The sequence below is a fragment of the Macrotis lagotis genome, chromosome 1 (assembly GCF_037893015.1).
Source record: "Macrotis lagotis isolate mMagLag1 chromosome 1, bilby.v1.9.chrom.fasta, whole genome shotgun sequence".
Classification (NCBI taxonomy): domain Eukaryota; kingdom Metazoa; phylum Chordata; class Mammalia; order Peramelemorphia; family Peramelidae; genus Macrotis; species Macrotis lagotis.
In genome coordinates, this window is record NC_133658.1 from 412,882,866 (window position 1) to 412,954,954 (window position 72,089).

At 45.8% G+C, this 72,089-nt stretch overlaps 1 protein-coding gene across 14 annotated transcripts; it reads right to left on the reverse strand.

Annotated features, from left to right (window-relative positions):
- Positions 1-3,802: 3,802 nt before the first annotated feature.
- On the reverse strand, positions 3,803-57,457 carry CXXC5 (CXXC finger protein 5). Of its 14 annotated transcripts, none has more exons than XM_074212863.1 (5): positions 57,340-57,457; positions 39,952-40,011; positions 15,427-15,677; positions 6,859-7,858; positions 3,803-4,818 (listed from the first exon to the last, which is right to left on the reverse strand). In XM_074212863.1, the coding sequence occupies exons 4-5, from the start codon at positions 7,690-7,692 to the stop codon at positions 4,774-4,776; spliced, it is 879 nt and encodes a 292-aa protein (XP_074068964.1). In that variant the 5' UTR covers positions 7,693-7,858; positions 15,427-15,677; positions 39,952-40,011; positions 57,340-57,457; the 3' UTR covers positions 3,803-4,773. The 14 variants fall into 14 exon arrangements, with proteins under 14 accessions (XP_074068964.1, XP_074068965.1, XP_074068963.1 ...); XM_074212864.1 differs by lacking the exon at positions 57,340-57,457 and adding an exon at positions 40,691-54,837; XM_074212862.1 differs by lacking the exon at positions 57,340-57,457 and adding an exon at positions 40,686-54,837.
- Between the last annotated feature and the right edge of the window lie 14,632 nt (positions 57,458-72,089).

Sequence of the window (72,089 nt, forward strand, 5' to 3'; positions counted from 1 at the left end):
CTCTGGGATCTCTAAGCCCTGAGATCTGGCAGGAGGCAGGGGCCAGAGTCGGTCTGTTAGCCACAGGCGCCTTCTTCTTCCAGTGATGAAAGGAGGAGGGAGGTTCAGGAACATTTTCCCCACAGCCTCCTCCTCCCTCCCTCCCCTCTCTTCTCTCCTCTCCGTTCTGCTCCACCTGGGGAACAAGCCAGGCCGAGTTGCAGATGCAGAGCCTGCGGGGGCTATTTAAACAGCAGTGGGGGATGTGGGCAAGCGGGCAGCTGACCCATCCCCCCTTCCTCCCTCCCCAGGGCGGGAGGGACTGGCCTGGCCAGCAAGGGGCGGAGAGGAGTCTGCAGCTGTTCCTACCACCTGTGCCTGTCACGTTCCCGCCAGCCCTGTCCTCCCCCCACCCCCTTCAGGCTCTCCCACCCCCAGTGGCTGGAGGAGGTGAGAGGAGTAGACAGGAATGGGGGTGGGGACCCAGGAGTCCTGGCTCCAGCCCGAAAGGCCAGGCTGGGGACCGGGCGGATTACCATGCTAATGAGCGCAGGGGATAGATGGATGAGTCACCGGACGCCGACGTCGGCAACTCCCTCCTCTTCAAATCTCAACACCCCCCCAAGCCCTGGCACTAGAGGCCCCAATCAAACACCTGTACGGGCGCCAGCGAGGGGCCTGCACTGTGCCATCTGTGGACTGTGCCCACTGCCAGCTGCCTGGTGTGTGTGGGGGGAATGGAGGCGGGGGGATCAAGCCCTTGCGGGGGGGTGGGGGAATGGACAGTGGTCTGCTCTCCTTCCTAGGATTCAGAGGGAAGCAGGAACCCTCCCTTTAGGTCCCCATACCACCCATCCCAAACCTCAATCATGTTCCACATCAAGGACAAATCCCTTAGTAAGGGCTCTGAGGCTCCACACTCCACATCTCATCTTTGTCCTGAGATTCCCCCAGACAAGCAGACCGGTTTTCTTGCTCATCCTGCCTGCCCTAAACTTGGGCATCAGACACCCTTATCCCTTGAGCAAGGCCCACTGCCCACCTTAAATTCTGGCTCTCTATTCACAGACTTCTAATCTTTCCCAGTTGTCCCTCAATCCCTTCTCACTGCACTTCCCCTGCCCATTACCTGAAGTGTCAGGGTGGGAAGGACTGTAGGACATAGTACCCCCCACCAGAATGGACAGGCAGGGGTGTGGGGGCAGGCAGCCTGCGCCTGTATTTCTGGGTCCTTGCACTGCTGTGGGGGCGGTCTGAATGAAGCACGCCCACTGGCTCCAGCCCCTACCCTGGCTGGACAACCCCACCCCCCAGCTCCTCAGAGAAGCCAACCGCCTGGAGAGATCACAAACAGCCACATGAAAGGGAATTTTTCTGGGGTAGAGATGGAGTTGAAAGCTGCCTCCCCTGCCTGCATGTCCCCTCCCCCAAAGGCCCTCCAGCTCCTCTCTGGCCTGGGGGAAAGGGAAAGGAGGTATTGGGAACTCACCCCACACCCACTCCCACATATACACAACACAGGCACATCCATACACATCTAGGAAAGCGCTTACCCACCCCTTCCTATCCTGAGGGTGTCCCCTCCCTTACCATCCTGTTTTATATATAATGTGACCAGGAAGGTTGGAGGAGTCCTAGATTCTCCCAATGGCTCAATTCCTAGAAAGGAAACTTGAGGTTACCCTATTCATCCCCCCACTTCAGGACTATGCCCTTAACACACCTGAGTCATTCATTTCCATGCCAATCATCTGTCACCATCACTAAATTCTTCCTTTAGTCTAATCTCAATTTCTCACATTAAAATCCCACTCTCAAAAAGCGTTCAGGTCCCCTGAAGAATAGTTTAGTATCTAGTTGAGGGAAGAAACTTCCCTACCGGACTCTTCCTCTCTAATATACATATACCTCCTCACTTAATATCCTTATAATAATGGGTAGCACTTACATAGGCCCTTAAGATTTGAAAAGCACTTTACATAAACTCTCATTTTATTCTTGAATGTTAAGAGCTGGAAGGGACATGTTAAAAGAGCTGGAAAGGACTGTAAGACATTTCATTTTATAGAAAAGGAAACTGTTCCAGGGAGTCACTAGGACCCCCCAAGTTATATAGATAAAAGCAGACATTCAAGACCAGAAACCAGATTTCACATAATCAAATATTAGAGCTCTAAGGGACCTTTGAAATCTTCTAGTCCAACACCCTAATTTTACCTATTTAATCATAGATCCAAACATAAAGTCATTGTTATGGTGACTTATCCTAGGTCATACTGTCAATAGAAGGCATAGGCCTGAAGCTGGATCTTTTAACTTCAACTTCCTGCTAATATTCTCTGATACCCAGTATGCATGCCTATCCTGAACTATCCTATTATTCAAACACTCCCTTCCAGTCTCTTATTTTTTTGCACCTCCCATGCAGCCTAAACTTGAATAACCACCCCACTGATGAAAACTCAAGCTGGACCCACTCTGTCAACATCCCATAGATGACTCTCCCATATTGACTTCCCTAGCCCAAGCCCATGTTCACTCCCTCATTCCTTTCAGAAACTTCCATTTATGTAGCATCCTCCCACACCGATTATGGACCCCTCTTAGCTTCCCCAGTTCAGCAACATTCCATTCCCCCAGGCCCATGAAGCATCTTCATTGGACATAGCTCAACACATAATGGTTCACTGGCCAAGCACTAATTCCTGGAGTTAAAACCCAGCCCCTCAAAGCCCAGAGCCTGAGGATAGAAGGAAAGGTTAGGACAAAGGCTGTTTCCTAAGACTCTGAGTTGTCCAGGTATATTAACTTCCCCAGGTGGAGCCTGGAGTAAGACTGGTCAAAGTTGTAGGGTAGACTAAATCCTGTTGGAGTGTTCTGCATCTGCTAAGGAATTATTTTGGGAGCCAAATCATGTGTAAGGGGAAAGAGGATGAGCTAAAATAATAGTTGCTCATTAGAAAGGAAGATGTGGGGCAGCTAGGTGACACAGTGGAAGAACACTGATCAGTCAGAAAGAGGAGTTCAAATATGACCTCAGACACTAGCTATGTGACCTTGGACAAATCACTTAAACCCAACTGCCTCTCAAAAAATCAGGGTATGGAGAAGAGGGTATTTGGACCTAGAGATTTAGACAGGGATCCCAAGTCAGAAAAGTACAACCAGAAATAAAGAGATCAGCAGCCTGGTCAAAGAAAAACCTGGTGTGCCAAAACAGTGCTCTATGCATATGGGGAAGCAAGTAGGGAAATAAATATGTGAGGCAGAGAAGAGAACGCTATTATGTCCCCCACTCCTCTGATTCCCCATCATGAGGCCATGGGGTTGCTTTGAATAGCACTAAGTAGGGAGATGGTCAGAAACAAAAAAGCCCCAAACCCCCAGCTGGGGATAAACCCATGATTACTGTCAGCTTTGGGCCAGCATGGAGTCTAAAGCATATCCTCCCCACCCATCCCACCCACTATCAGAAGATTCACAGATCCATCCATCTGTGGGTTATCTGAGGTCCAGGGACTTCTTAGGAGGGGGAGAATGCCATAGGGGAGGGTGTGGAAAAATGGAGACCATTTCAGTCTGTGTGTGGTTCTTCTGTCTCCTTGTAGGCAACTCCTGTACTTCCTTCCCAAGAGCTCTGTTGTTGTCTGTCTCCTGGTCCTGTGCTGTGGTTGAAGTGTCTCTCAACTCCTTGCTGGGTCCAAAGATTTCCATCCCCAGGGGGGTTTATGACACATCCATTTGGGGACAGAAGGGAGGGAAGGAGAATGGTGTCATACCCAGGCCTCCCCACGAAACTTAAGATCAAGAACCAAGATGTGAATTGAGACACAAAACATGCATTCATTTTATTCACAAAACAGCCTGGTTTGCTAAAACAATACAAACAGCATGTCCATCAGCAGTAAGAGACCAGGGCCTGGGGAGTGGTGATGTAGGGAGTGGGGGAAGAGATCATCAGCCCCAGGGCAACCCCATTGCCCTGGAGATAGTTCTGTCTTTAGCCTTAGCAAGATTATAAAAATGATTTTATTTTCTTTCTAAGTAAAACTGGGATTAGGGGCACCTCTGTATGTTGGAGCCCGGATCCATATAAATTAGATAGAGAATTTTTTTAAAGTTGTCATTGTCACCATGTTTAATTTTCTTTTGAAGGACCATTGGGGTATGACATGGTCTGCTTGGGGGGCGCCCACCTCTGACACTTTGCTCCTGGCTGGTTAAGTTGCAGATGTGGATGGTTCCAGGGTGGGGGCTCTCTATCACTATAAACATATTCTCATTATAAACATGAAGTGGTGTACTCTAGGAAAACTATGCACTATTTTATGATGGGAAAGAATCAAACAAAGTTTAAATGAGGTGGAGTTAAACAACTGTGCTAAATTACAGTAGTGCTTATTAGTAACTAGATTTCAAAAGGTTACTGAAAATTTACATTCTCTACACAGAAACTGCATCTTCCACACAAACAACAGAAACATCAACACACGAAGGAAACTGATTGTCCATTCTCTGCTATTAAGTCTCCATACTTTACAGATTCATTTTTCTTTTTTCTCTTCTTCTGCAAAGCAGTTAAATGTTTTTGTTTTTTGATTTTTTTATACTAGAACGTGGAGATGTTAAAACAACAACAAAAAATATATATATAAAAACAGGAATGAAATCTGCGAGAGAATATTTTTGGTTCTAAAAGACATAGGTGCATCCATTCGTCTTCGCCCGAATCCCCTACTTGAGACAACACAAGCAAGGACATTGCACGAGATGGCAGCTCCGGGGCTCCACTCGTCACTGAAACCATCGGAAGGCGGCTCCCGTTGGAAGCATCACCTTCTGGAGAGAAAGGAAGAGAAGGAAAGATGGGGTGGGAACAGGAGAGACAAACAAGCCGTGTTAAGTCACAGGTTAGGGAGGCTGGCCTCCCAAAAGTCCTCACTTACCCCCTCCCCCGGACCTCAGTGGCCTTGCCTTCTGCAGTTCTTTACTCCTTCTCCAAGCCACTGCTGCCATCACCAACATGGATGACCTCTTTTAATGAAGTATACTAGACTTCTCTGGCATTTGAGCTTTGGGAGATGCTGGGCCATGCTCTGGGGGCAATTATTACCTAGGAAGCTATCTGTATTCCAAAACTAGTATGTGTCTGCCCCCCCCAATCAATCCTAGGTTTGTCCTTCTTTGTCCTCTCTCTGAGCTGGGAATTTTGTTCCTTTGAGGCAGAGGAAGCAGATCTCTCTTCTATTAGAATCCTGCTCTCATTTCATAGCCACCCCAACCACACCAAGGGATATGAAGGCTCAGTCTGAGCTTATTCCCCGCAAAATTCCCCCTTCCCACTTTCTACCTCTAGCTAGCTAGTCCAGTAACCAGGTATCTTTGACCTCCAGAATTCCCTAACTCTAGGTTGGAGTAGTGAGGCTTTAAACTGAGTCTATGTGGATAGAGGGCCAAAGAAGGAAAGTCCTTCTTCTATACATCAATACCCCATTCCTCTTAGCCCCATGAACCAAAGGAAGAAAGGAAGCCCAGTGACTTGAAATCTGAAGTCCAGGTCAGATCTCTCCTAGAGACAAGGGTTAGAGGGCTAGTTTTGTGGGAATCCTAATCCCCAGGGCTGCTGACCCACCCTGACTCTCCCTGGCCTCTCTGAAGCAACCCTATCTTTTGCCTGTCTCATCCAAAGCTTAATCTAGATCATTTCCTGGGACCTTTTCAAAATGACTGCTGAGGTGATCCAAGGAGGACATGCATAGGGTTTCTTAAGACTCGGGATGAGGCCCATAATTGTCCAAAGGACCAAGCAGAATAGGTCTGTGTAACTTTGTGTCTGTGCTTCCATGCCTATGTATTTGTATCCTTTTCCCTACTGAGTCAATGTGTCTATCTGCATGGTTATGTGGGTACTGATTTTATGAATGTATATGCATCTATTTATTGTATTTATTTGTTTATGCAGTCTGTGTTTGTGTAACAAACAGCTAATTCTCTGGGTGAGGAAGGGAGGGAAACAGAGCTGAGGGAGGGGAGGGGGCTTGAGAGGGGAGTCCAGGCCTTTGGTGCCAGGGACACAATCATTGTTTTCCAACCATTCCTACAATTTGCAATCAAATCAAGTTGGGGGGGGCAGGGGGAGGGATGGGCCTGTCTGAAAAGATGCTTTTGTGCTAGAGACATACCACACCAGTGGGCCAGCAACAGGCTCTACCCTCCAGAGGAGAGTAGCCCAAGGGAAAGGGGTGGAGGGTATTAAGACTCCTGAAGTTTGGGCCTAGATGGTGTTCCCTCCCTGGGATGACATGCCTCCCAGACAACCCCACTATGAAGGAAAGTTATTGGAGTGAGGCATACCCCACTTGGAGAATACCCCCCACCCCATCTCCCCAGAAGTAAAGGAATGCTAACTACTAAGCAGTCTGCCAGGTTTCAGACAGCACAGAGGACCCACACTCCATAATTTCAGGCTATCACTCCAATGAGTTTGGCTGGTCATTCTAAGAGCTAGAGGAAATGAATCTCACAGGGCCTCATCAACCAAGGGAATGACCATGTACCCAGGTCCTTGTTGGTTAATGAACAGTTGACCAGACCCTGGGAAGGTATATATGTGTGAAATCTCATTATCTATAGAGGCCAAGCAAGGGAGGGTAGGAGAGAGCTGACTGGCTCAGCTGATGGCCCGCAACGGATGGCAAATCCCATTCCCACTCCCCACTAGTCAGAGCAGAAGTCCAGAATCTAAACATGCCTTCCCTCTTGGGTTTATATGGAGGGATTAGGGGAACTGGGAAGGATATCAGGGTCGGGGACATACAAAGGAAACTTGGGGAGTTAAGCCTAGGAAGCTAGATCTGGGACCCTATTCTAACAGATTACCTCCAGAGCAGCAGAAGGCTTCTTTTTGAGCTCCTCACATTTTCTGAATTTGCAAATCTGGTGGCCAGTTTTTCGGTTCCGACAACTGCTACACTGCTCGCAGTTTATCCGCCGTCGGCAGGGTGGGCACATGCCGCAACGTTTCCGTTTCTTCTTGCCCGAGCTGATGGCAGAAGCCAGCTCACTCTGCATAGGATATTCTGCTAGGCCTGCCATGTGTAAGGCGCTCTCAGCCAGGAATACGCCTGCAGGTGTCATGATAAAGAGGCCTGGATTGATGGGGAAGGCGCCTAGGTAGGGGAAGTCGGATGGGCCATTCAGGGCCTCAGTGCCCGACACAGCCTCCATGTCTGGGAGCCCAGCCCCAGCCTCACTCATCAAGGGAAGGTGCTCCTGAACCACCCGTTTCAGCATCTCTGTGGACTGAGCAAACTGTTGCAGTGTCAGCTGTCCTTCAGCAGAGAGCTCTGCGGCCCGCTCTGCCTTGCTTAGCAGACTGGCCACAGCACCACTTTTGTGCTTTGAGGTAGAGTTGGTTTTGTCCATGGGCGGGTCGTGCCCATTGGCCAGCCCAGAGGCAGCAGCTGCCTTGTCCACCAGCTCACTCACTGAGCTGCCACCACTGAAGGAAGAGTAGTGGGACAGAGGCCGAGACTTCCGCAGACTCTTGTTGAGGGGCTCACTGATGATGCCACTCTTGTTCCGCCGCTCTGGGTTGGCAGGGGGAAGAGCCTCATCTTCTCTACATTTCTCTACAGAGCCTGACTTATTACTGCCACTGCCGCTGCCGCTGCCGCCACTATCGGGCTGTGGGCTGCCAACAAGACTAGACATGGTTGGGGCCAGGGCCGGGATGGCAACTGAGCCCCGTCAGGGGATCTTCCCAACCGACCCTGAGCCCAGTAATGGGCTCCTGCTCTTGAAGGCCAGGGATGACGTCGAAACCGAAAGAATATGGAGGTGGCCTCAAGACAGATGCATGGTCTGGAAGCCTGCTACTCTGCAAGAACAAGAGAGCAGAATTAGGCATAGTCACCCTTTGGTTCTAACAATCCCCCCTAATCTGAAGAAAGCATTATGTAGTGGAAAGGCCACTGACTTTAGTCACTGGATCTGGGGTCAAATATCAGTTCTACTAGTTAATATCTTCTACTCTGGACTTTTTGCTTCCATGAACAAATTTATTAATCTCTGTGTTTCCTCAACTTTAAACTTGGTTGTTTCTAGGGTCTCTTACAGATCTTGGTCAAGTTACTTCTGTGTTCTTTACAGTCTTTACCTATAAATGGAAGAATTAGATTAGCCCTTTACTCTCTCATCTAGTTCATATGATCCTAAAAGGTTTTGTGTTGTTTTTTTCATTTTTGATGGTGAGGAGATGGTTGAAGATGTTATAGCACCTCTTGCATAAGAAAAAGGAAAAATCTGCAGGGGGACATAATATATATTCAGTCAGTAAAAGTATCCTCCTCACACCTCATTCCCCCCCAGTCTCAGGCAAGGGGAACAAAGAGTAATCATAGTGTTAACAGAGACCCCTCACTTGGGCAGTAGGTATAGGGTACAGGTTATCTAAACCAACTTCATTTCCTAATCAATAATCCCCAACCAGGCCCCCAGATTCCCCTATCCCTGACCTTTGCTGCTTCTGCTACTTGCCAAGGTTCACAGGCATACTTTTTCTGTTTAGGCTAAAGAATCAACATAATGACATAAGTCAAACACCCTAAGGTTAGAGAGATCTGTATCCATTTACCCCCAGATCTTGAGCCTTTTTAAAATTGGAAAAAAATGGGGATACAACATATCCCTACACATATCCTCCATCCCCCCCCAATCACATAACCTTGGTTAAGTCATTTCTCTAACTTTGAGTCTGTTTCCTCATCCATCAAGAATGAGATTGAATGGTAATTTAGGCCCCTCAGTACAAATTTCTAAGGAAATATGACCAGTTAATGACTAGACTCCAGGTTTTCTGATCATCCTGCTACATTGGGGTCTTGAGAAAACCCAATTCAGAGCAAAGAGATACTGAAGGAACCTGACCCAGGGAAGTGGGGAGGTCTATGGAGGGGCAGGCCTCATTTATCATGCCCTGATCCATCCCAGAACAAGTCAAAAGGTCACTTGTAGTATCAATAAATCTAGGGCTTCAAGGGGCCTCAGAAACCTTGAGATCAACCATTTTACTTTACATATGGGGAAACTAAGTTCAGAGACTTGCCCAGGTTCACACAGTACTTACTATGTGATACCTTCTTTATACTTCCCCTAATACTGAGAGAAAAGGATTGTCTTATCCCCAAGTTAGTCAGGCTTCTGCCTTGAACCCTCAAAAAAATATTTTAAAAATCTGTCCCCAAGGTCACTATGACCACCACTGCATCTGGGAACATTTAGGATAAACTCAAGAGCAGGGTCCAAGGAGACACAAGGGCTCTTAGGAATCATCATGCCTTGAACATCCAGTGGTAGATTTCTGGCATCTGTAGTCACTAGTGCCCTTCTCTGCTTGGGGGTGGGGGGGCAGAGTCCATGGTCCCCCACCCATCTGGGGGACCCAGGAGGGAGGGTCAGAGTCAGAGGGCCTGGGCAGGGTGGAACAGTGCTGCCCGCTGAGCGGGTTGTTTGTTCATTGGGAGAGACACATCTGGCTGGAGCTCCACCCCCCCAGCCGGGCACACACTGACTCTTTGTCCTGTTCGCCAGCCCGCCAGGCCCTGGAGCCCTTTGCCGCCCTCCTCCCTACTCTTCCCACACCACCATCATACCCCTCCCCATGAGTGGCCCTTGCATTAGAGGGGTGTGGGGGTGGGGATGACCAGAATGGGACAGAAGAAGTTGAGAACAGGGCATAATATTGGAAGCCCAGGGCCCTGAATATGCATAGTGATAGAAGTAGAACACAACTTTCTCTCCCCCAAAATGCTTAGATATTCTTCCATCCCATCCCAAGGGCATAGCCAAGGGTAGGTATCTGCTGACAATACACACTGCCAACCCCACATTACCTACAGAGATGGAAGGGATGGTGGCCAGGTCAGGGCATAGATAATCTGAAACCTGTGTCTCATAGGCTCTGGAACATTAAAATTTGCCCCACAGGTAGATTTTCCCAACTTAGTTTGGCTCAGGTTAACACAACATAGTTTGAGCAAAAAGGGGATGGTGGAATCTCAAAGCATGACAATGGCTCCCTGGGAGCCCCTAGATCCCCATGGACTCTCCTCTTAGACTGACAATCCCCTCAACAAGCACTGCTACAAGGAAGGAAAGAAACTGTAAAGGAAGGATGCAGGCAGAAAATACTGTGGTCTGCTCTAGAGGCCTATCCTGTTCAGCCTCAGAACTTGGGGATAGAGGCAGGAGGGACCAAACATTTCAAGATGTCCCCAAGATCTAAATCTGATACAATGAGGAAAAATGATAGGTTTGAAGACTTGGATTCAAATCTGGAATTTTTTCATTTTGTGAACAAGGGCCAACTACTTCACTTCCTTAGGTGTCAATTTCCTTATATGCAAATTGAAGGGGTTAGATTAGATGGATTAGTTGGATTAGGCCTTCTAAGGGCTCCTTTAATTCCAAATCTTGGATTCCATGATAGCAATATGCAGCCAAGATGGTGACCCTTCCCATCTATATCAGAATGGGGGCTGGATACCCTAGAGAGCATGTTCGTGGATATCATGTGATGATAAATGAGAATGGTTAGAAGGAGAGTAGGGACCAATCACTGTGGACCCAGTCAAGGGGGGAAATCTCCAGAGATGTACATTCCAAAGAATCCCTTTGAACCAAGTTAGAAGCCCTCACATCCCCACCCAGAAACACCATCATTTCCCCAGTTCTAGGTACAAGGTAAAAAAGAAAGCACTGGGGGCAGCTAGGTGTCGCTCTAACAGAGCACCAGCCCTGGAGTCAAGACAACCCGAGTTCAAATCCAGCCTCAGACACTTAATAATTACCTAGCTGTTTGACCTTGGACAAGTCACTTAATCCCACTACCTTGCAAAACAAAAAACAAACAAACAAAAAAAAAGAAAACACTAGGTTAGGGCACCTGGGCTTCCAGTAGGGAGGGAAGAAGTAAATGGGATAGAGAAATTCCTGAAAAAGTTCAGTTAAAGAACAGACTGGGCCCAAAAGTCAATCCTTCTAAGGTTTTGCCCCTTCCAAAATCTCCTCATATCCCTTAAACCTCTCAGTTTAGCCTCATTCCCGAAGTTACATTTTGGTTCCCAGTGGGTTGAGACTGAGAAGCTCAATCCAATGGAAGAGAGATAGTCCCTAATCCCAAAATCAGAGGGAAAAAATGACTTTCCCAACAACAATGATCTCTTAAAGTCATTTTGTCCAACCCCCTCTCTACAGGAACCCCTCCTACTTTCCCCTAACCCCTTCTCCAAGAGGAATCTATCTTTACAATGTTCCTAAACCTACTTGTTCAAGAGTTTTTGAAATCCATGGAGTCCTTCCTTGTGTCTAACATAAATTTACCAGCAAAACCACAGAGATGAAGTGATTTAGCTGTGAACCAGGAAGAAGTTCTATGAAGGAGCTGTGCTATAAGGGCAAAGGGACAGGACAATTTGGAGCCATTTCTTGAAAAAAGTCCCATCCCATTCTCTCTATTTGTACCTAAAGCAGACAAGGACAGAACCACAGGACCTAGAACAACTTTGAGTTTGGATGGTCAGACTCCACAGCCTCCAGAAGTTCTATGATGGGGAGATAAGAAGTTACTGTCCCAGGAGTTTCTAGCCCTTACCTTCAACCTCAAAATCCATTAAGGATTTCATTCTCAACATGAAATAAAAAATGTGATAGAAGAATTCTGAAACCTAAGTTCTAGTTTTAGCTGTGTGATTGTGATCAAATCACATTGCCTCTCTGGGCCTCAGTTTCCTTTCTAGTAAGAAAGCATAAGGCTTCTTCTAGTTTTAAAAATTTTGATTTCCCATTTCTCACAAATTGCCCTCAAGGAGCCAGCATGTGAGGTAGAAGGGGTCTATCTACTCTAGGAGGAAGCAATTGAGCTGGTGCTCTCTGCCAGCCCTAGCTGTGACAGAAATCAATAGTAGAATTACTGGGGAACTCAGCTCTCTTCTCTCCTCAGGGTCTAAGCTCCTCCAAAGTAGGTCAGATGGAAGTCATCCCCTTACACCACCATTCTCTTCTCCACTGCACCCCCAAAGAAAATATGCAAGAAAAGGAGACCATTTGGGACATTAAGACCCCCTAGCCCTTCTCCAGTTCTAGTTTCACTGCAATAGTTTGCATCCATTAGTCTGTATTGAATTCTTGTCTAAATCTTGAATCCTCAGTCTAAGTCTCTTAGTAGCCATGTCTCTTTCTGATATTCTCTTCTTTAAAAAAAAAAAAAAAACCTTCTTTGTCCTGTCTCAGGCAAAAAAAAAAAATTGAAATTCTGAAGGCAGAGCCACTCCCATCTTTTTCCCCAGGGTCTCCTTGTATACCTACCCCTGGCCTGGGCAACAGGGTCCTCCCACATCACATCAAGGCTAGCAAGGGGACAGATCTAGCTTGGGGAGACATGACATGTCAAAGAACAGGTCAGTCTGGAAAGCAGGGGTTGTGGAAATCCCACTCCATTGCCCAGACAGAAGGTAAAAGTCATCTTTTCAAGTAATAGGTCATAGTAAGAAGGATAAGAGAAAATTACTTTGAGAGGAAGATTCCTTTCAAAATATCCTAAAGAAAATGTGAATAGAAGGGAGTAGACAAGCAAGACTCTCTGAGTCCCTAAGACCTAACTCATAGAAACAAAAAACTGTCAAAGCTGGAAGGGACTGGAAAGAGCATCTTTTTCATTTTACACCTGAGGAAATGGAGCTTCAGAGAGAGGAAATTACTTATTCTCAAATCCTAAACCCTTTTAAATTTGTTCCAATGAACCAAGAAGTTTTTATCTTGGAAGGAGGAAAGAAGGAAGGAAGGAAGGAAAGAGAGAGGGAGGGAGGAAAGGCAAGATGGGAGGCAGGGAAAGGAAGTTAGATGAGAGGAATAAAGAGAAGGGAGGGAAGGAAAATAGGAAATGGAGGGTAGAGGGGAGAGAGAGGGAGAGAAGGAGGAAAAGAGGAAGCAACTACTATGAGCCAGATACTATATATAGTAAATGCTTTACAATATTATTTCATTTGATCCTGACAACAACTCTATTATGATCCCCATTTTACAATCAAGAAAACTGAGGCAGAGGTTAAGTGATTTGCCCAGGGTCACACAGCTTGTAAGTGTCTGAGGCTAATTTGAATTTAGGTCTTCCTGACCCCAAGAACGGAGAAAGGTAGTCTGTGTGTGTTTGTTTGTGTGTTTGTGTGTGTGTGTGTGTGTGTGTGTGTGTCTAAATGGAACCTTCCATTCGTTCCCTTCCCCCCATCCACCTCCAGCATGCTGTTTGCTTCTGCATCCCCTCCCTATTCCTCATTGGCACATCCTATCAGCCCATCCCTGCCTTTCTCCTGCAGGCTGTTCAGAAGGGTCCTTAGAAGAGCTTCTGCCATCCAGAGATACGGGAATCTGGCAGGCACAGTTACCAGTCACTCCAGGCTCTTCCCCCAACCTGTAGCCTGCCCCCAAAGCTTCCTGTGGCTCAGCCTTCTTTGACTCTCCCTAGAGGCCTGCCTGCTTCTGGAAAGACCTTCAGTTCCCTCCCTCCCACCCAACTCTGGTCATGCCTCATCTGTTTTAGCTTAGCCTGAGGTGGGGGCAGGGGTGGGAATCTTGAGGTTGATGAATCCTCAGCCCCTTCCAGTCTCTTGGAGCAGAGAACTAGAAGGGAAAGGCCACCCTGATAACTGAGTTAGCTGAGGTCAGTAAGACCAATGAGCTGTGCTCTTATCTGAGTAGATCTCTATGATTTCTGAGACAACCACCACAGACACTTAGAAGAGAAAGGACAGAAGACTCAAGAACAAACTTCAGAAAAAGAAAAGGATTTCCTCCAAACCCTTCCAAAAGTGCTTTATGCTTCTAACAAGATTGTTTCAGTCATAGTCCCACTCCCCCCATTCACTGATGGTCCCAGAGTTTGGGGAAGAATCCACAATGGAGCTAAAAGGAAGTTGTCCTGTCTCAGCACTAGCTCTCCAAAGCCTATGTATGCCCTCATCCTTCATTCACCAGATTGGTCCTCAACATCCAACACCTCCTCTACCACAAAGGTCCTCAATTAGTCTTGAAAATCTTTGAGGAGAGGTTGGAATGGCATGTGCTACCAAGGTGACAATGGAAAGGAGTTACAGACTGGGGAGGTAGGAGAGGTAGAAGGGAAGGAAGGCAAGTAAGCTTTGGCCCTGGGCAAGGAATCCAAAATGCTGCTGCTGGAAGGGAGAGAGCATCCATCATCATCCCTGCCAGGAATACATCCAGCCCCCAAAAAGAAATACTGCCGACTAAAGAGAGAACAACAAAGGGCTCCGTTTCATCAGCAATGCGGAGCCAGCGGCGCCCGGCCGGCCAGCCCATCGGTCATTCCACAAAGGTCTTGATTGTTTGAGTGTATTTGTGTGTGTGTGTGTGTGTGGGGGGGATGGAACATTGCACTGGGGGTAGACAGAGTCACCAAGAGACAGACACAGAGACAGAGGGACAAAAATACAAAGAGACTGTAAGAGTTGGAGGGCAGAGACAGAGAGACTGAGACACAGAGGGGATAAACACAGACACAGAGGCAGGGGATGGGGGAATAGTCAGAGACACAGAAAGACTGAGAAACAAAAACAAGGACAGAGAGACCCAGCGAGATAGATGAGAAGACAGAGACAGAAAAACAGACCAGGGGCAGCTAGGTGGCTTAGTGGATAAAGCACCGGCCTTGGAGTCAGGAGTACCTGGGTTCAAATCCGGTCTCAGACACTTATAATTACCTAGCTGTGTGGCCTTGGGCAAGCCACTTAACTCCATTTGCCTTGCAAAAAAAAAAAAAACAACAGACCTAAAGATGGACAGGGAGATAGTAAGAGACACAAAATGACACACGGAAAGAAGAATGAATGGAAAGACACAGAAAGGACAGGACAGAATGAGACAGCTCAAGACAGACATATGCAACTAGATAAGAACATAGCTCAGACATAAGCAACAAGAAGAAACAGAGAAGCTGTAAACCAGATATAGAGAATGGCAGAGATGTACATAAACCAAGGAATGTGGTAGAAGAATATTCCAAAACAACTACTCCAAGACCCTCCCAGTCAACAGAAGTTCCCCCAGGAGGCCCATTCCCAAGAAAGGGTCTCTTTTCAGAGCATCTAAATTTCCTATAGCCTACAGTAAAGAGATAGATCATCCCAGGGCTGAGATAACTCCACTCTTCTACTCTGTGCCCAGGCCAATGGTCCTCCTAAGCCATGGGCACTTTGGAGACATATTTTAATCTGAAGAACCAAGGAAGGAATGGCCTTTTCAACCCTATTCTTCTCTACTGCAAAACGATCAGTCCATCATTTCCCCCCACCCCTTCCCTTCAAGATCCTGGATCCTCAAACATGGTCCTAACCACACTTTTGGTCCAAGGCTAATTAAAAGCTTTGCAGTCACCTTTGATCTTTTCTGTCTTCCTTGGTCTTTTCCCCTCCCACTCTGGTCTTCAGTGCCAGGGGGTACCCAAGTCCCTCCACGAAGCTCTTCACACCAGCTGCAGGAGCTCCCAGCCAGAAGGCTAGTCAGAGTAGATGGGGAAAAGGGAATGGGGCTGGGATGTCAGTACTGGACCATCCAGGGGAGTTCCAGGTGTCAGGGTCTGGCAGTGGGGTGAGTCTCCTCCTGTAAGTTGAGCCTCATTGGTGGAACTGCAGAAAAAGGGTGAACACATCAGACTTAGGAGGATTTCTCCCTGGACAGTTCTCATGAGATCATACCCTCTCTTCCTGATCTCTTAGATTACAGACCCTCATCCCTAAAGGCTCATTTCTGGGAGGGATGGGTGGAGGGGGAGTAGACCCTTCTGGTTACTTCCTACCCATCACCCAAGTGAAACCATAGCATCAGGTCCCAGTTATAATACTGGTATCATTACTCTAGAGGTCCACAGGATTTAGAAGTACAGAGGACCTAAAAAAGCTTAAAATCCAATACCCTCATTTTAGAGATAAAGCAATAGAGGCCCAGAGACTTAAGTCTAACAACTTGTGTAAGATCATCATAGCAAGGCCAGGATTCAAACCCACATTCTCTGACTCCAAATCTAGTATTTTTCTCACTATATTAAGCTGATCCTGTTTTTCTACTCAATAAGCTCCCAGGCCAGGATCAATTCATGAAGGGAGGCCCTTCTAAGAAGCATTCTCCCTCAAGTCATTAGACTTCTAAATTTAAATTTAAAACTGAACCAAGCAAAAAGGGAAACAAGAGACTAGGTCATGGAACTGGGGTCTGCCTGTCACATTCCGAGGCATTGCCTGCATCACGGCCCTTCTCAAGGTCTTAGATTCTCTATCAGAGAAATGGGGAGATTCATCCCAGCCTTCCCAATAAACAGAGGTGAATTTGCTCAGCACCATAACACAGGATGAAGAAGAAGCTTCCAATGTTCCCTTCTTTCCTTCTAAATGCACACCACTACCCTTCTGTGTGAAAGTCACCTTCAAAAAAAAAAAATCAGACCCTCAAGAGAATCCCTGGAATTATATCCAAGTCCTACGGGGAGCAGGGATTGGGAATTTACCTTGGCAGTCAACTCCCAATGTTCCAGGGAGGGCTGTGGGCAGGGCTCCTTACCCAAGAATTCTGTACTACAGGGCTTTGGGGAGCAGAGGAAGAGGACAACATCGGCCCTGTGTGAATAGAGCACTGTCCTAATGTTTGGAATGCTACGCCAATGATGTCATAATGCTGGTGCTGATGTCATAAGCCAAGTAGATGGGAATGTCTTCTCTAGAGTTCTTTTCTCATTCTCTATCTCTCTTCCTAGCAAACACCTCCTTTGATCCATCTTCTACACCACAATCTTATTAATACTCTTAATGCACACCTCTGATTACATAATGTCCCCTGACTAAGACCCATAAAAAGCTCTACAGTACCTACCAAATCAAGAAAAAATTAAACTGACTCTCAAATGCTTGAATAATGTGGTCTCAACTAAGTTGGTGTCTCATCACTTCTCTCCTGAAACCAGTTTTACTCAAACCAGATTCACCATACCCGTTTACTAAACATGTCCCACAATTCCCTGTGTATTTACCAGCTCCTGAAACATCTCCTCCACCACCCCTCTTTGCCATCAGTCCAAAATCTTTAGGGCCAAGGTTAAGTCCCATTCTTCCTCTATTTCCTTAGTTGTGGTCCCACTAAGGTAAAGATAAAGATCCCCACAGAGAAAGCAGAACACATACAGAACTAAGTCAACTGGCCTGAGGAGTAGATGGGCAGCACTAAGTTGGGTGGATCAGGCTGATTAACAAGGTAGATGGTTCTGATCTATAATTCTGTTCTAAGAACTTCCTATGGAAGAAAGTCATATGGAAAGATAGCTACATGGAAATGTACATATTTGGCAGCTGGCAAGTCTATCAAGAGGTAGAAGAATGGTCTCAATTACCTCAAGGTCATCTCTAGACCCAAAGACTCTGTGACCAACATGCCTTCCTGAAACCTCTGCTAAAACCAGAGCAACCATGTCAATATAAGACCTTAACGTAGTTGACTTGAGGTCAAAATGAGTTATGTTGTAGCAAAGACAAGACAGAAGTGGTTCCCTTGTCCCCCCCAAAGGCCAACATTGAGAACTGAATAATAGGACAGAGTTGGGGCAGTGTAGAAATGATCCCTACAGCTCCCTAACCCCAATACTTTCAGAGTTCTTCTGAAAGGAAGGAGGTACTAGGAAATCTAAAGGAAATCCATTCAACACTTGGGAGACACACACACACACACACACAGACAAAGCCACACATCAAGTCAGTTGGGTCCAGCCAAAAGCAGAAACCATACTGTCTTATTCCCAGTCTATTATTCTGCCAACAACACTATCCAGCAGTCTTTAAAGTTTTTACCCAGAACCCAAGGATCCAGGCTCTCTACCAAGATCTAGAGTCACCGTTGAAAGCAAGAGTTAGCATTTACAAAGCTCTTTAAGGTTTGCAAAGCAGTCTATATACATTTACTTATTTGATCCTCAATACAACCCCATATGGTTCATGTTATCAGGATCCCCATTTTATATATAAGGATATTGATATAGAGACAGATTAAGTGACTTGCTCAGATGTGTAAGGATTCAAACAAAGATTTTCTTGACTCCACATCCATTATACACACATACACCATGGTGCAGACAGGGTGAAGAAGTAGTCCTTCTCTAAGATTTTTAGGGGCTTAATGAGCTGTACTTCCCCAGCTAAGGGTCAGGTAGATGTCTGGTCCTCACCCTAATAACCCCAAGTTGCTGGATTTTATAGCCCAGCAGGGATTGCATTGAAGAAAAAAGCATCCCTCTACCCTCAGAGTACAAAGGAAAGAAGACTGACTCTGGAGAGCCTGGATTCAAATACCACCTCTGCTACTCTGTGTGATCTTGGACATCTTGCTTAACCAACATGGTCCCTGATTTTCTTAGCTGTAAAATGAGGAATTTTGACTAAATGACCTCTGAAGGGTCCTCTAATTCTAGAACACTGATTCTGATCTCAGTGACTCATAGGAAACTAGAGCTGAAAGAAACCATAAAAAACATCAAATCCAGCACCTTCATTTACAGAGAAGATCTGAGGACCATAGAGGAAAGTGATTTGTCTAAGGTCTCACTACCACCAGTAGACTCAGAATTGAACCCCCAGATATAGCTTCTCCTTGGCTTTTCTTCCAGAGTGGGGAGATGTGAATGCGTTGCTGGGATAGCAGCTCTGGGAGGAGGAGGCAACTAGATGTATCTGCAGGAACTCAAACAGCAGGGAAACACCACTTGTTCTCCTCCCCCAGCATCCCACAGGCTACCCCAGCAGGCTCCACACAAGCCCTCATTGTACAAGGGCTGCATTGCTTTGCCACAGCACTGGGTTCTTGGGTTTTGAGTTTCCTGGGGGGTGAGGAGTGGGAAGAGTCAGCCTTAGCCATCACACAAGGCCTCCAGCTGCTCTGCCCCATTACTTGACCAGCAACACTGCCCTCATACCTCCCCTCCCCCTTTAGCAGAGCAGCCTGGGTCACAGGGTAAAGGGGATAAGAGTCACATTCCAACTTAGGAGATTTCCCCAGTCATTGTTAGAAGGGGCTTCCAGAGCAAGATTGGGGGTGGCAGGGAGGAAGGGCAAGAAGTAAAAAGGCAGGGATCTTGGCCTAGGAAGTTTCAGTCAGCCTGGCTGGGTAGAAAAGGAAGAGAAAGACTGTGGGAGATGGAGAAAAGAGGGCTGGAGAAGACCTTCCAAGTGATTCCAGTAAGGGCTGACTGATACAGGCTGGATTTATTGGCAGATTTTTAGCACAAACACTAGTTGAGTGAACATAGGTGGGAAGACAGAGACAGAAAGACAAAGAGAGAGATGGGTACCCCTCCATTTTGGCCATTGGTACCAGCTTTCTTCCAGAATTTAACATATGGGACTTTAGAAATAGGAAAGAGGAGGGGGTAGATTTTGGCTGTGGGTCCCCTAAGGCAGGCTACAGCCAGAGGGTACAGCAAAGGGAATCAGGGGAAAAGTTGCTGTGAGACTCAGATTTCCCTATCAGCAGCAAAGCACACGGTTGGCCTGGAAAAAATCCTGTAGAAATTTCTGCTCAGAAACACAAGGGGTTCATAAAGGGGAGACACACACACACACACACACACACACACACACACACACACACATGTGCACACACAAGCACACACCCATGATGCTGGTGGGTAGGCTGGATGTACCCTGCCCAGGGGCCTGACAGGGCAGCCACGCTCTATCGGGTCAATAATCCACAAACTAAGAGGGATTTATTGTACATGGCAGGGCCTAACAGTGCCAGAAACTCACAGCACTGGTGTATGTTTTTAAGTAGAAAAAAATAAATGTGCCTATCCGTCTTTATCTGTGTCCTTGGGTACACAGGTTTATGGTTCCTTACCGTGCTACCGAGGCTATGGTGAGACACAGAAGTTCATGGTAGATGACTGGTCCTTCCAAGACATGAGTGCTCTGCTTACAAGTGCAAGTTTATAAATGTGAAAAGCTTCCTTAGGAAGAGGCGGAAATAGAGAAGGAAAAGGTAGGTGAGGAATGGACTCTGGGGAGGCCCTCTCTTGCAGGAAGGAATCAAGCTATGCCTCCCAGGCATGAGGTGGCCTGGCAAGAGTCTATTAGATAGGGAAATCTGGACACAAAAATGGAGGAAATGGGGTTTTAGATGTCCATCCTTGTGCCTATCCAGGATTTCTTCCTTTACTTAAGTGAGGTTATAACAGTAGAAAGGGTCAGGCAGACTAAGCTGTGATTTATTTCTAGGACAGAAGAGACACCTGAGCTAGCTCTGCCCACCTCTCCCCTGGCATGATTTTCCCCCTCCTATAAAATGGGTCCAACAGTTTTGGCAGCTAAAAGGCAAGACTGTATGTGAACCCTGATGGCCAGGTGGTCTCTTGGCCACCTGCTCCCATCCCCTACTCAGCAGTGATCAGAAAAGGGGCCATAGCCTACCTAAGGAGAAAATATACTCCCCCTTGGCAACTAGATTTATCCCTTGTCCACCACCCACATCAGCCAATGATGATAATTGTCTGTGGCCTTAACAGCTCTCCCTGGCAGGTTTAGTCCACGGCCACATCTGCAGGCTAGGGCCTCTGCGGCTGGAGCTAGAGAAATAACGAGAAAACAAAAGCCCCCAGACTGCAGGCCTAGTGGAAAGGGGGAGGGAGGGAGGGAGGTGTCGCTCTGGCCTCAGGAGCACAAAAATAATGAGCCAAGAGGGGCCATGAGGCCAGCTTGCCCGCCCAGCACAGGGAGGCTCGAGTTGAGAGCCGGTTCTTTCCGGCCTTCGCTATCTGACCTTGACAGATGCCATGGCGCCGATGCCCTGGAGAGAAGCCGGAGAAAACTGCTGCCCTCTTTCCTCCCCTATCCTCCCTCCAGTCCAAAGCAAAGCTACCACACAAGTCAGGACTGGCAGCTTGGGAATCGTTCCAGATTTCCCTACTTGCTCTCCACCCCCAGTCAAAGACTAATCTGGCCACTGAGGCAGAGACAGGGCCACAGATGGGAGGGGGCCTGGAGGAGGAGAGGGAGAGAGGAGGATCAGAGAAAAGAGTTTACAGGGCTCCTCAAGATTTCCCAACTAGGGTCAACATTTCATTTATATTCAACTCATACTGAGGATCCCACTTCATCTACCCATGGATCCAGTGACTCTCTAATACAGAAAAGAGGTCAATTTTCCATAGGCAAGAAGGATGAAGTCAACCCAGCATTTCCCCTGTGTGAACAGGGAACAACTCCCTGAGAAGCCCTCTATTATTGGCTGAAAATGGGATGCCTGCATTGTATGTGCTGTGTGTTTTGTGTGTGTGTGTGTGTGTGTGTTGAGACAGGGGCAAAGCATTTGGGATGATCTAAATGAGTAGTTGAAACAGACCATTTCCAGCTCTAACATGATAATTCCATGAGATATTTTCATCTGAATGATTGTCTAGGTGACTTATGTTTGGGTTCATGTGTGTGCAATGGTATACAACTGCTTATGGATCACATCCAATGCATGTGTGATTATTTCTGACTGTATGTTTGTATGAATGATTACGGTTCGTGTGCTTTTATGTAAGACTGCAGATAAGTATACCTTGTGTAATGCAGACTGAACATATACCTGTGCCTTCGTACACATGTAACTGTGTTGATAAGTCTGTGTGGGTGTGAAGGGTCACAAGAGAGCTGAAGAGGCTGCTAGACTTTATTCCAGTCTGATAGAAGCCCCTAAAACGAACTGAGAACAGATGGAAAGATGGACAGCCTCTGCATTTGGCCAGGCCCCCAGCCCTGCAGTCGGGCAAGACCAGCTGAATCTTCCACCCCATCGAGATGAGAGAGAGACTGTAAGGGCTGCAGCTGGCACAGTGAGAACGACAATCAGCTCTGCCAGTCGGTGCCAGTGACAGGGTGGCAGAGGGCAGTGGGGGAAGCAAAGGGAGCATCCCCTTTCCCCCCTCAATTTCTATCATAAGGTATACATGCACCATTCCTCCCATATTCCTCCAATAGACCACCTTGTCTCCTCCAGCTAACTCCACCCTTTCCACAGTAAACCATCATCAACCATCAGCCAGCATCCTGGCCAGGTGAAAGAGTTCTCAAATATACCCTTGTGTCAAGTACATCCAGAAAATGAAGAAGGGAAGGAACCTGTTCTAGTACATGGGGTTGAGAGGAGGAAGGAATCAGATCTGGAATGGGTGGTAGATCCAAGTAGGAACTGGAATGGGGATGGAGGTGCACAGAGGAAGCTCAGTGATTCAGCAAACTGACTACATAATTAAAAAATCATTAGAGGGAGAAAAAGGAATGTGAGCTCACAGGAAGAGGAGGAAGAGGATACCACATCAGAACCTTTCCCCCTAAAAGAAAAATCTCTCCTGCTAATATAATTGGGGAGGGGGAACTCAAATCATTTCATTTGTGAAAACAAAAACAACATCCCCAGATCTAAGCTTTAGCAAAGACTGAACAGACCAAAAGCTGGGCAGATTAGTTCTGATTATCAGGGGTTCCAGTTCCTTTAGGGACTTCCACCCTAGACAACCCCCCCCCCTTCTCTGGCCTGCCCCAGGACTTCAAGCCCCATTGCTCTGGCTAAGAGAGAGGGCATTTATAACCCAATTTTCTCTCTGCTACCCCCTAAGGTGCTAGCCTTCTCCTTTCTTCTCCAGAAATCTTCCCCCTATAATCAATAAATTCACAGAACACCCCCCACACACAATGGTTTGAAGATGACTTCACCTCTCTTGATGAAGTCACTCTGACCCTTTCCTCTCTCTCCAGTCCTCCAGTGTGTTCTCATCTGTAGTTAGTCCCTCCCCTGGTACTGTTTCCAAAGCATACAACATAGGAGTACCCAGCCCAAATCACCACTGGGCTCCAAGGGCACACCCAAGGGTTGTGCCCCAACAACATGGCTTCCATTGAATGGTATGGGGGAAGAAGTCCCTATCATGAGTCTCTGAAATCCTCAGCAATGGCACAGTCTTCTTGGAGCTGTAACTCCCCCATCCCACTCCCATGAATCCAGACCCAGCTGGAAATGACTCCCCACTCCCACCCCCGAAATGCAACCAGCTCTGGGGCACAGCAAGGCTGCTGCTCTCTCAAGAATGGTGTCCGGGAACAGCATGCCAACACTTCAGGCCTGGAGGAAAAAGCAGTGCAGGCAGAAGGGGGTGGGGGGTGGGGGCTGTTGGGGTAGGGAGTAGAGCCTAATTAGCCAGCTTGGGATTTCATCCGGACTTGGGAGCCTGTGCCTGAAGCTCTTATAGAAACAACCAGGGGAACCGCCTCTCACAAATGTCCACAGCAGGGCCTGGAGTTTCTGGGGTCGAGGTGGGGGGAGGGAGGGGAGCTGAAAAAGACAGAAGCTACCTCTGCTAAGGGATGTAAGAGTACACAAGAAGAGGAGAAAGAGACAATATGATAGGGAGGAAGAGCCCTGAGCCGTTCGTTCATCTCTGACCATTTCCAGAGGCCAGTGGAAATTCTGTACCAGAACACTGGCTCCTTTAATTCCTATGGTACCACCAGGCACCTCAATTAGTCGTGTTCAAAGTTTCTTCCTAATTGGCTTCATTTTCCCTCATAAATGATTCATGGTCCCCAAGGTCCGAAAGATGGGACAGAAGGGAATTTGGAGGGAACTTTGCCCCATTGCTTTCCACTCCCTCTCACTATACCCCAGGCATCCAGAGGCTGGATTGAGAAGGGAAGAGATTCTCACACAGATACCATGACCCAAAGCTGCTGGTGGTTAAGCAGTGAGTAGTGGGCTAATAATGCCCACTGAGGTGAATTGGTGAAAATCTGGGAAAGGCTGGTTTGGGAAGAGAAGACTGGGAGTTGGGGGTGGCGGGAAAGGAATAAGGGAGATAATGATAAATATGAAGATAAATATAGAGATGAACACTACATCCTAGGCCCACCACAAAACTTCCTTCTTCCATCAGAAGACACACTTTCCTTTAGTACCAAGGCATTCCTAATACCATAGTCCTGGATCACTGAAAAGAAAAGAAAAAAGGTGGAGTTCTCTCATTCTTAAAAAGCAAAGTAAGATATACACTGAAGGGAATTCTCCAAATTTCAGCTTCCATCTAAGAAGAATGGGTGGAATCCTCACTTTAGGAACATGAATTGTAGAATCCTGCTCCTGCCTGGGCCCAAAGAGTCCTAAAAGTCATCAAGACAAGATTTTTGTACCTCCCTCTCACTCCATGTAATTTCTTCATTAGTAAAATTGACCTGGGCAAGATGAGACTGACATCTCTTTCAATTCTAATATCCTACAGTGAAAAGGACCTTAAGAAATCACCTGTATTCTTTTTTTTTTTCTTTAGGTTTTTGCAAGGCAAATGGGGTTAAGTGGCTTGCCCAAGACCACAAAGCTAGGTAATTATTAAGTGTCTGAGGCTGGATTGGAACTCAGGTACTCCTGACTCCAGGGATGGTACTCTATCCACTGAGCCACCTAGCCGCCCCCTGTATTCTTTATTATATGAGATGGTTTTCTGGGATTTAGAAGGGATACAGAAGAAAATTTAAGTGATGTAAAAACAAAGAGAATAATAAAATAATATAACTATTAAATAATAATCCAAAATGGATTCATTTATAATTGTACTTTCATAGGATGTATTTACTTTATTAAGAGAATACTTAGGGGTGGCTAGGTAGCGCAGTAGATAAAGCACCGGCTCTGGAGTCAGGAGTACCTGGGTTCAATTCCAGTCTCAGACACTTAATAATTACCTAGCTGTGTGGCCTTGGGCAAGCCACTTAAACCCATTGCCTAGCAAAAACCTAAAGGAAAAAAAACAAAAAAAAGAGAATACTTAAAATTAAATAATAACATCAATTTTTTTTTAAATGACTTGGTTCTCAGGAGAACAACAAAAGTATGAGAGGGTCCTAGGAGAGAGGTTACCCTAACTGCAGGCATGGAAGGGAATGGTAAGATGAGCTCTCCAGGGTCTGAGAAAAGCATGAACTTTATCCTGGTCCAAGAACTCACCATTTCAACTTTTCTGTGAGAAATAGAAAACAATGACAAATACAACAATGTAAATGAAAATAACTGTGAAAGATATCAAAACTGACCAGTGCTTAGCTGTTGGGGAAGTACATGTTTCTCAGCAGAAAGATGGTAGACTATAAGTATAGAGTGAGGCATACACTTTCAGGCATGGCCAATGAGTTGTATTGTTTTGTCTTCTTTGTTAAAAGGGAAAGTTCTATTAAGGGTTAACATTGTATTTTCATAAAATTTAATTATATTATTAAAAATTATTTAAAGTAATTCAGTAATAATTTAAAAAAAACACTTGGCCCTCAGGATATCTACAAAAGTGTGAAAGATGAAGTGATAGCAATACTCTCTTTAAAACAACAAATTATTGTCTTTTTAAAACAATGCTTGAACAAAAATATGGAGGATCCTTTTACTATATGTTCCAATGACCAGATAAACTGACCAAACAAAGTAGACTGAGGTCAGAGATGGTTTCTTCAGGATCTGTCTAAATGCAGGCCAGGATCTTTCCTTGAGACTATCCTGATTTCTTTTGGTGAATATAAGAAGAGCAGACCAGTCACATTAGCTTTCTTTTTTCCCAGAACAGCCCAACTCCTCACCTCCAGCAGCAACACCCATTCCTCCCCCTTCAAGGTCTGGGATTCCCCACCCAAATTTAACACAGCTTTTTTTCCTACTTCTATTCTATCCTTCTCCCAGACAGCCCCAAATCAGTCTGGCTTCTAATGTCAGAGGTGACCACATACTTCTCTCTTCAATACACACTCACTGGTCCTGGGTGTTTCTTTCAGAGCACATAGCTCTGATATATGTCTAATCAAGTTTGGGGAGGCACCATCCTTTTCTTAAAAACTCTCCCTTCTCTTTTCCACTCTTCAAGAAGGATTTAGAATAAATGACTTATAAGGTCTCCTCCAGCTTTAGCATACTCTGATTTCTCCTTTTCTCCTCCTTCCCCCTCTTCAGGCCTCCTTGGCAGATGAAATGAAACATCAGGTGCCCAGGGTCCCAAAGAAGAGCTGGCCCTAGGCACTGGCAGGCAAAGGCTATTTTGGTTTGGTGGGTGGAGGGAAGGAAACTTGGGTTAAGTTTCCTTAGGGAGAGGTGCCAAAATGGCACAGCATGTGAGAGAAGATGCAAGGTATTTGCTACTGAAACCTAGCTATCAGTAAAGAGACAGAGGAGGGACAGATGAGGTTTCAGAATTTCCCAGGTTAAGGAGGGGATCATCTAGGCAAAGCCCCAGACCTGGACACTATGCAAGAGAGCATGATGGTTAAGAGACCTAAATTTCAGTCCCAGTTTCACTATGGACTTACTGTGTGATCTTGAGTAATTTGTTTCCTGACAATAGGTCTCCATTTGAGTTTATACAATAGAGAAAAAACCCTTGTTCTACCAATTCCTCACAGGTTTGCTTTGATAGAAGGTGGGGATTTGAGGATCATTTCTTTAAAAAACTGACAAATAGGAAACCGAGGCTCAGAGAGTAGGAAAGTGATATACCCAAGGTCAGAGTGGTCATTGCAGGCCCTTCGGAAAAAATGATGCAATGTTTGAAGAGAGAAGTTATTACCTAATCAAAATCCAAATCTAAGAAGACCCAAGCCCCACCCCCCCAGGGGAAATGAAAAAACATAAGCATCCCTGTGCATTCAGAACTCTGATAATTGCCTTCATCACCAATTAGCTATATGACCTTGGAAAAGTTGTTTCACCTCTCTGTGCCCTGGTTTCAAAGAACAACACCACCTCACACTTGGAGAGAGCTCTATTTTCCAAAGGGTTTAATATCCATTACCTCATCTGTCCAAAGCCAAATTCTCCATATTCCTACCCCCCCACCAAAACAAGTCCTTCTTCTAACACCCTCATTTCAGCTGATGGCCCCATCCTTCTAGTCATCCAGGCTCAAGGTTGTACTGGCCTAGGACTCCTCCCCCCTCACATCCAGTCATGTGCTAAATCTTTGGAATCCAACCCCTACATTTTTAGTACAGTTCTTTTCTATTTCCACAATAACTTCTTTAATATAGGTTTGTTCGGGTTTTTTTTTCTCCCATTCCTCAAATCTCCTTACCTATAATCTCTCCTACACAGGCTACAAAATTTAATAGTCATAGATCTGACTGTGTCATTCCTTAGCTCAAAAATCTTCCATAGTTCCCTATTGCTACTTTTCACTCTGGTATTTGAAGACCTCCATGCTCTTCCCCTAACCTACATTTCTCAAGCTTTATCTCTTGCTAGTTCTCTTTGCAAATGCTACACTGCAGCTAAATCAGACAACCTGACGCTCTCTGAACAGATCCCTTGCTTTATTCCTTTATATCTTTGGTCACATCCTCTCTTAAGCACTAATAATATTCTTTCTCGAATTATATATAATCACTTGTATAGACTATAAATGTAAGTGTCTTGAGGATACTTGATCACTATCCAGCACAAAACTTGAAGGCTCTCAGTAAGGACTGAACTTCTCTCCCTTTTTTGAAGAGGTATAGGAAATTGATTATATTTTAAAACTCAGTTGATATGTTGCTTAGTTTTGCTTAATTGGTTATTGTTGCTGTTTTCCATTTTTTTTTTAAGGTTTTTGCAAGGCAAGTGGGGTTAAGTGGCTTGTCCAAAGCCACACAGCTAGGTATAGGTATATTAAGTGTCTGAGACCTGATTTGAACCCAGGTACTCCTGATTCCAAGGACAGTGCTTTATCCACTACACCACCTAGCTGCCCCTTTCCATTCTTTTTTAAAACATAAAAGAGAAAATGGAATGCTATAGCTGAAAATAAAAGCAACAAAAAAATAACAAAAGACATCAATAAAAACAAATTTTAAAGACAGTAGCTGAACCAATCATTACAACAACCCTAAATAGTAATGGCCATAAGATGAAACCTTATCTCCATTTAACAGATGGGGGAAAATGAGACTTGATATTTCCTAGAAGTTGCAAAGCAAAACAGTGACAGAATTTGAACCCAGGTTTCCTGAATCTCAAACTAGTGTATTTTTAATTATGTTCTCAATAATACTGCACCAATATAAGAGCATTCTGAAGAGTTAAGGAAACAAAGGGATTATTCCATTCACATTAACATTTATGTTGCTCCAGGACAAACAACAACTGTGGCTCCCTTTTCTGTCTCAATGTTGGGGAATATGCATAGACAGGAAGGAGGCTAGACACCACTCCCTAAAGTCACTAAAAAACTAGAAAGTGAATAAGACCCTGGGAAGGGAATTCACATTGTTAGGTGGAGAGTCAGTCTATCATGAAAAGATTACCAGATCTGGGAATCAGTAAACCTGAGTCCAAAGTCCCAGCTTAATATTTCCTGTATGACCTTGGGCAAGTCATTTAAGCTTGTTAAGTCTGTTTACTTAAATTTCAAAATGTCAGGAACAATATTTGGACTATATACATACATGGGATTATTTTAAAGTAGGTACTCTGTAAACCTTAAAACATGATACAAATAGAGCTACAATTCTTCTTTGAGATATGGGAAGAGCTCCTGACCTTGGGGAACAAGAGTCAGATTTATACACTATGTATTCTATTAGCCCCCTTGTTGATGAAAAGTTTTGGTACAAGAAGCCCCTAAAATGTTTCTGCAGTGGCCATGGCTAGCTGATGAAGCAAGGAAGACCAAGCTAAACACTATGCTATGTGACACAGTCTGTGAACATGAATTAAATTGCAATTACGTTGTATTCCTGTGTGCTCATGTTTTCTCTTGATAGAATGTAAGTTCCTTGAAAATAACTGTTTCCTTTTCATATATGTAGCCTTAGCACCTAGCATATAATAAGTATCCAATAAAAGTTGTGTTGAGTTAAATTTAAGTGATTAGACAGGACAACTAGGATTCCAATCAATACTTGAGAATGAAGATCAAGGAATCCCAAGTGAACCTCTTACCCTTTCCTTTCTCAGAACTTACCAGGACCACAAAAGCACCCATAGGGAACAGGGGAAGCCCACAAAACTCAGGCTGGGACTAAACTTGTTTTATTTGGGTAGGTTGTCTTGGCCTCTAATAAACACACTGAGTTTTGTCAAGTTCCCAAATAAATCTCAGGGAGGTCAAGGAAGCAGCCTTTGACACTAACTGCCCAAGCCTCTTTCACTCAGAGCAATTCCACACATCCTTGGCTCTTCTCTTGGATTTGAAGCCTAACTCAAACTCCACAAGGACGCTTGGGCAATGACTATAGTGAAAAAATGAGGTATGCCTTTCTGAAGAGGGTCAGGAGAGAAAAGGACCAGAGACATGGGAGAGGAAGTGGAGGAAGACAGGGGGAAGATTTTGAATAGTGACCCTGGAGTCAGGAGTACCTGAGTTCAAATCCTAGCTGCATGGCCTTGGGCAAGCCACTTAACCCCACTGCCTTGCAAAAAAAAAAAACTCCTTAAAAAAAGGGGGGGGTATCATCCCAAAGGGTGCTGGATAAATCTTGCTCTGGTATGATAATAATAACATCCAGCATTTATGTAACACTTTTAAAGTTTGCAAGCACTTTACAAATATCTTGTTTTATCCTTACAACAACCTTGAGAGGTAGGTGTTACTATTATCTCAATTTTACAGATGAGGAAACTGATGCAGGCTGTAGTAACTTGCCCAGGCTTACCTAGCTAGTAAATGTCTGAGGCTAGATCTGAATTCAAATCTTCCTGGTTTCAGGTCAACTACTCTGTCCATAGTACCACCCTAGCTGCCTCACTCATATTCTATCCCTTCCTTCCAGAGAGGTCTGGGAGTTCTCTCAGCTGGATGCCTTTTATAGGATTTGCTTCTCAAATCTGGGATATAGGAAGTGAGGAACAAGTTAAAAGAGGTTGTACAGTTCAAAGGGAGGGGGGACAAAGGGGTATGACTAAATGATGGATGGGAGGGGAGATGGCTTGAGGGTAGAGTCAAAACTGGGAAAAGCCTGAGGTGGGATCTAAAGAAGGAACTTAAAAGAGTATAGCTCCAAACCCTATAAGAACCACCTTTTTACCATCACTACTTCCTCTTCAAGGAACTGCTCATTTCAATATAATTCTTTTGTCTATAGCACTTCCAAATTCAACCCATAAGTGACAAGATTCAACCCCAAAGCCCCCCCCCCCAATTGAGGACCCTAGATTCTGCCACTCTATGTTCAGGACATTCTTACTGCTGAGGACAATTCAGACATGAGACCTGCATCCTGAGGCCAGCAGCCCTGTTCACTCTGTTGCCCATGACAACCAAATCAGCTTGCTTCCTTGGCCTCAGATTCTCAGTGTGAACCCCATCCCCAGGATATTGGGAGGGTTGGAAGGGATTTCAGGGACAATAAGGGAGAGAAATTACCCAGACTCTGGGTCCTAAAGTAGAGGGAGAGAAAAATATAGCTAAGTGAGAACACTAGTTTTCATAAGGGATGACAAAGGAAAAGGAAAAGATCAAGGCCAATCCTAAAAATGGTCCCAGTAGTCTTGGAGGGGGGTAATTGGGGTTCCAAGGTCACAGTTAGTTAAGGCTGTATTTGAACTCCGGTTCTCCTGACCCCAGAGCCAATGTTCTATCCACTACACAACCCAGCTGTCCCCTACGTAGTGTCTTAAAAAAAAAAATAGAACTTGGAAGAAACCTTGATGATCATCTAGTTTGACAGATGAAGAAATTAAGGCTCAGAGAAAGGAACTGACTTTCTCTGGACACAAAGTCTGTGATCCAAGTGAGACTTAAGCCCAGGTCCACCACTGTTATTATTACCATATACCCACTCTCCCACATACTTACCCAGCCCCAAAACATCTGAATAATTTGGGGAACTGAGGGACAGAGAGGGAAAGCAGGGACATAGAAACTCCAGGTCCAGGTCATTGCAGGAATGGAGATCTCAGACGAGATATTCGCTACAGCCAATAAATTAACTTCAACAATAACAGTAGGCCAGACTAAGCATGATGGGTCAAGCAGCACCTAGAATCTTCAATTAATTAAATTAATTTTTATTTTCCAAATTTTCCAAAATTAATTCCTGGAACAAAATTCCATAATTCTATCTATATCATGAGGTGGTGATGGGCAGAGAACAGATCCAGGACTGACACTGACACCTTCCTACTCTTTAATTTGGAGGTTGGACTGAAGACATTGGTTTCTTCCTAAACAGGGCTAACTGGCTTCCCTGGAAAGGGGGGGGGGGGGGGACGATTAGACTGTTGGGTAGACAGAACAGGAAAACTAGCAGAAGAAAGGAGAAATTTAAATCCCTGAACACATTTTGAAGGTTCAGTGAAAAGAGAAAAGAAGGGAGAAGGCCAACAGTCAGTCTAACCCCCCTTTCCTCAATTGCACTCCTGCCCCCTCAAACCCATCGGCAGGGTCACCTCAGCAATGTGAGGCGGTACACTGTTTATGCCGCCACCATGGCGTTCTAATTTCCCAAAGGGGCTGAGATTAATTAGCTTGCACACAGGCATGGGGAGGGGGAGAGGGAGGGAGAGAGAGAGAGAGAGAGAGAGAGAGAGAGAGAGAGAGAGAGAGAGAGAGAGAGAGAGAGAGAGAGAAGAGGAGAGGCACCCACCATTTCCATACCAGCCAGGCAGTCTTAGATAGAGTGATTCTGAAGGTCAAAGACCAGGAGAACAGAAACAGGAATCCAGAAAAACAACTTGTACCTGAAGAATCCCAGGGAGCTAGCAAGCAGCAACAAGGAAGGGGATGGAGCTATCCAGGGATTGTGTCCTCTCTTACAGAGGCAGATAAAACTTATAAGAGAGCATTGGAAATCTTAAAATCTACATCAAAACTAACTACTATCGTTATTAAGTATTTATAATGGGGTGGTGACAACAACTCTACCCATGGTTATACTGTTTTTATCAGTTTCAGAGAATCCCTAAATCTAAGAATTGGATAGGACCTTAAGAGACCATCTAATCCTGACTGAACATTTTCTTAATTACACCACTCACCAGTAGGGGTAAGGAAGAAGCATTTATTAATCATTTACTATGTGCTAAGTTCTTTACAAATATTATCTCATTTTATCCTCACAATAACGCTCTGAAAGATGCTATCACAACCTCTCATTTTACAGCTGAGGAAACTGAGGCAAACAACAGCTAAGTGACTTGCCAGGATCAAATAGCTAGTAAATGTCTAAGGATGGATTTAAACTCAGGTATTCTTGCCTCCAGACCCATTTCTCTATCCATTTTGTCACCTAGCTGTCTAGTAATTGTCATTCAGCTTCTGCTTAAAGAGCTCTAGTAAGGAGGAAATCCACTGCCCATTTATTTAACTTGTGTGTTTATTCAATTTATTAGGAAGCTTTTCCTTACATTAAGCCAAACTATCTTACTCTGAAATCCCACCCATTAATTTATATTCCACCTTTGAGGGCCAGAATTAAATCTTTCATTTGTTCTTCCACTTCTATGAGAGCCTTCAAGACCAAGAAATAGAGTTGTGGATCAGTGGAATAGACTAGGTATAAAAGCAGAAGATGATTATAGTAATCTGCTGTTTGATAAACCCAAAGAGTGTAGCCATTGGGATAAAAACTCCCTCTTTGATAAAAACTGCTGGGTTAATTGGAAGTTAGTATGGAAGAAACTTAGATTAAACCAACACCTCACACCCTTTACCAAGATAAGATCCAAATGGCTACAGGGCTTAGACATAAAAAACAATACTATAAGCAAATTAGAAGATCAAGGACTAGTTTACCTGTCAGATCTATGGAAAGGGGAGCAGTTTATGACTAAGGAAGAGTTGGAGAACATCACCAAAAACCAATTAGATGATTTTGATTACATTAAATTAAAAAGCTTTTGCAGATAGAACCACTGTAACCAAGATCAAAAGAACTGTAGTAAACTGACCAAAAGAAATGTAGTAAATTGGGAAACAATCTTTGCAACTAATGATTCTGACAAAGGACTCGTTTCTAAAATATACAGAGAACTGAGTCATATTTTTAAAACAAAAAAACCATTCCCCAATTGACAAATGGTCAAAGGATATGCAAAGGCAATTTACAGATGAGGCAATCAAAGCAATCCATAGCCATATGAAAAAAATGCTCTAAATCATTAATTATTAGAGAAATGCAAATTAAACCTTCTCTGAGGTACCACCTCACACCTCTCAGATTGACCAATATGACCAGAAAGGATAATGATCATTGTTGGAAGGGTTGTGAGAAATCTGGGACACTATTACATTGTTGGTGGAGCTGTGAACTCATCCAACCTTTCTGGAGAGCTATTTGGAACTAGACCAAAGGGCAACAAAAATGTGCATACCCTTTGACCCAGCAATACCACTACTGGGTCTATATCTTGAACAGATGATGAAAAAGGGTAAAAATATCACTTGTACAAAAATATTTATAGAATCCCTGTTTGTGGTGGCAAAGAATTGGAAATCAAGTAAATGTCCTTCAATTGTGGAATGGCTTACCAAACTGTGGTATATGTATGTCATGGAACACTATTGTTCTATTAGAAACCAGGAGTGACAGGATTTCAGGGAAGCCTGGAGGGATTTGCATGAACTGATGCTGAGTGAGATGAGCAGAACCAGAAAAACACTGTACACCCTAACAACAACATGGGAGTTATAATCAATCTTGATGCACTTACTCATTCCATCAGTGCAAGAAGCAGGAACAATTTTGGGCTGTCTGCAAAGGAGAGTGCTATCTGTATCCAGATAAGGAGATGTGGAGTTTGAACAAAGTTCAAGGACTATTCTCTTTAATTTAGAAAAAAACAGATATCTTATTGTCTGATCTTGTTACCTCTTCGACTTCTTGTCTCTTCTTTAAGGATATGATTTCTCTCTCATCACACTCAATGTGGATCAAGGTACAAGATGAAAACAAAGTAAAGACTGACAGATTGATTTCTGTGGGGGGTGGGGGGAGGGAAGTAAGATAGGGGGAATTGTAAAACTCAAATAATATCTTTAATAAAAATAAATTAAAAAAAAAAGACCACTCTCAGTTTCTTCACCACCAATCCCAAGTCCTTTCTTCTCCAGGTTAAATTTTCCTGGTTTCTTTCTGATAGCATTCTAATGGCTATCTTCCAGGCACATTCTAGATCATCAATGACCTTCCTAAAATGAGGCACCTGGAACAGAATACACTACTCCAGATGTGGGCTCTAACCAAGGAAGGATACAGTAATAATATCATCTACTTCATTCTGTTCACCATGCCTCTTTTAATGCAACCTAATGTTAGAATTAAATTTTGGAGGATGGTGCTATTATGTCAATGTCACATTAATGACTCAGATTGAACTTTTAGTCCATTAAAAACAACAGTAATAACAACAACCCAACACTGGATCTTTTTCAAACTATCTAATCATACCTCCTCTGTCTTAAAGATTTTTTGAACTGTGGGGGGCTTTACATTTTTTCCTATTAAGTTTCATCTTATTTAGTTCAACCCATCTTTCTATTTCTAGCCTGTTAAGATACTTCTGGAGGCTAACTCTTATCCAGTGTGTTAACTACCTCTTCCATCTGCATGTCAGCTGCAAATTTAATAAGAATAACTTCTATGGCTTTATCCAAATTACTATGAAGGGAGTAGCATAAAGTTTCTTCTCATTTTGCAGATTGGGAAACTAAAACTCATAGAGGTGAAACCTATTCTGATATAACTAACAATGGAAGAGGCAGTATTTGAATCCAGATCTCCTGACTTTTTATGTATTTTCTCCCCAACTTATACCATTACTGAACTGAATTGTTCCTATCTTTTCTCTTGAAACTTTCAGATTTTAAAGGCCCTTAACCTCCCTAGGCCTCTGTTTCCCATACCTCAAGTTATTTTGGTGATGAATATGAGCTTGCACAAAAAATATTTTAAGGTCTGGTGTTTGGAATATTTGGTAGGGGTGTTGGGAAGAGTATGGGGGAGAAGAAGGAAGAAAAGAGAGAAAAGATGAGGATCCTTTTGGTGGCAAAGCAACAAGGTTAACCCACCTACCTCCTGGTGGAAGGTGTGATATATGCTGTCTAGGGGACAGCTTGGCTGACTTTGCTTCATGGGGGGGGCGCAAAGATTGGAACATTTGCCCAGGGTCACAGTGACCCAGGACAGAATATAAATAGGGCGAAACAACCAGGAAAATCACTGAGAGAGCTTTCATTAAATAGCAGATCCTTAAACATCTCCCTCCTTCCACAGATTAATAAGAATCTGGGAAAGAGGGATAGAGGATTGCAACAGCAATTTAAAGGGTATCTTATGGGATAATTTTCTTCCTTCAGCATAAAACTGCTAGCTCAAGTGGGTAGGTCTCAGTCCATGAGAGTTCCCTTCTCTATAACCTGGCCTTTCCTTTTCCCTGGAGGAGGAAGGCCCACACAATAGAACCCAGGTCCAGATGGAGGCTAAAGGCAATGAGGGAAGGGGAGAGAAGAAAAAGAAAAGGACCTTAGTGAATTTTAAACCAGTCTCTCAAGTCAATTCTCATACTCTATATTGAAAGCTCTTTTTCTCTCTCTCTCTCTCTGGCTCTCATACTTCCTGACTCCCCACACATTCCCATCATCTCCTCTTCCTCCTACTATCCCTCATTCCCCAGTCCAATGGCCACCTATCACGAACACAAGCATTCCTAGCCTGGCCTTTGGAGGTTAGGCTGATCACAAGAGCTATATACTAACTCTCCCTCCCAGCTCCAAATCTCTCCCAGGTCATAGTGAGGAGAAAGACTGGGGCCTTGTTGAACAGTTCAGTCTATCTATCTCCCCCCACCCCAGCCCCATCACCAATCTAGCACTTCTCCCCTGTTCTTCAGGCTCCCACCATTAGATAATCAGACCCTTTTGGACAAAGTCCTTTGTTCCCCAAAGCCCCAGGGAGTTCATATACTTGACAACTAATGCTGCACGTAGGCAGGGCAACAAATAAGTGACTCCGGGGTTGGGTTTCAGGCACAGATAGGTCTGCTCCCTGGCAAAGAGGGGGCCCTGGAATGGGGGAAAGGCCAAAGTGACGCCTCTACCCACATGTAGCAACATGGTAACTGCCTCCAAGTCTATGCCCCCACCATCTGTTGCAGGCCATCTGGGTTTCAGAGGTCTTAGGAATAGTTCTGAAGGCTAAGAACCCCACTATACCTCAACCTCTTAAGTTAGAGGTTGACAGAACAGAAAGGTTGCTTTTAAACAGCAGTCCATAATCCAGGCCATCCAGGACAGTGGCCTCCTCTATCTTCCTTCCTGTCAGGAAGGAGTCTGTTCATCTCTTTGTCTCAGCTGCCCTACTATTAAAATTTCAAAACCTTTCTCCTCAGGGTGTTAAGAGAACAGATTCAATTCAATAATCATTAAGAGCCAGCATAAGGTGAGGTGGTAGTATGTATAGAAAGACACACACACACACACACAGAAAAGGAAATCGTCCCTATCTTCACGGAGCTTACATTGTATCGGGGAACAAAAAAACTCGACATAAGTGAAAAAAAAAACCCACAAAACTGTTACCAAAGTAAATACAAAGCAATAAGGGGGAAGGGGAGGGTGCCATGAGGAAGTACTAAAACAGGAAGTTGCCCCCTAAAAAAGGGACCTAAACGGAGTCTGGATTGATCCAGATAGGTTCCAAAATGGCTAGAGGGGGCATTCCAGATATGGGACACAGCCTGCATAAAATTTGAAGATGGAATAGAGACAATGATGGATTTGAAAGAGCTTAAAAATCTCATAAAGATGACTATGAACAAGTCACTTAACCTTCAAGTGCCCCAGGCAACTCTCTAAAAACTATGGATTGAGATCTGGTAGTTAGCAGCACTGGTAGAAGGTGTGGCCTTATTGGAAGTTCCTTACACCATTCAAAAGTCTAACTTAAAAAAAAAAGTATAAATAACTGATATATGAGACAAAAAATTCCCAAAGGGTAAAATTTAGTTTATCAACTATAATATCCAGAACTAAGTTATACACATGGTAGATTTTCAGTATTTCTAGGATGAATAAATTACAACACCATTTATATACAGAGATTGTTCAATCAATAATAAAGTTGATTACCTGTGAACCCTCATCCAGAATTTAGAAAAGACCAAGAGAATCAGATACAGTCCTTGTCATGACTACCTCTTGGCTAGGCTCTGAGGCTAGGCTTCTGAACATCTGCTTCGTCCCAAAGTAGACCCTAAAATCCTAATGCAGGAGGGAACCAGATCTTGGCAAGTTCTCTATCACTGACTTTCACCACTAGGTGGTTTTCTAGGTGGACTGGATCAACACATAGGCTGTCCTTGAGATGAAGTAGACATATTAAGTATCTAAATGGCTCCCCTTCCTGTCTCTCTTCATGATAATCACTAGTCCTGGGATCCTTACACACTTTCCTCATTTCCTGTTTCCCTCATTCTGGTTTTGATCAGAGAGACCTTCTCAGTTCAACTCATTCTGCATTTCTAATACCTGAAGAGAGATCTTTCCAGGTTCAATCTCCTCATCCTTCCACAGTGGGAAAATACCCCTTTTCTAACCCAGACAAATTTCCTTTCTTTCTTATCAGACTTTGTAGTCCCCCAGGTACCAGGTGCCAAATTCATCCTTAGCTATTACTTGCTTTGTCTTGGTCCACTTACTTAGAACTACAACAAAGTAAACTAGGTATTTCTAGAGGAAACAGGTTCCTTGACCAATAGAAGTTTGTAATCACTGGAGGTTTCTTGTGAGAATTGAATGGTATTTCCTGGAAGATATTTTATCTTGCTGCTCAAGTTAGTCTAAATGACCTCTGACATGCCTGGTTCTAGGACACACACACACACACAAAAACACACACAAACACACACAAGCTAATATTAGAATTCTTTCTGTCAGGGGCAGGGGGGAAGGAAAGGAGGGAGAAAAATATAAAACTCAAATTTCTTGCAAAAACAAATGACTACTGAAAACTACCATTGCATGTAGTTGGGAAAATAAATAAATAAAATATTTAATTAAAAAACAATCAGGAAAAATTAGAAATAAGTTATTAAATTAAAAAAGAATAACCAGGATTGGGGGCAGCTAGTTAGTGCAGTGGACAGAGCACTGGCACTGAAGTCAGAATAACCTGAGTTCAAATCTGGCCTCAGACACTTGATATGTACTAGTTGTAAGACATTGGGCAAGTCACTTAATCCTGCTGCCTAACCAAAAAAAATTTTAAAAAGAGAATTACCAGAATTGACTTTAACCCTTCGGGCCAAAGTTTCCTTTACCACATATCTTCACCTCTACCTCTTCTCAGAGAAATCTTCATTTTTCAACTTTATATATTACCAGTGACTACCCAGTACACAATAGGAGCTTAATAAATGCTTGGTGTTCAATAACATTTCTCCATGACACCCAAGTCTATGTTACATATCCTACTTCTATTTTAACATGATTATTCATATATAACCCATATCAAAGTAGAGGGAGGAAAGGGTGGGAGAGAAAAAACTTTACAAAAAATTATCTCTCCATATAATTGGAAAAATAAGTAAATAAATAGATATAACACATCTATATCCTAGAGTTCATATTAGAGGAACCTCTAAGGACTGGGTCAGTTATCTTGTATAATGTTCCAAGATAGGTAAAAACTGTAAGGATCCTTTCCTCATCAGCCTCCCAGAGGAAGGACATTGAGACTGAGTCAGAAGAAACCTTACTTGGTTAAGGTATGTTTTTTCTTTCAACAGTAGCAAACCTTCATCCACCCCTCCAGCGGTGGAGCTAGGAAAAATATTCCAACCTGTGCCATGGCTTGAGCTTCCCTACCTGGGTTGCTGCAGAGGTTTGTTTTCCCAGGGCTCCTGCCTCACTGCCTGAGGTCCCTCATTGCTTACCCTTCCCAGTGCTCTTCTCCAGATTTCTACTTCCTCCCCTCCCAACACCATTCCTTCCCAGTTCCCAGTCCTCCTACTCATTCCTGAGGATTTTCCTCAGCTTCTCTCTCATTGTACAAGGAGCCCTTGCTCAGCTGGAAAAGCCATTTGGCCTACTTAAGTCTGGCAGCAGCCCCAGGTCAAAGGGTACCAGAGTGTCAGAAGACAAGGGAAGCAAGGATCTCAGGAACCATAGGCTAAAAAATTTAGACTCAATGACTCTGAATAATGAAGATAGACCCAAATGTCATATAAGTAAAGAATTTCAAGAGATCATCTCATTCCCTACCAACATTATAGAGACAAGGTCTCTGAAACCCAAAGACCACATGACTTTGGTCACAGCCAGAATCCACAACTACAAACCATGTCTCCTAGCTCCTGGTCTAGGGTTCTTTCTACTTTCTATATCAATTCCACCTGAGAATAAATATGGTCATGAACCATTCTGGAAAACAATGTGGAATAGTCTAGAAAAGTCATTCAACTGCACAATACCTTTTGACCTAATGATATTACCACTGGAAATATGTCCCAAGGAGGTCAAAGAGGGGGAAAAAAAACATGTAGCGGCACTTTTTTATAATAAGAAAGAACTGGAAGGAAAGTCAGCATCCATAAACTGGGACATGGCTAAACAAACTGTCATACTATGAATGAAATAGAATTATCTTAAAGAAGCACAAGAAATGATAGCTATTAGAAATTTAGAAAATCTTGGGCAGCCTTACATGAACTGTTTCAGAATAAAGTAAGAAGAAAGCAATGTAATGTATATAATGAGCACAATAATCTAAAGGAAATAATCCTGAAGGACTCCAGAATTCTAATCAATACAATGACCAATTGTGACTCCAAAACTGATGGTTAAAAGCATACATCTTAAACCTTGTCAGAGAGGTGGTGGTCTACAGGAGCAAAATGAGATATACATTTCCAGACAGTCAGTGTTATGTTTTGCTGACCTGTACTTACTTGTTATGAGAGAAGATTCTAGGGAGACAGGACAGGGGCACAGGGGAAATCACTGGGACACTGATGCAAAAAAAAAAAAAATTTAAGTTTAATATATACAAATACATACATCTACACATATGTATATAGTGCATATAGATATAGATATATATGGAGAGAGACAAAGTCATGGATCTCTTCCCCACCTCTTCAGAATTTTGTACTTTTGAAAGGTCTATATAAAGAGAAAATTCATATAATGACAGAACTAAATAGCCCTTATAGATCCAACACCTTAATTTTACAATTGAGAAAAGATGAGGCCAGGGTTTCAGATGGACTAATCTGGTACTCTTCCCACTATGCTGAATTCCCCTCAACATCATCATTCTCCACCTTATCCTCTCAAAGTTGCTGTCAAGCAGGAAAGAAGCAGCAGGTTCCTACCCTCTACTCCCACATTCCCCAAGGTCTCAAGGTTCCTGCTTCACCCTCCCAATAGAATTTTCACAACTTCCCCCCCACACACACATAAACACACTCTTTCTCTCTGTCTCTCTCTCTGTCTCATTCTGTCTGTCTGTCTCTCTTATTTCCCTGAGTATACCCCTAGACTCCAACCTATCTGTTCCTTCCCTGGCCCCCAAGCTTCTAATTAGACTATCGACCTGGACACAGCCATGTTGATTAGTTGTGTGTCAGTCTGGTTCCCTATTTGACTGTATGCTCTTGGGGGCAGGGAACACTGTGCACACCATACTTAGTGGTCTTCCTGTTTATCCATGAGATCCCAACTCATTTAATGTTCATCTACCAGCTGCTGGGGGATTGTACAGCATCATCTACCTCCACAAAGGTGAGGAGATGGTGAGGGAGAACAGTCAGGGGTTCCAGGTTCCCATGGCAATGCTGACTCTCAATTCTAGCACCTTCACTCCCTCACAATTATATCCCATCCAGGAGACCCTCTACCCATTTTCTAAGCTAGAGACATAAACTGGCTTGCAGGGAGGGAGGTCAGACGAAGCTGAGACACCCTGTTTCTGGGCCAAGTCATGTGCCTTCACTGTGCCAGTTTGCTGGAGGGGTAATGGAGAGAAAACAAGAAAGCCTCCTTCTCCCTCCCACCCTCCCCAGCTGAAGGAGCCAGTGAGAACCCAGAAATGTGAAAGCAGGAAGGGCTGGGAGCCAGGACTCCTGGGGCCCTATCCAATAGCAGGGCAGTGGCCTGGGAACCAACCCAGCAGGCCTTTGAGTAGAGGGGGGTCTCAGTCACTCCACCCATACCTCATGTGGCTTCTAGAGCCCAGGCACTAGGGACTTGGGGGGGGGGGTAAGGAGGGAGGAAGGTCTGTAGCTCTCCCCCTCCCTAAAAAAAAAAACACCTCCCCAGTCTGCTGCCTGCTGGGGGAGGGGGAGGGGGAGGCGGGAGCCTCAGAGGAGAGCAGCCACTGTCCACACAAAGCCTGGCTGCTGGGGAAATCGATTTTCCGCTTCTCTTTCTCGATTCTTTCCTCTTCTCCACTCCCTCCCTTCCCAGCCAGCAGCTTGTCTCTCCCGCTCTGTACCACCCCTCCAAGACCTGTCAACTGCAAGCAAGGGGCTGGATTTTCTCATTTTAATCTCCAAGGTGCATCAGCATGAAAACTTTGCTGTTTTGTCTTAATCTTTACCTGAAGTCATATAGTTTATCCTTTCCCTAATCCTCCTATGCCTCTGTGTTTTTCATAGTGGAAACTGCTTCCATGGGGAGGAGGAGAGAGGGATGGTGATAGAGAACTCTATGATCAGATCAGGAATTTCAGCCTATATTTACTGGGGTTCACCCCAATTCTACAGTCCCCAACCTGGCTACTGACTGCCCTCATAAAAATCAAGGCAGCTCAACTCCCAGAGAACTTTGGATGATATTTTAAATAACCTGATAAATCTGGAGAGAGAGAGAGAGACACACACACACACACACTGTGTGTGTGTGTGTGTGTGTGTGTGTGTGTGTGTGTGTGTGTCCCCTGCTCAGCCGGAGGCGCTGACTGTGTGGGGCTGATGGGAGAGCCTGTGACTCACGTCTCCCCAAGCTAATCCTGCTGCTTCTCTTCAGCTCGCCAGCGTCCAATACTTTTTTTTTTTTAACCAGAGACAGGGGAGGTGGAGGAGGACGGCTCGGCAGGGAGGGAGGCCAGATTGATAAATAATCTTTGCCTTCAGAGGCCTCAAGAAGACCAGCACTATGGCTGGCATACCCCCCCCAAACACACACACACACACACACACACACACACACACACACACACACACACACATGTCCTGGGTCTAGGCTCCTCCTTCACATCTCAGCTCTGGTCTCCTCCTGTGGGCCAGGCCCACTGCTGTCATTCTGGTTCCTATTTCATGGAAACCCGAGACAGGAAAACCCTATCGGGTCATCTCGTCCATCTCCTGGCAGGGCTGTCCCCTCCCTGATGAGCAAACAGCTAGGGGAGGGAAGAGAAAGAGGGGAGAAAATATTTCTGTATAGATCAAATGCAAATGGGGAAAGGGGGAGGTTTAAAATGAAGAAAGGGGAGGGCCAGGGATTGGCAGTTGCTCCAGGGCCTTCTAGATTCTAAGCTGTCCACTAAATATAGCCTTGCCACCCCTAAACATGCCCCAATCTGATTATTCTCCTAAAGCAGTCTTTACCTAATAGAAGTGGCAAAGGGACCAAGAAGGTCTGTTCCAAAACTTGTTCCAGATATGATACATTAAAATAACCCTAGTAATAACCAGGAAATGGACTAAGCACCCCCCCCAACTCCCAAAAGAAGAATCTAAGAGTCCAGAACCAAAATCCCTATTTCCAAGTCACCCAGGTTAAGTGTTAGACTTGAGATTCAAATCCAGGCTGACTCCTCCATCCACTTCACTGTCTGGCCTCATCCTCAAACCTGGGAGTACCAGTTCCCCTCCTTCTGTAGCTCACAAGGAAACCAACCTTGCCAGGCAGCAAGGGTGAATCTTCTTAGAAAGGGTATCCAAGGACGCCAATTGATACTGAGGCCCAATTCCTTAGCCAATGATGACAACCACCTCTTGATCACCTTTAACAACCACCTCTTAATCACCTCTATTCTCTGAGCACTCAACACCCCCCCAAAAAAGGTCCCCATATAAGATCACTATCTAGAAATAAGCAAGATCCCTGCCCTAACTCCAGATCCATCCCTCATACCAGGTCCTTCCCAGGGCCCCTAGATCCTTAAAAGAAGGGAAAGTGGATAATGTAGGGAGTGGCTCTGGCAGATTATAGCACCCCTGTCACCCCACTCCCTAATTTTAGCACCTGAACAGCTTTCCCTAGGGAGGCCTGTGGCTATCTGACACCAGTCCCTGGTCCCTGGAGCCAGGCATTCTGCCCTGATAAACCAGATGCCTGGTATTCTGACCTAGTAGCCCTTGACAGAGCACCCCTGATTTCAACCCCCACCCAATTTTGCTCACAGTGAATAAAGTCACTCAGCTACCCAGCTCATGAGCCTCACTTCCTCCTGTTCCCAACCCTCACCCCCACCCACAGGCAAAGACTGAAATGAGAGGAAGGTCCCAAAGGGCTTGGAGGGGAGGGATGAGGGGAGGCGAAAAGGGGCAATTTCTGCTTTGCTAAAACCTCTAAGGCTCTGCAGGGAAGTGGGTGGACAGTCCCCTCCCTGCCCGGCTGATCTCTGGCCCAACACGAACTGAATTCCCCACATGCCTGTCTGTCTTTGACAGCTAGCTCAAATACTTGGCTGCTCTCACACCCGCTGTTCCTGAGCTCTACTCCCCGCCCACTGCCACCATAGCCTTTCTCCCTCCTCTTTTGCTCCCTCCCTCACCTTCCCTAGAGGTCTCTGCAGATGTCCTGGGAGCTGTCTCCCTCAAAAGTTTGGGCCTAGGACAGGCTTTCCATGCTATTCAGGACTAAGCCATATGGTCACTACATCCCTAGGGGCCTTAGTAGTAGCTGCTTCTGGTAAGGCCCAACCATGGAAACACCCAGCTACTTTAGGAACCTTCTACTGCCTCTCACTCCTGGTCTCTGGACACTGACTTTCAGTAAGATAATTGGATGGAAGGAGACAGTTATTTACTTGGATCCGGCCTCCTCAGTCACCCTACCACCTTTGAACCAGGCCCTTGAATTCAGCTCCCTCCAGATACCAAGCACATCCCACCCCTTATTCAAACACCCCCAGGAGGCCAAACCCAGGAACAGCTGGAACAACTACAAAATGCCTCCCCTTAGAAACATCCCAGGCAGGACTCAGAGGCATTCCCCCCCACCCAAATTATGCACATACCTCCTCCCTCCCTAGTCTTCTCCACCTCTCAAAACTGATTAAATAGTAATCCACCATTCCCACAGCTCCCAGCTCAGACTGAGAGCTCCAGAGTAAGGGGTGGGAAGGGCTCTTTGAAAATGAGAACTCCGGGGCGGCTAGGTGGCATAGTGTATAAAGCACTGGCCCTGGAGTACCTGGGTTCAAATCCAACCACAGACACTTAATAATTACCTAGCTGTGTGGCCTTGGGCAAGCCACTTAACCCTGTTTGCCTTGCAAAAACCAAAAAAAAAAGAAAAAGAAAATGAGAACTGCACAGGGGGTTCTTCTCCCTCATCCCAGGATGGCATCAGCATAAGTTGGCTACCTTGTGTCCCTACCCTTCAACAGTTCAGGGATTTTAGGGATGATCGAAAGGGAAGCAGGTTCTCTTCCTCCCCCATCCAAAAGTTAACCTGGGGCAGAACTGGGGTTTATGGGGAAAAAGGGAGGGGAGTTTTGGAGTCTCTCCTCTACTTTCCTGCCTAGCCCTGGACAGGACAGCTTCCCTTGGGAAAGTAGAGACCTACAGATGTCAGAGAGGAAACACTTCCTGATACCCAGCTGGGATTTTCCGATGCTCTCATCCAATGGGGCCCGCCCCCAACCAACACGCATAGTCTCTCAGAGAACCACCCAGACAGTCCTTTGTCTACCCACAACCCCATTGCCATTCCCTGGGCTATGGAGCCCTCCCTTCCCTCTCTCTCTCAACTGAGTTTTTGCAGGTCACATAAACTGGACTCCCAGTACAACAGGAAGGATTCAAATCAGACACAAGGAAAGACTTCCCCAAACAAGCTGGGCCATACCCTCGAGGGAGCCTGAAGCTGGACTGAGTAGCCACCTGGGTTGGTTTAGGAGGTAGCATTTCTTGGAGGCAAAGGAGAAAGGATAATCCTTGGAGGTCTTTGCAACCATCTGCCTCAGCTTTACCCAGCCTGCAGTGGCTCCCCACATTCTCACAGGGAGGAAAAGAATCAAGATTCCCAGCTTAGCATTCGGACTGGCCAGCAGGGGGGTGGGAGCAGTAGGTCTCTTCTCCCCATTGCACAGATGGGGGATGCTGAGGCCCCCGCGGGGAGGGAGGGGGAGTCGCCGGCAGGGAGTGAGTCACAAGGGGAGCTGGGAAGCGGTCCCGGCTTGCCCTGCTGTTGCTGGAAGCAGCAACCCATGTTTCTTCCTCATGATGGTTACTCGGGAGCGTAGGCGGGCACTGAGGGGCAGCAGGCATGGCAGGCCTCCGCTCAGCCCCTCCCAGCCACCAGATCCTACTCACCCCATTGCCAGATGGGGGGGGACACAAGGGGGCAATTGTGGTGAGCTTAGGCTGGTGGTTTTTCTTTGCAGCCTTTCTCCTTTCCACTTGTATTTAAAAGAAAGCTTCTTTCAGAACCCCAAGTCACCCCATCCCTCATATCTCCCTTCCTATCCCAAGTCATTGGAAATAAGTCAGATTCTAGGCCTAGTTCTAGCTGCTAAATCAATGTGAGTGACTTTAGGCAATTCACTTTCTTTCTCTAAGACTCAGTTTGCTCCTCCTTAAAATGACAATGGGTTGAACTCTAAGAGCTCTAAATGAGCTCAAAGATTCCTTTTGTCTTTAATATTCTGCAGTTCAGATAGATCAAGCTACCAGGATTGCTTTTCCTAGTTCAGCTGGAAGCTTTTGGGCCCTTTACACTAAGATGATTCACCCATTGTTAGCCTGACCAACTTAATCCCCTACTCCTCTAGGGGAAGCCAAGGTGAGCAAAGAGGGTCTCTTCTCCCCTTCAGCCCTGGTTAGACCACTCCTGAGCCAGCCCCCTTTACACACCAATCCACAGCACACACCATTTTTATAAGTATCTTGGATACCTCCCAGGGTACCAGAAACACACACACACACACTCGAAGCTCAGACAAGTTCAGGCCACTCTGGGTGACTACAGGAAAACACGGGGGGGGGGGGTAAAACAGAGGGGGAATAAAGCAGAAGGTGGGAGGGGTCCCAATTCTTATTCCAGTACTGTCTCCCACTCCCCCCATTCAGTCTTCCCCCAAAAGATTTCAAAAAAGGCAAGGATATCGAGAAATGAGGAGATGGGGATAGAAACAGCCCACCCCCCACTTCACAAACCCAGAGCTTCCTCTCTTTGCCAACACAGGATCCCAAAGTGCTTTACCATTCCAGGGCCACCGGACTATTCCCAACACCTGTGGTTCATTAGAGTGGAAAGAGGGGAAATGCCCAGGGCCCTCCCACACACAGGCATATATATACACTGGGGTTCCCATCCCCTTGGGCTGGGAGCCATCTCCATGCCCCACCTCCCACCAACTTCTCATATGCCAAGCCAAGCTTTTCAGGAGTCCCTTCTCATCACCCACTTCTTCCTCCAAGCCTTCTACAATGAATTCCCATCAATCCCTGCCCCAGTTCAGCCATTTGGTTATGTTCTGAGTAAAGAAGGGGAGAATAAGAGAATAATGAGGGCTCCTAGTCCCCCCACTGAGTCCCCAGCCTGGAGGCTAACAGCCAAAAAGTAAGTAGAAAAGCCAGGAAAAAGAAAGCAGCTCCCCCAGGTTTATACTCAGACCTGCTGCCCTTGCTTATACTTTCACAGTTTATAGGGTGATTTCACACCCATGATCTCATCTGAGCCTCACTAGAGGGCAGGGAATTAATTGTCAAGCCCATTTTACAGATGAGAAACATGATTTTCTTCCAAGTGATTTCTCTGATTTTTCTGTCTGTCCTTGAAAAAAGCCAACTCTGGCCCTTTAACAAGCTCCTGCTACCCCTTCAAAAACCCTCCTCCCTAAATGCTACCTCTCTGTCCATCTCTTCCCATCAAACTTCAATGTTCCCACCCTTCTACAACTAAAATTAAATAGGAGACATAAATACTATATTTATATAATGCTCTATACTCTACAAAGCTATTTTTTTCATATCAGTTGCAACATAAGCATTATTATCCCCATTTTGCAGTCCCACAAACTGAGCCTCTAGTTCACATAGACACGTGTGAATAAATTGGAATAAATTGTACGTATGCTTCCATTCTCCCTACTCGCCCCATCTCCATTGACCTAAATCCTAGGTATCTGTCAAGTCTCAGCTCAAATATCACTTCCTCTGTGAATCTAGAAGTGATTCTTCCTCCTTTAGTCCCTCCCTCCCTCACTATGCCCCTCTCTGGTACACTTATCATACACTGCCTTGCTTTGTGGTTGTTTATGTCTGTATTTTATCCCTATTACTGGTGGAGTGTTATTCATCTCCATCTCTGTCTCACACACACACAGGCTCTAGAACCTGGCATGAGGCTTTATACATAGGCTTTATATACAATTGGTGTTCACAAAAATGAGTATACATATGTATGTGTAACATCCATTTATATACATGAATGAACACACATACTCTGATAGTATTGTTTCTCATGGGGGCGGATAGGACTAAATTGACTTTTATTCTAATTCTGAACTCAGGGGTCCTTAGCCCATTTTGTGCCTAGACAAACCCTAATTAGACAGGAAGCACCCAGGAGTCCAGTTCAAGGTTTTTCCTTGGCTACCACAGGACCTGAGTTCAAATCCTCCTATTGCTACTTCCTATTTATGTGACCTCAGGCAAGTCTTAACTATAAGAAGACTGGACTACATTACCTCTAAGATCCCTTCTATTTCTAAATCCATGACTTTAATGTCATCTGACTTTACACTACACTGAATGCCCATACAAGAATCAGAGAAACAGGGCTTGATAAACCCTAAAAACTCCACAGGGCCCTTGGGATTCTTTCCCCTGATAGGATCTTGAAGGTCTTCCCCTAATTCTTAACTATTGGGGCCTGTCGTGGTCTGACTCAGCCTCCCTCCAGTCTGAGACACCTAAGGAGCAACTTCAGAGACCCAGAAAGAGTTGCTCACTTCCCTAAATGTAGGCCAGAGCAGAGTTCCAGAACTGGAGAAGGCAGAAATCTGGGGGAAAGGACACCTGAAAAGAGAGGGGGGGGGCGTTCTTCCAAACCAGGATGACCCCCAGAGAAGTGGCTGACAACATGAGGAGTGAGAATTTGTGTTTTTCATGTATGCAAATACATCAGCCTGAAAAACATATGTTTGCATGTGTGAATGTTCACATGTGACTGTCCAGGGTACCAGACTCACTGGGGCCCTATGGAAGAGGGGGGTTGGGCAGGGCAGGGAAAGGCAGTTCTAAAATACTTTGCATAGTTCTGGTCACCAGATTTCAAGCCTAGGGCAGAGCCCTGGGAAGGGGCAGAGACGGGGGCTGGGAGATGTTGAACTCTGGATCCCTCCCCAAATAAGGGAACTAGGGAGAACTTGGGGTAGGGGGAACCAATTAACCCCCATCTGTCCAACTAGGCCAGGTGGCTAACAGTTCCCAGAAGTAAAGATCCTTGGGGTAAGAGGCCAAGGGAGGGATGGGAAGGTTTCCCAGTGATCGACAAAACCCCCCTGCACACACACACCCAACATGTGAGTGTTCACATCCACACAAGACTTTCAAGAAAGCTGCCCAAGGGAGGGAAAAGGGGCAGGACAGTGGTTCCTGAGGCCACCCACTAGGGGAGAAGTGTCCTGAAGTGGCCCCCAGCTCAGTCCACCAGTTGTCCCATCAACTTCAACCCCCACCCCCTAAACACATGCATGCATACACATACAGGAAACAAGGCCCACCCACAGCCTCATGCCTCAGAATCTAAATGTGCTGATATAATTCTGGGACTATGATTCCCTCTCCTACTAGAAGGACACATTTTAAGACTCCCTGAAACCGAGTGTATTCCCTGGCTAGGAGAAGAAAAGAAAGGCAGAGGGTACTGCTTAGCTTAGGGGGCTTTTTGTAAGGGGGCCACTGGAGCCCAGTTTCTTTGACAGGTCCCCAGAAAGACTGGTAAATGGAAACAGCACTGTATATTTCCTAGTGACTAAGGTCCTTTTGCTGGTCTGACCTCCCTTCCTTTCCCCTCCCCTTCTTTTGGGTTGCTGGGCAGGCCTGGCCCTGCCTAGCTCAAGGCCAGTGTTGGTGGGGGAGAGAAAGGGATAAATATAGAGCCACCAGCCATCCAGGCAAATTCCTGTGAGGGCTGGAGCTAAGCAGGAGTACCCACTGCTCTCCTCAGCTCCAGGCTCTCAGAGTCTCAGTGGCCAGGGCCACCACTACCCTTTTCCCAAACAAACAGAAAAATAAATAAAAACCAGCACTCTCATGGACAGCACAGCTGGGGGGTAAGGGAGGAGGAGACAGGAAGAGGTGGACTCTGGGGAGGAGAAGCAGCTTGGACCAGTTGCGGAGGTTTCTGAGGTTTCTGTTCCAGCAGGGAAAGATGGCAACAAAAGAGGGAGAGAGACAGAGAGAGAGAGAGATACGGAGAGAAGAGAAAGAGACAAGGATATAGGGTAGGGAGGGAAGAGATGTAGTAGATAACAGAAATAGTCAAAAGGATAATTTCTGGGTGAAAAAGGCAGACAGAGGGGCAGACACTGTGTGACAGAAACAGAGAAAGAGTACAAGGTCAGAGAAACAGGATTAGAAGAGTGTTCAAGAAATAATGCCAGAGAGACATCATACCAAAAGCCCAGAGGGCCTCCTGGAAGAAACTGTGCCCTTTGCCCTCTCATTCTACTCAGACCTTTCCCCAAAACTTTGCCTAGGGGAACTGGTATCTATTTTGTCTGCCTGGAAGAGCCAGAAAGGCAGAGGAGGTCTCAAGATGTCAGTGCTAAGTCTGTCAAGGAAGGGGTAAACTAAGACCCATCCATCCATGATAGGGAAGCAACTGCAATGCAGGGGGAAAGACGGAGGAGAAAACTGGGCAGTCCCCCTCCCAAAATAGAAGTTAAGACAAAGTCTTCTGGGTAAAATCCTCAACCCTGGCACGTTCCTGCAAAGTTGTCTGACTAAGCTAGGATTTTGGTCACTAACTCAGTTAAAGGCACCATAAGCTGAATGAAGGTAGGAGATTCAGATATGCAGTGGAAAGGGTCTGTCTATCCTTCAACCTGGGTTTAATCATTCTGTCTCCTACCCCTGAGATCATTGCACAATAGATGTCAAAGTAGAAAAGGACATGGGAAAGGGAATAACTGGTAGTCAGAAGGTTTCTCCAGAAGAGCTGAGAACTATGGGCATGCTCTCTGGCTTTAATATTATTTCTCTTTCCCTCTTGCTGCAAAGGACAGGGATGAGGTGGTTATAGGGGTTGGTGTAGTGGGGGAGCTCTGGGGGATTAGTAATGGGATGGAGAGACCTTTACAGCTCTGTGAGCTGATCTGTAGGCAGCCCTGCATTTTCAAGCTGTCTCCAAAGCTGCCAACAAACCTCAGGGAGGCCAGGCCGCCTGTCAGCCCCACCACCAAGGAGCCTCCTGGGGAAGAGGAGGTGACCTCCAGCCCTTACCTCCCCAAATCTCCTTACAGGCTCCCTGTCTGTCTCAGGGAATGGACTGAGGCAGCTGGCCTCTCCCAGCTTGGTAAGGAGCCTGGGGAGGAGGGGGCAATGCTCCAAGGAATTTGAGTTGGGGAAGAATTGGACTCTTAGATATTCACATTAAACACTGTTTCTCCCTATCTTCACCAACCACAAAAACTTATTGAAAAGTTTCTGTGTGTGCAGCATGTGATACTCCCTACCCTCCAAGAGCTTACAGTCTAATAGGAGAGACAGTATTTACCCAGGCAACAGTAACAAAGCTGTATCAAAGTCAAAGATTATGCTAAAAGTGAAAATGGACACCACTGACCACCAATTATAATCCAGATCCTGACCAACTGAGATCTAACCAACCCAGGGTATGAGAAGAAGAGATCAACCTTCAACTTTAAAGAGATTCATTCCAAACTTCCAGGGGAAACAGTAGCAGCCCCATTTTCAAGATGGAGAAACTGAAGAATGGTGAGGCAGCATGGTACGTGTGTGTGTGTGTGTGTGTGTGTGTGTGTGTGTGTATTCATTCAAAAATCACATTATTTGGAATTATAATTATGTAAGAAATGGTAATCTGTCTGAGTGGAAATACACAAGAAGAATTAAAATAATATAACCACTTTACAGATTCAATTTTCCTACAATCAGGACCCAGATGTGCTAAAAGATCACAGTGCCATGGGGAGGGGGAAAGAAGGGAGAGTGGTAGAAAAACATGGAACTCAAAAGTTTTTAAAAAGATGAATGCTGAAAACTGTCTTTGCATATAATTGGAAAAAATAAAATAACCAAAAAAAGATGACTGGACATGCTACTAGGGAATATTGGGTTAGAATAGCCATTTAGACACTAGGTTCAAGACATAGAGGATATCTTTCCAATTGCCTGGGCCTCAGCTTCTTCATCTATAAAAGGAGGAAAGGCTGTTGAGGGAAAAGTGGGTTATTATCATGGTCAAAGGGCCAGGAATTAGCTGTAATGGCTTCTCTAGTCAGGGTACTATCTCCCTTGTCACAAACTGGGACTGGGGTCTAAAGGGTTAATTCTCCCCAGAGATCTCTAAGCACCAGAAGGATCTGTATGACTGGGGAGGGCCTTGATTCCAGAATGGAGGCCAGCATGGGAGGCAGGAAATGAAGAAGAATTCGAGATCTAATTGAGCTGGCTGGGGGATTAGGCAGCAGAATGCAATTATAGGCCCTGGAGTTGAGCCAGAGGGGCAGGGTTAACACCCTGAGTACAGTACAGCCAGGAGACCAGGTGACCAGGGCAGTGGGGGGCAATGATCAATGACCTCCACTCCCTGGGGAGGACCTGGGCCTGAAGCTGCTTCCCCCCACCTTACTTCCAAAAAATAAACTGGAGCTAAAGGGAAATGAGGGAGGTGGCTTGAAGACCAAGAACCCCAAAAAAACCTATATGGACATTTACTAAGAATTTCCTGTCTCCTTTTTAGTAAAAGGAAATTATGGACAGCCAATGTCCCAGATGACAACACCACACACACACACACACACACACACACACACACACGGAAGCCACACAAAGACAGGAGGGGCTCTCCTAGGGTAGGGACAGGTACATCTTTCCATATTTAACACTATCCCCATCTCATACATATGCACACATGCATAATCACAGGTACACATATGAGCTGACAGGTGCATCCCTAGCCCCACACATGCATATCTATGATGCTGACATGGAGATTCTTTTCAACCTGCAGACACACACACACACACACACACACACACACACACACACACAGACACACACACATCCATAGCCTTTATGCTATTGCATGGCTTCTGGGAGGGGGGAAACCAAACCTATGACCTTAAAATCCTTTTATTCCTATAATCACAGGCTGCCATCTCAGGGGATAAGCACTGTCACCCAGGGCCCCAGTCTGTCTTCCTCCAGCATCCAAAATTCTGGGTGCAGAAAAAGATATCTGCCATGGAGGACCAGCCCCATGAAGGGGGTTGGGGGTTGGGGGGGGATGGTTAACAGGGGAAGGAAACAAACAGGGATTTATGAGTGTCTAGGACAGAAGTCTTAGCATGAAGGGGTCTGTGCCAGGATTTCAGAGGACTGGGGAGGAATGGAGGGGTTCCCTTAAGCAGAAACACGGGGGATTTCCACAAACTTACAAGTGTACAAAGACATGTCTGTGTGTCCATACACTGGACTGGAAACCTGTACAGATACACATATATTTATGGATTAGCATAGAACCTACTTTGATTCAGCTTCATGAATAAACGAAAGGGTACTTATTAGGAGCTTATGTACAAAGCACATTAATAGAGGTATACATTTGGAGACGTAGGAACATTCTAAGCTCAGATCTCTTATACAGTTCCCCCACCTGCTCACACACACACACACACAGTCTCACACTCACACCCTTCATCACAGCCACCTCTGTCAGCTGACAATGGATCTGAGTTTAGGCAGGTGGAGATACTGAGTAGGGAGGAGACCTGTTTTTCTCCAGGGAATCAGGCTAGGACCCTTTCTCAGTTATAAACTGAGGTGGGGTTAGGTAGACCTGGCTGCAGGATGGAGGGAGAACCTTTAAAGAGAGAGAGAGAGAGAGAGAGAGAGAGAGCGCATGGGGGAAAAAACTTGAGCGGGATATTCTTGCTGAGCAACAGAGCGTGAGTAACTGGCGGAGGCTTTTCGTGGTCTGGTGAGTCTAAGCTATGAGCTGAGTTTAACTATTAATACACTTAATCAAGGATGTCCCAGTACGTTCTCCATATACCCCCACTACTCCCATATTGGGGGTGGGTGGGTGAGGGGGACTGTATGGAGAACCACTGGGATATCTCCATACACTGATCCCCTATGTGTGAAAGTTGAGGGGAACACCTGAAATGAAAAGGCCCCATACTCTGTCCTGCCCTCCAGGAAATTGGGATATGCCTAGAGACCCCTACCCACAAAACAGTTACTCTGGGGGCAATTCAGGCACCATTCCCCAAACATATACAATGTTTCTGGAAGGCAGTACTTCAATTAGCCTCTATCTCCAAACTGAGAAAGCAGCCTTGGGGGCCCACCACTTCCAAAAAGAAACTCCCTTTGGGCAACTTCAACTGCCCTAGAAACTAATCCCAATCTTATCATCTTCCATCAGTTTTTCCATCTGTCAAATGGGTAGAAGAATCCTATCATTCAAAATGTGAAGGTTTAGGAGAATTGGGGAGGGAGTCCTAGTGTGTCACCGATAAAAAGAACTGTTGGGGAGGGTGGGAAAAAGAGATGGACTCTAGGTCCCTTCCACCCACTGGGGGCAGGACATTCCTAGCTTCACAAGATAAAATCCTGCAACCCATAAATCAACAAGCTTTGTCCACAGACTATTAGGACCTCAAACCAATCACCTGCTGAGCTAAGGAAAAACAACTCTATCCAAAATAAATAAATAAATAAATAGGGTGCTGTGGTTAAACCTCTCCAGCACCAAAGGGAGTGGATAAGGGTGGGGGGGAGATAATACATTTTGGCCCACTGTGTGGGAAAAGCTCTGCTCATCAGCCATCTAACTGAGAGGGGTCAGGTTTCAATTACCAACCTTCCCCCCAACCCCACACAGGTGGACTGCCATCTAGTCCTCTCAAGCTACAGGAACATTTTTAGAGCATCTTCTAAACCACTCAAGGGGGTGGGAGGTGAGGAGTGGAGAACAAGATTTGAGCTCCTGGGAAGGGAATACCCCCCCCCCATCAGTATTAACATTACTTTGCACATCTCTCCACACCCCCCAATCCTCCAAGGAATCTTCCTGTTTCTCTTCCACCGAAATCCAGGAGGCAGAAAATCTGTTATATCAATACTGCTCCTTGCACACACCCCCCCCCCACCCCTTCGTTCAAGAGCTGGGTCTGTCTCCTTTGCTTTCCACAATTCCTGTATAAGTTTCCTATTCACACAGCACAGTGTTTGGGCATGGGTAACCCTCTCCCAAACTCTGGACAAGCTTTAGGTGCTACTCCCCACCTCCAGAGGTCACACCCAATAACCTGGGACATGTCCACAGAACCTGTCTTCCTGGAATGTCACCTCCACCAGGCTAGGCGTTGGGGTTGGGGAAGGAAAGACAGAAGACAGCCACCCCCCCAGTCCCCGCCCCCTCCTCCCAGTCTGTGGGCTCTAGAACCCTGGCTTGGCAGCTTGTGAGAAAATGCCTCAGTGTTCAAATGGCCCTCCCCAAGCAAACCGGCACCCGAGCGACTCCAGCGTGGCGCTCTCACATCCCCCGCCAGGCGGCCTCAGCGGAAAAGTTGAAAGAGATTCAGTGTTTTGTAGGCAAACCCCAGCGGGAGTTAGGGGAAAGAGGGGAGGGCACCCCAGTGGGTCCACCCCCATTCCCAGGCACACTTCCTGGACAAACTTAGTGGGGGCTGGGGGATCTGTAGGGATCTGAGGCAGGAACCCATTCCCCATTCCAGGGTAACCTCGGCGGTTTAAAGGGCAGGCAGACAGAGGTCAAACCCCCATTCTCCCAGATGACAAACCCATACTCCTAACCGACACCCTTACACTTGGCTTTCAGGCCCCTCACGGCTCCCCCCAAGTGCGGGAAGCTCAACCTAAAGGCTACTCGGGGTCCAGGGACAAAAGAGGGTGGGGTTATTACTGGACTTTCAACCCATCTGGCCCAAAGTCTCCCTCTCCCTAGGGGCCTGGTCATTAATTTTTACTCTGATTGCAAGTCACTAAAAGGCACTAGCCCCACTCTTCCCCCCCAAAATTGTGCGTTCCTCATCCCCCCCCCGAGTTCTTTTAGTTATTATGAAATTAAAACCGAAATTGTTTCCCATTTCCCTATGGGACTTCAATGGTTCTGACAGCTCCTAGGGTTCCCCCTCTCAGCTGCCCAATGCCCCCCAAAAAGGACAGCATTAGCCACAGTTCCAGAGCTAAGTCTATGATCGCCCGGGATTCCCTGCACCCCTACTCAACCGAAAATCTGTGTGTGTGTGTGTGTGTGTGTGTGTGTGTGTGTGTGTGTGTGTGTGTGTGTTGTGGGGGGGGCTGCGCTAAAGGGAGAGTTTCCGAGAAGAAAATTAAAATTCCTCCTGGGGCGAGGTAATTTTACTTCGACAATCTCAGTCGGAAGGGGTTAAAGGGAGTGAGACCTTCCAGAAGCCAAAGCGGGAAGGGCAGTGCAGGGGTTGGGGAGAACACAGTAGGAGCTTAATAAATGCGTATCGCGCTGACCGGCCAGGGGTCTGGCGAGCCAGACAGCTACCGGGCAGGTGGGGCCGGCCTGTGCCCCTTGCCAAGGAGTCAAGTCGGGGAGCTAGGCTGCCGGGGGGCGCCCGGCCGGCGCCCGCCACCTCCCGTCTTCCCGCCGCCCCCGCCGGTCCCCGCACGGAGCTGAGCACCGCCCGGCCGGGCGCGCCGCGGCACAGCCCACGCTGCTCGCCGGAGACGGCCCTGCGCACCGGAGGACCCCCCGTGCCGGGCCGGACGAAGGGAGGGAGAAGGGGCGGGGAGGGGGCAAACACTCTGAAGGGGAAAAATGCCAAACTTGCTGGCTGTGCCCAGCACCCCGCGTCCCTGCGGGGCCGAGGACGCCGAGTGGCGAGGTCTGAAAGTATCCCGATCCCGCAGGACCCCGAGTCCGGCCAGCGCCGCCCCCACACACTCCGGAGATGGGGGGGCGGGAAGGGGGGGGCGCCGGGCTCCGAGTGAGCCCAGGGCCGCGGGCGGAGGGGGTGTCGGGCAGGGGCAGCACGGGGGAGGCAGAGACCGGACCTCCTGCGCCCCCAGGGCCACCCCGAGGCGCCGACCCCGGCCGAGGGGGAAGGTCAGCAGCAGCCTGGGGGAGGGGGGGGGCTCTGGCAGAGACCCGGAGATCTCGACCTGCCCGAGGCCGGGGACCCCAGTCTCTGTCGGGGAACACCCCCGCCCCCGCCAAGGGAACCCCCTTTTCCAACTCGGAGCGCAAGGCTGACCCCAACCGGGAGCGGGGGGCAGAGCGCACCCGGCCCCCGCCCCAGTTCCGCGCCGCAGAGCGGTCACGCCCCCCCACCCCGACCCTAAAACCCCGCTTTTTGTCTGGACTCAATGATCTGCGACCGAGCAGGCAGCAGCGCCGGGCCGCGGCCGTGCAGGCGGAGGCTGGGCCCGGACCTCCCCGCTCCCCGCCTCCTCCCGGGGCCGCGGGGCCCGAGCCCCGCAGGGTGGCGCCCCCGCCCGCGGCTCTCCGCACCTGAACTTCGGGGAAGCGAGAGCCCGCAAACTTTCCTCCGACTTCCAGCCAACTCCGGGCCCCCCACCCCCGGCCGCTCGGCCCGCCCCGGGGGAGCCCGGCCCGGGGGGGAGGGGAGGCCCCAACCCCGACACCTACCCGAGAGCTCCGGAGCCGCCGCCGCCGCCGCCAACGAGAAGCGGGGGGGAGGGGAGGGGAGGAGGGGGGCGCTGGGAAAAGCAGGGGAGCCGCGCCGACCAGCCGCCGCCGCTCCGGGCAGCCGCCGCCGCGCGCCCCGCCGCCGCCCCGCAGCCCGGGGACGCCCGAGCGGCCGCGGCGAGGGCGGCGGAGAAGCACCTGCCCCCGCGCCCGCCCCCTCCGAAACCCAGAAACAACAAGCCCGAAGCCCAACTAACACTCAGTGCGAAGGGAGAGGAGGCTGCGCGCTCCGCCGCGCCGGGGGGGCTCAGGGCGCAGGGCGCATGGCCCCGGAGAAGCGATGCAGACTCGGTGCCGGTGCCGGTCCCGGGGCGCCGCCGGGGCTCGCTGCCCCGGCTCCCTCCCGCCGCCGCCGCCGCCGCCGCCGCCGCCGCCGCCGCCGCCGCTGCTCCTGCCGCCGCCGCCGCCGCCGCCGCCTCTACATCCCAGCGCCGCCGCCGCGCGCTCGCCCGGGCTGGAGCTCCGAGCACTGAACGCTGCCCGGGGGCTGCAGGCAAAACCCGGACCGGACTCTTCCCACTCCCTTCCTCCCCCTCCCTCCTCTCCTCCCCTCCCCTCCCTCCCCTCCCTCCCCTCCACACTCTGGCCACTTGGACGCCGGGCCCCGTCGCCGCCTCCGCCACTGCCGCCGACGCCGCCGACGCCGCCGCCGCAGCAGCAGCTTCTCTCCCTCTCTCTCTCATTCTCTCTCTCTCTCTCTTTCATTCTCTCTCTCTCTCTCTCTTTCATTCTCTCTCTCTCATTCTCTCTTTTTCATTCTCTCTCCCTCTCTTTCATTCTCTCTCTCTCTTTTTCATTCTCTCTCTCTCTCTCTCCCTCCCTCCCTCTCTCTCTCTCTTTCATTCCTTCCCTGCATCCCTCCCTCTCCCTCTTTCATTACCTCCCTCTTTCCCTCTCATCCCTTTCTCTCTCCCCATCCTTCTTTCCCTTCTTTTGGGGTCTGGATTAGCGTTTTCGCTTCTCACTAGTTCGGCTAAAGCTTTTTCTACAACTTCTGAGAAATATATAAATATATGTCTCCACATATAACATGTGCACACGCATATAATATCGCTTTTTTATTTTTCTCACTTATTGGAGTACAGAAGGGGAGAGGAGATTCGCTAGGGACCTGAAGAAGTTCCTTCGATTCTTAAAGATTGCCCTCCCCCTAGCCCCCTCCAATCCACCTTAATGCAGAAGAAACGGCCAAGGCTATGGGCTGAGTCTCTTCACTCCTGGAAAAGAATAAAGTCTTTTTAAGATAACACGATATAGCAGATCTAAGACATCGTTGAACAGTTGTAATATTGGAGTGGTTTTTTCTAATCCTGGAGTCTTAAGAAAGCTAAAAGTGACTAAATATGATTGCAATAATAATAATGTGGTTTCATATTAAATAAATGTTTATTAAGAGCCTACTATGTGCTGGGCCCTTAAAATGGAACAGTGCTTAACCTGTTCCCAAGGAGTCTTTCTTCCTACCTGAATATATATGAGCTGAGGAAAATCTTCAAAATCAACCACGGACAGTTTAAAGAGAGAAAGTGAGGGAGCTTTCAGCTAGACCTAGAACTCAGCCCTGATTCACTAATAGGCACTGCTTATTCACTAATTTCCAGTTGATCGGTTAGCAGATTATTCATCAATCTAATCTTATCCTCCAGTGTTTAAGGTCAAATGCCCCTCTGTGGATATCATCTTCAGTCACCCTCTTATTGCTAAATTCGAACTTAAATGATAATTCAAAGGGCATTAAGAAGAAAGATTCAAGTTTTCATTATCCATGCTGATAAAAGAGTAGGACACTGAAAACTCAAAGTACCAGATAATTCAATAATGGTCTCTGTGGGGTTATGAAAAGTTCTCAGTAAGTTTCTGCTAGCAACTTGTGGACTTATTTACCTAGTAACACCTGAAAGGTAGTAATAAAAACATTTTTTTTCCCTTCCAAGAGAAAAGGGGTATGGTGAGTGATTTCTGTCCAAAAGTGAATATCTTCAGAAGATAATCCAAGCATAAATAATAGTTTATACAGTTATGTAGCCCATCTTCAGGTACAGGAACCAAGGAGTGGAGACAATAAAGTGGGCCTTATCTCTGCTTGAGCATCAGTCTTTCTGTCTCTCTTAGTCTTTTGGTTTGTCTATCTCTGTCTCTTAGGCCCTGTCTCTTTCTCTTGTTTGTCTCTCTCATGTCCCAGTCTCTAGGGTGCCAGGGCTAAGGAACTGAACCACCTAGAGAAATTGTAGGCTTACAGCCCCTCCCCAGTTCCCCAATAGATATGCAATTCTACTCCCTGGGTCATGTCCCAACCTGAGGGACCCACCAAAAGTGCATAAGGTTTTTAGGAATATGAGACCAAGGACTGAACTGGAAACACTGACTTTGGTTTAGACCCTTCTCTTCAATTAGACTAACCAGATGGTCCTCTGACCTTGCAGCTAAACACCTCCAAGCAAATAATATGGTCACTGAGAGAGAAACTGAGGCACAGGGAAATGCAATTCCATAGGTATGAATGGAAAGTCCAGGAGTCTGAATACCCAGACTCCAATAGATCCAACATCTGGAGTGATCACAAAAGTGGTGCCACTTGTCACCTAGGTGATAAGGACCCAGGCATCCTAGCATCCCACATCTTTTCACTGTGGAGGTATTCATTCATCAGTACCCTGAGTTGAGTCTCTTTTTTTCTTTACAGGGGAAAGGTAGGAGAAGGGAAAGTGGAATTGGTGGACCTCAGTGAAACTATAGGCTTCTAATTACCCCCCATCTTTCTATAGTGCCAGTCCCTGTTTAAGGCTAATGAGCAAAAACCTTTCTAAGCATCTCTGGTCCGGTTACACTGGAGACCTCAGCTGTTGGCTTGAATTGCAACAGGAGGGATTTAGGTTAGACATAATAGAGGAATACTTCCCCATTGAGGATTATTAGATGAGGGACTGGGTTTAGAGAGTGGGGAGGGGAGATTAAGGTGAAGTCTCCTTCCCTAGAGATTAAAAACAGGAAGGATCTTCACCCCAATCCCCACACAGAACCTTTCCTGACTGAAGAATGCTCTGAAGGACCAGGCTGGAGAACTGTTTTCCTTGCATATACCCTGCCAGTCTGACAACCCCAAAAGATAGAGACTAGAGGCTGCTCTGGGTTTGGCCTAAAGAAATGGGACCAGAAAAAGCAAAATCACAAAAATAAGATTCAATCCTAGATCCAAAGTATTATTATTTGTTAGCTATGATCCTCCAGGTGGTCAGTACAGAGAGACTGTAAAGGAGGGAGAGATTTTGAGTTGCTTCAGTCAATTTGCAAATATTGAGACTCTGCCTCCACTTTAGGAGGAGGCACACTCCCCACCCACCTAGTCTCCTTCACCCACCCCCCACCTCTAGAAGACTGTTAGGAGGGAAGTATCTCTCATTGTTGTCTGCAGTTGCAATTTAACTCTTTGCCGGTTTCCCGCAGTCAGTCATTCCACAAGTATGTGCTGACCTGTTACCTTGAGCCCAGACCTTTGCTAAAGCCAGTGGGGAGGTGGAGGGTGTGGAGAGGGGAGGGAAGGGGGAGAAGAAGGAGGGGGAGGAGAAAGCCAAGGCAGACCCAGGCTCAGAGGAATTGTGGAGTGGGGGGAATCAGACGAGTACACTGTCCCTACCAGCTCCAGGTTGAAGAGCCCACATTACTGATTTGAACAAAGGGCAGCAGGAGCTGTCAAGAACTTGGCATGTCCTTTCAAGAACTTGGCATGTCCTTTCACCTCTCCAAATCTCAGTTTCTCCATCTGTAAAATGTGAGGGTTAGCTAATGATTACCAAGGAGCCTTTCTGTTCAAACAGGTAATCAGAGGCCTGGGACAATGTTTTTCTCAAGTTTGCATCTTCCTCCCCCACTTCTAGTCCCAGAGGCTCTACTCTTTGCTGGGCACCATAGGAGTTCCATGAATATGTGTGTTGATTTGATTAGATTTAGTTTGAAGGACCCGGAAAATTTCTGCCTGGGGTGGGATGGCACAGCGGGTTTGGAATCGGAAGTCTGAAGCTCAACCCTAGAGGGAAAATGAATTCATCAACACCTCAATGGACCCTCCCCAGCCAGCCCTCTCCAGTGTCGACACCGCGTTTAGCACAAGAAAGCCCAAAGCTTCCCATCCCCTAAATTCATATATTCTTAAACAAAAGACTTTAGTAGGGGTAATTCAGTTACCTACTAAAGCAACAAATCTAGGTTCCAGTACTTTGCCCAGACCTTATTTTACTACTCTCAGAATTTAGAAGAGAAGCTGAATTAGGGGGCAGAAGAGACAGGTTGTGATGAGGAAGTGGTTTGGGACCCACAGAGCCTGAGGGACCCTTCTTTCAGTGGAGACCCAGCTGCTGCCCAAGGCAGACTCCTCAATGTCTGAGAGACTCAAAGGAAAAAAAAAAATCTCCCTTCAGAGATCCCCTGAATCTCTGAGTCGCCGGATAAATGCAAAGAAAGCAAAGACAAAGATCAGAATAACTGACACCAAGACGGCCACATCACCTCCTACTTTGAAAGCTAACTCCCTGTCCTGGAAAAGCTCGGAGGAGCAGCTCCGAGAGTTGAATCTTCCCTTAGTTTCACTTCTCTGCTTTCCAGTGACACTTGCTATCAGATTCATCTCCATAGGAAGTTAGACAGAAAACACCTCAAGGAGGAGTTATTGAAATTTAGCCTTTACATCAAGTTTTTCCAAAGAGAAAGGCTCCAAAGAAGCCTTTAGCTAAAGCATGATTCTTAATAGGCACTTAATTCCCCTGGCTGGGGATTATCTGTAGATTCAACTAAAGTTTATAAAGTGGTTTTTCTTTTCTTTTCTTTTTTTTTGGAGGGGGGTATTTGGGGTTAAGTGACTTGCCCAGGATCACACAGCTTATAAGTGTCTGAGGTCAGAGTGATTTCTTTTCACAGCACATCTAGATGGAAAAACCCCAATCCAAAGATTCTTTACCTTTTTTTTTGCATCCTGGACCCCTTTAGCAATCTGGTCAAACCTATGGACCCTTTCTTAGAATCATGTTCTTAAATGTATAAAATAAAAGACTTTGAATTAGCTAAAGAAACCAGTTAAATTGGATTAAAAATATAATTTTTTTCTCCCATCCCAAATTCTGAATCCAATTTCCTCATTTTATATGTGAGGAAACTGAGGTAGAGAGAGGTAGAGCTACTTGCTCAAGGTCATACAGCATTGGCCTTCTGATTAGCCCTCTGACTTCAGATTTGGTTAGAAATTTTTCCATTGCATCAAAAAATCTAAAAGCAGTATATCCTTGCTTGAAACTCTTTAGTCCATCCCCATTATCTCTAGCATTTGAAGTCTATACTCCTTAGTCTGACATTTAAGATTGTGTACTACCTGAATTCTGACCCCTACTACCCTTTTCAGTCTTCTTAAAACTTCCTTAGGTAGGTTCTAGTCCAAACTCTATCACCAGGTAACATCTGGGTGGCCTCTCATTACTTCCTCTCTAAACTTCTTTGTCTCAGTTTCCCCCATTTGTAAAATAAAGAGTCTGAATTAGATCAGCACGAAATCTGTGACTTTAAAAAATACCTCAATAATTATTTCAATATAATTGATTTTCCTTTGTAATATATTTTATTTTATTCTGAGAATGGGTTCACAGGCTTCAGCAGACTGCTAAAAGGGTCCACAACACAAAAAAAGGTGAAGAGAGGCCCTGCTTAGACGGCTCTGTTTTCTGCTAGCTCCCACATTCCATGGTTTTATGAGTAGAGTATGGTCCTCCCTGGAGTCTTCCTTGTTCTCTCAAACACTCCATAAGCATCCCAGCTGTACTATTCCCTCCACCTAGACTACCTTCCCTTCCCCCCTCCCAATTTCTGCCTGTTAAAATCCTAACCATACTTCGAGGCCCTACTTAAATGCCAGCTTTTCAATCAGTGAGGGTGGGTGGTTACCTTCACCCTGTAATGAGGTATCCTTGACACAGGGTTTCTATTCTCCCGCTTGGGAAATGGGGGTGTGCATGTGTTATAAATATAAACAAACCCTCAGTTGTACACTCAAACTACAACCAGATTTTTGGGGGGGAAGAAGATAGCAGTTGAAGTTGCAATCTGCCCAGAGAGTGGGACCAAGTCAAGCAAATTACCTTCTGAACTAGGTAGTGGGAATAGGTAAGGGACATTTCCCCAGGAAAGAGAAGGGACATTCAGAGGGGAAGCAAGTAGCAGGACTCTTGGAGAACTGGTAATTCAAAGTCACAAAAACTTATTTCTGACATGTATGTCTCCCTAACTCTCGTTGATTCTAGGAGGCTGGGTCTTAGAGGAAATGCACGGAAGGTAATCTGCAACGACTGGGGAGTTTGGGGCCTCTAGTGTGCAATGGAAGCAGTTAAACTAGGGCAATGTGACTGAAGGTCGTGGGGTTAAAGTCAACAGAACCTTAGAGGCTATTTGTAACAGAGATTGTATTGCAAAATACTCCAGCTAGGTCAGGGGGGCAGGATGGTCAAGGTGCCCTGAGCTATCCCTTGCTAGATTTCTGTACCCTGTCCTCTGAGAGAGTTGTTGATTGAATTGAATTAAACACATAGCACCACAGACTTTGAGGGCTGAGCAGAACTTGTAGATCACTTGCCCCTTCATCCTAAACACCAGGAAGCTGAGGCCCCCCGGGAAATGACTTGCTCAAGGACACACAGTTAATTAAAGGTAGAATCCAGATAGGACCTAAATCTCTTGACTTTAAGGTCAGTGCTAATTCATCTAAAGACTGGAATTGAATTGAAAAATAGGAAGAAATTTCAAGCACTCTTAGATAGTTCTGAAGTCAGGGCAGATTCCTAAGGTCAAGGATCTAGAATTAGAAGGGCCCTTTGAGATCATTTAGTCTAGAGATGTTTAACTGTGAAGTGAATTTATAACAGGTTTTTGATCCTAGGGTCCCACTCTGAATTAAAAACAAACTAGAGCAAACTGAGGAAATTTCAAAGGAAGAGAGGGAAGACCAGTCCTAGTTTAGTCAATGTATGGGCTTCTATTGTATGTATATGAGCCTTAAGTCATCTTTTATTTTTGGTTGTTAGAGCCTTCCCCTCCCCAGCATCAGCTGTCCTGGACCACTCACTTCCTAACCTGTTGCAAACTAGAGGCCTAGTTGAGAAATGGGTCAGGGAAGCCTTTTGATGTCAGGAAATGGTTTTCTCCTGCCTGGTTTCTCCAGCTCTTAACACAATGCATTGTACCCAGTAGGAGCCTAATAAATACTTGTTAGCTTAGGTAAATGACTCAACTGCCAAACTAGGAAAGTCTCTATTTATTTTATATTAATTATATATCATCAAAAAATAAAGGAGAGGGGCAGCTAGGTGGTGCAGTGCATAGAGCACCTGCCCTGGAGTCAGGAGTACCTGAGTTCAAATGCAGTCTCAGACACTTAATAACTACCTAGCTGTGTGGCCTTGGGCAAGCCACTTAACCCCGTTTGCCTTGCAAAATTCTAAAGAAAAAATAAATAAATAAAAGAGAAAGAGGAACAAATGTTTGACTTATTTTACTAATTCCAGGACCTCCTGTAGCTTCTTTAGTGAATTTCCCTCCTTCACCAGCATTTCATTGTAAGTTCTTTGAGGGCAGGGATTGGTTGTTTGTTGTTGTTTTGTTTTGTTTTACTTTGTTTTTGCCTCTCTCAGAGACTGCAGCTTTTCACTAGGACCAGGCACATAATCAGCACAATAAATACTTGTTGATCTGATTTCACAGATTGACACTCCTCTTTTAAAGACTTGGTAGGGAGAATTGTTCTGACTGAAAAATTCATCACCCTGAAGATAAACTGGTTAACTGAACTAGGCTAGGTTGGTCTTCTGGCTAGGGCCAGACTGGAAGCCTTTCTGGATATACAGGATGATTACTCATCCAGCATAGCCAGAGGACCCAAGGTCACCTCCACCCCCAGTGATGAGACACCCTAGATAGAAGTATCCAACTCTCCCACCAGGGAGATAGGTGGAGGAGGAAGGAGACTGTGAGATGTTAAAAAATACACATACACAAAACAAACTCAATTCCTTACTCTCAAGGCAGTTCAGGGGTGGTTGTTGTTGTTGTTATGGGAGGGGGGGCAAGTGAGAGCAAGGAAGAAAGGGTCCTCAGAACTGGAATCTGCCCAAAGGTAACTCACCCTCCTGGTGAGGAGGCTGCCAGCTATTATATGTTCTGGGAGAGGGGGGAAGGGTTAAAGGTAAGATTGTCACTACTCCTGAAGCTGGCTGGGCCAGCAATTTTGAAGTGTGACCTTAGATAAGTAACTATGCCTCCAAGTAAAGGGTTTCTATATTCTGCTTCCAAAGGAGAAATATGTGTGTATGGATTGATATGAGCGGTAATTCTCTCTCTGGCTTCAAAAGATCAACAAACATTAATAAATTGTTATGTCCAGACACTATGTTGCTTCCTGAGATACAAAATCAAGAGTGCCATAGTTCCTACCCTAAAGAAACTTAGTTCATATGGAAGATACAACATATGCACAAAGAAGTATATAGAGTAACAGCAAGGTTATATAGCAGATAGAGTTGTGGGTCTGGAGTCTGGAAGATCTGAGTTCAATATTAACCTCAGACATTTACTCGATATTTGATCTTGAGCAAGTCACTTAACCCCAATTGCCTTAAAAAAAAAAAGTAGGGGGCAGCTAGGTGGCATAGTGGATAAAGCACCGGCCCTGGAGTGAGGAGTACCTGGGTTCAAATCTGGTCTCAGACACTTAATAATTACCTAGCTGTGTGGCCTTGAGCAAACCACTTAACCCCATTTGCCTTGCTAAAACCTAAAAAAAAAAAAAAAAAAAAAAAAAAGTATATAGGACATAAATCCAATAAAAATTTTGGCAAAGAGCTAGCAGGTGTAGAGAAAGGACTCATGTAGAAAGTGAGCCATGAGTCTCAGAGGAAAGTACAGTACTTAAGAGATAGAGATGAGGTGGCTCTAGTATTCTAGGCATAAGGGCCAATACAAAAGTAGAGAGAAGGAAGATGGGGTACTATGGGTTAGGAACAATGGAAAAAGTCAATTTAGCTGGACCATAAAAAGGGATTATGACTCTAGAGTGAAAACATAGATGTAAAAGTGAGCAAAAAACCCACCTGACCCCCAAATTCCTATACTGACATTATCAACACATCCTTCCCCATTAATCCAGTCTTTCTCAAGCTATAGACTTGGGAGACAGGAGAAAGGGATGAATAGATGGATAGATGAAAGGAGGGTGGTTGCATGAACAGAAATAGTGAAGACAGGAGGGTTGGGTTTAAGGAAGAGGATGAACTTGATTTTCTGGTTGTAAGGACTTATTTGGGGAGACTAGGTAATGAAGAATTGGGGGTACTGGAATAGACAACTTTTTCAAGAAGTTTGACTGGGGGACAGCTAGGTGGCAAGTAGATAGAACAAGGATCAGAATTCAAATCTAACCTCAGACACTAGCTGTGTGATCCAGGGCAAGACACTTAATCTCTTCTTCTTTTTTTTTTTTTTTTTACAAGGCAAATGGGGTTAAGTGGCTTGCCCAAGGCCACATAGCTAGGTAATTATTAAGTGTCTGAGGTAGGATTTGAACTCAGGTCCTCCTGACTCCAGGGCAGGTGCTCCATCCACTGCACCACCAAGCCGTCCCACAAGACACTTAATGGAAGGAGATGTTTGAGTAGCAAGGGGAGGAAACAGAAAGATAGTACAATGGCTTGTCAAAGGCTTACTTTGAGGAGATGGGACGTTTGAGGACGTCTCTTACTCAGATGGAAAGCAGTCAGTGGAAAGGGAGAGAGAGGAAGGGAGTAGTTGAAGGTTTGAGGGTGTATCCAAATAGTGGTTTCTCCTGGTTAAATTCCTGTTTCTTCTCCTTTCTAGCTCTGTGACTTAAAGTCTCCTTCATTCAGCTTCTACACTCATAAAATGAATTAATTAATCTGAACATTTTAAAAATATGTGTACAGGGGAGAAGGGACAATGATTTCTATGACCTCAGAGATGGAGGATGCTTTGTAAAACCCAGGAAGAAATGGAGAAAGTTTTGTTATTGTTGTATTCCCGCCTGCCCCCACCCCCAAGAAGGAAAGGCTTTCCCCCATCCCAACCTTCTTCCCCACCCCCATCCACCCCTGGAGTTGGCCTGTTTGTTTGGCCAAGGAAGTGGCCTAGGAGTTGTGTAAACAGTGGGAAGGGGGAGTGGGAGGGAAAGCCCCTCCAGGCTTGGGGCTGGAGACCAGAGAAAAAGAGCTCACAGCCCCACCTCCATCACACACACACACACACACACACACACACACACACACACAAACACAAACAGTCGGGACATAATAATATTGATACTATTTATATAGCACTTTAAAGTTTGCAAAGCACTTTATAAATACTATATTATTTTAGCCCCACCAAAAAACTGAGGCGGGGGCGACTAGGTTGCTGAGTGGATAAAGCACTGGCCCTGGAATCAGGAGTACCTGAGTTCAAATCCAGCCTCAGACACTTAATAATTACCTAGCTGTGTGGCCTTGGACAAGCCACTTAACTCATTTGCCTTGCAAAAATCTAAAAAAAAAAAACAAAACAGGCAGGCAAAGGTTAAGTGACTTGGCCAAGGTCACAGAGCTAGTATGTGTCTAAGGTGAAATTTGAACTCAGGTCTTGGCTGCAAGTCCTGCATGTTGTCATTGTATCACTTAGCTATCATAAGACATGAAGGGAGCAGCTAGGTGGTGCAACCAATAGACCACTGGCCTTGAAGTCAGAAGAGGAGTTAGAATCTCACCTCCAGGGCCATATCCAGTCATCAGGATTCATATCAGGTCACTGGACCCAGATGGGTCTGGAAGAGAAAGTGAGGCTGGTGACTTAGCACAACACCCCCTCAACTCAAATCCAATTCACATGCTTGTCATGGCATCACCTCGATGATGTCATGGTCTTCTTCAAAAATGAAGGATAAACATAAGGCATGAGGGAACACATAAACCCAGACACACTTGGGTACAGATGCTAGGTGTGTTCACAGGTTCTAAAGTGACCATGCCATACAAGGAAACTAATCCAGAGATAGTGACAAAACCTCCCAGAGGTCTTCAAGCAAAGATTCTAGGATTATCTGCTAGTGTGTTGGAGAAAGGGATTTTAGATTGCATTATTTGTTCATATTATTGTGCAATTTGTGACAGAACATAATGAAGTCCTGGGGTCTTGGAACTGGAAAAAAACTTACATTTCACATAAGCCAAAATTCTCATTTTACAGATTTGGGACTCTAACCAAGAAAAACAAAATGACTTGCCCAAGGACCATGGCATCAAGGAGGTGATGCCATAACAAGTAAGTGAATTGGATTTGAGTGAGTCACCAGCTTCACTTTCTCCTCTGGAGTCATCTGAGTCCTGTGGTCAGATATGAATCAGGATGATTGGAAATGGTCCTAGTCTAGAAGGTAATCAGTGACTTGCCCAAGTCATGCCCATCATACAGCTAGTAAGTGTAGGAGTTGAACTCAGGTCCTTCTGACTCTAGGGCTGGTGTTCTATCCACTGCCCACCTAGTTGCCTAGTTAATAAATACCTCACCAGGATTTTAACATGGATCATCTATCACTCAATCTAGTGTTCTTTCCAATATATCTTAATATATATATATATATATATATATACATATATATGCATATATATATACCCTGCTGTGCAAATGACATCACAGACAAATACTATATGGGTGCACACATACTAAAGAGAATTGGAGCAGCTAGGTGACACAGTGGATAAGAGTGTTGAGCAAGAAGTCAGAAAGATTTATTTTCCTGAGTTCAACTCTGATCTCAGACATTCATTAGCTGTGCGACCCTGCACAAGTCATTTAATTCTTTTTGCCTTAGTTTCCATATCTGTCAAATGGTAAACCACTCCAAAACCTCTGCCAAGAAAATCCGATGTGGAGTCACAAAGAATGGGACACAACTGAAATGACTAAACTACAGCTTCCGGACCCTAGGACTAGTACTCTATCCACTAAACCACCTAGCTGCCTGCCAGCAGCAATTTATAGTCTTGACTGGAGCAATAGGAGATTAAAGACTTGCCCAGGGCCATACAGCCCAGAGACACTGAGGGCTGAACTTTAGTACTGACAAAACTCAATCCACTATGTATATACAGTATTTTTATTGACTTTCTTTCCAAGTTGAATGCACACATTAGAAATGTAAATTTCTCAAGGTCTGGAGCTGCTCAAGTTTTAGGGTTGTACCTTGCATATAGTAAATGTTTAAATATTGCTGACTCTGTAACCATGGATTAATTGACAACCTCTCTGAGTCTAAGGGTTTTTTGATATATAAAATAGAAATTGTAATGGGGGAGGCAACTGGAGTTAAGTGACTTGCCCAGGGTCACACATCTAGAAAGAGGCTGAGTTCACATTTGAACTCAGGTCTTCCCCATTCTAGGTTAGTGCTCTATTCACTGTTCCACCTAGATGCCCCTAAGCCAGTACAATTGATGGAATCCATTGGAATAATAAGTTTATTTTGTGACTCAAAGGTAATGCAAATGTAACATTATTATTATTGTCTATGTCTAGACTTCTTTGGGCTAAGAAAGCTTCCCAGATAACTCCCACCTAGCTCTGACTTACCTCTTATTAAACACTTAAAAGTCTCAGGTGTGCTGAAATTTCTAGATCAGTTCCTAGGTCAAGGACTAGTCTCCACTTCTAATCTAATAACTGGGGATTCTTAGAGGAATGAACTGGAGGAGAGGGGAATTTCATAATGAGGGAGGAATTGGGGAGAAGGGGTAAAGATTTGAGTGATTTTCACAAAGACCTAAGGGTCATTTAGTCATATCACAGTATATAGTCAAATCATTTCTTTGAATAATGGAATGACTTCAGGTGAGAAAATAAAGGTCTGATCATGTCATATTCCAGTCCCCCACCCGCCAAGAAGCTTCAGTTGCTTCAGGAAGGGCATGCTAGGCCCTTCATCAGCTCTTTTTCTAGAATGATTTCACATTAGTCCAGGGCCTGAATTCTGCATTTCAGACAAACTGACCTTATTGCCACATAGCCTATCACCTCCTACCTCCTCACTTTTGCTTAGGTTGGGCCCTATTCCTAGAATGTTTATCTTTCTACTTCTCTGCTCCCTTCACCTTCTATTCTGACACCCTCTTTCCTTTATTATTTACTCCTATGTGTATTCTGGCCCCCCTCCCCCAGTTGATTGAATGTAAGCTCTTTGAAGGCAAAGACTCCTCTCTTTTGGTTTTGTCCCTCCAAATGAACCTGGGCTAGAGTAGGACTATATAAGTGTTTGGTGAATTGAAACAACTGAACTGAATTGAAAAGAGAATTTAGCTTGAGAGAGAAGGTCCAGGCTCTCTGGCCTGGGGGAGAGGGAGGGGGAAGGGACAGGATGAGCTGCTCTTTGAACTGGAGAGACTGGTTTCTGAGTCTGGAAGCCACAACCAGCAGGCTGGTCACGGGTTGTCAGTCCCTGGGGCCAGGGGCCCGGAAAACCAAGAGGGAGGAAAGGAAGCAGGAAGTGGAGGGGCCCAGCGTTAATCGTTAACTCCAGCCAGGCAGGAATCCCCTGCCTCCCTAGGTCCACATTTCTTTCTCCCTCAGCTGGTAACTTAACACACAACTAATTCCCCACTATTATCAGATACCCCCCACCCACCCACCCACCCACACACACAACAGGGTGAAGGTTAAAGTGATTCCCAAGAATCATGGGTCCCAGAATCCAGTCTGACCTATACAACTTTAGGGGTTGGAGGGCCTCCTGTTATGCAGACAGGCCCTTAGAGAGGTGGTTTGGTCCTGAGTTTGTGCCTCAGATTTACTCACTGATACAGAAGCAAGGACACTGAACTGGGAGTCATTCAATAGAACCACATTCTAGCACTCACTCTGGTACTGGTTATCCTAAGTAAATAATTTCCCCATTCAAGGGATCAGTTTCCTCACCTATAAAATGGGGATAATAAATCTGGCCTTCCTTCAAGGGCTATTATCAGGATGGAAAAACACAATGTCCCAGGAGGTGCATTGTAGACTTTACTTTGAACTGATCTCACCCAACTACAATACATTCCAACTCTTCCCAAGCCTCCTCCCCATAGGATCTTTGTTCACATCATTCTCTAAATCCTGACTGAGAATCCAGTCAATGGGGGTGAAGGTGGCCCTCTGATTCTTTTGATGTCTGGGGGGGGAGGTACCAATATCAATGTTACACAGTCACAGTATAGATAATATATAATAAAAGCAGTAGTTTTTGGTCTCCAGCTTTTTTTCCAGACTTATACATTACTCCCACCCAGTGCTTCCTGCATTCCAGGTGAACTTGCCTTCTTACTGCCCCAATACATATTCCATCTCTCCAGTCTTATGCCCAATCTGTTTTCCCATGCACCCCCTCCTCTTATAATCCCTAATTTCCTTCAAAACACAGATCAGACCTTTTCCTACAGAATCTTTTCCCGAGGAATCTTTTCCTGACTCCCCAGTCTGGGTCTCCTACCCTTCATGTTATTTGATAATTTCAGACATGTCCAACTCTCCATGATCCCATTTAGGGTTTTCTTGGCAAAGATACTCAAGTGATTTGCCTTTCCTTCATTAGCTGAAGGAAATGGATGAAGATGAAGACACTGAGTTAAGTGACTTATCCAGGGTCACAGAGTGAGAAAGAGGAAGTATCTGAGGCAGGATTTGAACTCAGGAAAATAACTCTTCCTGTCTCTAGGACCCTGCTCTCTATCCAGCATACTAGCTAACTAGGTAGCTATCCTCCTCCACCCCTACAGATTTAAAAAAACCTATATGGCATTTATTTTGTATATATTTTCCATGTATTTATATGTGTACCAACCAATTGTTTCCCTTAATAAAATGTATACTCCTTCCAGCAGGTGTGTCTGTGTGTGTG

What these genes read in the sequence shown, in the direction of transcription:
- CXXC5 (XM_074212873.1), bottom strand. Translation starts at nt 7,692, where the DNA reads ATGTCTAGTCTTGTTGGCAGCCCACAGCCCGATAGTGGCGGCAGCGGC. An exon ending in AGCCTTCTGCTGCTCTGGAG is followed by an intron (nt 4,819 to 6,858) that starts GTAATCTGTTAG and finishes CTTTCTCTCCAG; the next exon opens with AAGGTGATGCTTCCAACGGG.